General features: G+C 40.4%; 1 protein-coding gene and 2 long non-coding RNA genes across 7 annotated transcripts; 1 reads left to right on the forward strand and 2 right to left on the reverse strand.

Annotated features, from left to right (window-relative positions):
* Positions 1-12245: 12245 nt before the first annotated feature.
* On the reverse strand, positions 12246-19077 carry LOC113031589 (uncharacterized). Of its 3 annotated transcripts, XR_003273754.1 has the most exons (3): positions 18642-19077; positions 12448-12900; positions 12246-12367 (listed from the first exon to the last, which is right to left on the reverse strand). XR_003273754.1 is itself a non-coding variant. In XM_026183797.1 (2 exons), the coding sequence occupies exons 1-2, from the start codon at positions 18969-18971 to the stop codon at positions 12859-12861; spliced, it is 372 nt and encodes a 123-aa protein (XP_026039582.1). In that variant the 5' UTR covers positions 18972-19077; the 3' UTR covers positions 12246-12858. The 3 variants fall into 3 exon arrangements, 2 of the variants coding, with proteins under 2 accessions (XP_026039582.1, XP_026039577.1); XM_026183797.1 differs by having other exon boundaries at positions 12246-12900; XM_026183792.1 differs by lacking the exons at positions 12246-12367; positions 12448-12900 and adding an exon at positions 16879-18196.
* LOC113031598 (uncharacterized) lies at positions 12891-15035 on the forward strand. The gene is made up of 2 exons (XR_003273755.1): positions 12891-12939; positions 13802-15035. It is a non-coding gene; the product is annotated as an uncharacterized LOC113031598 (long non-coding RNA).
* Positions 19078-30527: 11450 nt separating the features above from the next.
* Positions 30528-54052, reverse strand: LOC113031603 (uncharacterized). 3 transcript variants are annotated; one of them, XR_003273757.1, is made up of 5 exons: positions 53853-54052; positions 53636-53726; positions 53493-53524; positions 31614-31783; positions 30528-31285 (listed from the first exon to the last, which is right to left on the reverse strand). It is a non-coding gene; the product is annotated as an uncharacterized LOC113031603 (long non-coding RNA). The 3 variants fall into 3 exon arrangements; XR_003273756.1 differs by lacking the exon at positions 53493-53524 and having other exon boundaries at positions 53853-54043; XR_003273758.1 differs by lacking the exons at positions 31614-31783; positions 53493-53524 and having other exon boundaries at positions 53853-54024.
* Positions 54053-71356: the final 17304 nt, after the last annotated feature.

The raw sequence follows: 71356 nt of genomic DNA on the forward strand, positions 1-71356 counted from the left end.
AGTTAACCTAACCCCATTAATTGCATGTCTTTGGTCTGTGGGAAGAAGCCAGATTACTGGACAGAATATTTCCAAAAGTATTTACTCACCCATCCTGAATTTAGGTGTTCCAATCACTTCCATGGCCACAGGCATAAAAAATCAAGCACATACGCATGCAGACTTCTACTTCTACAAACATTTGTGAAAGAATGGTTCACTCTCAGGTGCTCAGTGAATTCCAGTGTGGCACCTATGCAGTAAGCAGTGTTGGGGAATAAAGGAATACATGTACCGGCAGTTTAAAATACAAAATATGAGTAACTGTATTCCGTTACAATTACCGTTTAAAAAGGTGCTATTCAGAATACAGTTACTTTTTTGAAATAAAGGGATTACACGGCGGTCTTTTCCTGTTTCATATGTTCGGCTATGCCCTCTCTATTTTTGGTAATTCCACGCCGGTGGAAACCCAAACAAAATACGCATTAAGAGGCTCAAATGTTTGTGTCTCCATCTCACGGCCCATGTCACCTCTACTTGCTGCCGCATAATGATGTGAAGAAATATTTTTTAAAAATTATTATTCAAAAAATGATTTAATATGCATAATAGGCAATAGGCAGGTGTTACAGGCATCGCCTTAAAGAATGTAGCCTCATGGGCAGTGTAGTCCGTGCTGCAGGGAGAATTGACTGCCCGTTATGTATCTTTGAGCGCGAGGAGGGAGAAAAAGGAGAGTCGAAAAGTAGGAGTTGTCATCAACTAGAAACGGGAGATGGAAGCATGTAAATATAATAATAACCACTGCAGCCAAAAAGTTTTTGGCTACAAGCCCGACATGGTACCTGACGTATTAGCCAGAGGTCCCTTTACTACGGTTCAGAGCCGCGGACCTGTTTTATATACGCGTGGAATAGTTTTATATACAAGATCGCTGCAAAAAGTGCAGACTTACCTAATATCCAACATACTGTTACTCATTTTATATTAAAATTTGAAAATGTATTTGGTATAGGTATGGCGAGTAACCTTCAGTAATAGTAATAAATCACGTAGTTGTAAAAAGCATGTAAAAAGCATGATATTGTGGATATTAAGTAATCCAAAGTATTCAGAATACGTTACTCTCATTGAGTAATGTAACGGAATACGTTACAAAATACATTTTGGGGCATGTATTCTGTAATCTGTAGTGGAATACATTTTAAAAGTAACCTTCCCAACACTGCCCATAAGTCCAGTTGTGAAATTTCTCTGCTACTAAATATTTCAGTCAACTGTTAGTGCAAAGCTTTGTATGCAGTGGTATAAAGCACACCGTCACTGGACTCTAGAGCCGTGCAGCCGTGTTCTCTGGAGTCATGTTTTTCCATCTGCCGATCTGATGATTGAGTCTGGGTTTGTTGGTTGTCAGGAGAATGGAGTAGAGTTGGTGGAGGGGGGTTATGATCAGTGTTGCCAACTTAGCGACTTTGTCGCTATATTTAGCGAGTTTTCAGACCCCTGAAGAAAGACGTGAAAGCGCGTATCTCTTTTACTCTCAACAAGCAGCGGGTGCTGTAACGCAGTCAGTTCTTCTTTTACTCTTTTACTCTAATGCTGTTTTGTGGATCACAAGGTTTAAAACTACTTATAAACACACACACACACAAAAAGTAACTCCACCAGTGCCTATTTCGGGTCACTTTTGCCGGTCCAAGCCCGGGTAAAGGAGCAGGGTTGGAATTGTGACTTAAAAAAAACAATAATTGCTAAAAGAAATTTAATTTGTAGTTCTAAATAAACTCTAAATGCATTTAGGACATTTTTTACTCACTTTATGTCTCTTCCACGATGTTATTTCTCTCTCCAACAACATAGGTTACAATTAGATTAGCATGAACAATTATGCAAATTAGGCGATGACGTCATTTAGCGACTTTTAGGACAACCAATAGCGATTTTCCTTACTGAGGAGTTGGCAACACTGGTTATGATTTTCAGGAGTTGGGCTCGGCCCCTTAATTCCAGTAGAACACAGGTGTGGAACTCCAGGCCTCGAGGGCCGGTGTCCTGCAGGTTTTAGATGTGTCCTTAATCCCACACAGCTGATTTAAATGGTACCACCTCAACATGTCTCGAAGTTCTCCAGAGGCCTAGTAATGAACTAATCATTTGATCCAGGTGTTGACCCAGGGTGATATCTAAAACCTGCAGGACATCGGCCCTCGAGACCTGGAGTTCGATACCCCTGCAGTAGAAGGAACTCTTAACGCTCCACCATACCAAGACAGTTTGAATTTCATGCTCCCAACTTCGTAAGAACACTTTGGAGATGGCCTTGTTCCAACATGACTACTGATGAGTGAACAAAGCAAGGTCCATAAAGGCATAGACGAGTGAGTTTGATGTGGAAGAACTTGGTTGCCCTAACCATGACAGAACACCTTTAGGATGAAATACAGTGGAGATCGTCATTGATTTAAGACTGTGTCAGGGGTTCAAGTGTTTAAAAAAATCAAATCCGGCTAAGATTAAACCCATAACATGAATATTTTTTAAGATTTCACTTAAACCACACCACATCCACCTAATACAAAGGAGGACTCACAGGAAGTGAATCACAGCGATGAGCCAACACAGTTAAACTTCTCATTTCAAATCAAGTGATTGAATCAACTACCAAGGAAAGTGGAACATACCAGTTACTGACATGTGACTGGGTGCTAAAAAAACTCACTCAGGGAATGGGAGCCTAAAGTGTCCAGTAGAGACCAGTACAAGTCAACTGCTTCCTGAGTGGACACCCTTTTAGAGACAACTAGTCCGTGACTCATCCGACTGTTTCCCAAACTGTAACTAAACTTAAGATTATCACAATTCCAGACCTTTTCTTACCCTGCAGAGAGGTAAATCTAGTTATGCTATGGCTATGGTTAGCATGGACTGGTATGTACCGTAAAAACTAAAGATGATTATTCTGGTAAAAAGGTTCAGTACTGGAGGGTTGCAAATTAACACGAACCTTGCGACACTGCAATCAATTTAATGTCTCTGGACCATATTACGCTTCAGCTGCCACCTTTTTTTGTCTCTTTGCTAATGTTAACCCAGGCTTTCAGCTGCAGGCTGTGCGTGAGCTCACTTAAAATTAACTGGTACATATATTTATCTTAGCACTTCACACACTCTCACTGCTGCTTGAGAGTTGTTAACGTTAAAAAAAAAAGTAAAGGTGAGTGAGAAACCATTTGAACTCATTTTGTTTATTTAGATTTCAGCTCCTGTGTGAGTGACTGTAACCTTTTGTAAAGCACGATGTGTCACATCTTCTTCACTTCATCATAACTGTGTGAGTGTAGTTCAGTTCAGACACGTTTCGATTTTTGCACAATAATTGCAGTGTTTTAAAATCAAACCTCTCTGTCACATTGTGTTGTAAAAAGGCCCCAAACACATCACACTTGCAGACAAAATAAAAACAAAACAAAAAACCCAGCTGAAATTAAAATATTGAGGTTAAAATATCGAAAGACAAAATAGTCCAAAATTGACAAAAAGTCCTGAGATGAGGAGCAGCATGTGACACCACCATAAAACAAACAGATCAGAGCATCTTAAAAACAGAGTCTGGAATGTTTATAGACAGAGGGCTGATGGGAGATTAGATTAGAAACAGGAAGGAAATGAGACACGTGCACTTATTTAACACAAGTGAGACATTCAGACACACAGCAAACAAAACTGAAAGAAGACACTTGAGATTAACCAGAATAAAAAAGAAATAACAAAGGAAGAAACACGAAACATGACTGAGGCAGGAGTGGAGACAAGACAGTGATGCACAGTAAAAAACAAGAACAGTAAAGTAATCCAAACTGGAACCAAAAACACCCCGACTGTTACAACAGTAACCAGAACTCAAGTATTACAAGAAGAACTAAAGCTCTGCATTACTACACTGGAAAGTAAGACTATCGTCTTGGGTCTCGGGTTTGAATCCAGCAGCTGGTTCTGGCTTCCTTTGAGGATTTTGTATGTTCTCTTTGTGCCTGCCTGGGTTCTCTTCAGGTACTCCAGCCTCCTTCCACTTCCAAACAGTAGGTCTAATGTGAGTGTGACTGGTGGTTTGTTACCCTGTTGGAGTGACAGACAGTTGAGCCTCACATCCATGGTTTGGTCAGTATTTGCAAAGTAGTGACATATACATCGATGATGTTTCAGTGAAAGAAAAGTCTCAACTGTGGGGCATGTTGCTGCAAATGTGTGCAGCTGTGTGACTGACTGGACCGTGCTACACACAAAAGGTCAACAGAAGAGCATTCCTATTACCCATTCTAGACGCTTAATAACCTCCTGAACACACAGCCGCTCTAGCAGCTGGTCACTGACTCCAGATGATGCATGCTTGGTGCAGAGCAGCACAAAGACAATCAATCACATGCACATGTAGTTCAGAGAGGCATTTTCTGTGCTGTGCACATGCACACAGCAAGTTAATAGATGCATAAATTGTTATGGAAATTTCCCTGCATGTTCAAAATGACACAAAGATAGCTCTAGGGCTGTCCACATGACAAAGAAAGCAATTGCTCTGAGCTGGATAACATGTCAGACTGTCAGCTGATAAGAAATTTGTTTAGGAGGAGGTTGCTGAAAGATGAGCATTCTCCCTGTTTGGTGTCAGGATGAGATTTTATCCATTTGGCAGAGTTTTGCAGTCAAAATTTGTCTGCAATATAATAGAGAGGATTCAGATTGGTTCAAGGCACTTTCCGGACGTGTATAAACAGCGTGATTTATCACCATTAGTCCTTGATATTATCTGATGGTAACAGTTAATGCGCTAATTGTTCATATTATTGTGCACTGGGTTAGTTATTTAAAGATGAGCCCAAAAAGGCTTGGAGTGCAGCTCAGTGTGGACAATGTGGTTCTTCGAGTCCCTGATACCAAAGGCGACCGACGGGGAAGGTTTGAAAACAGCTCTCAAGAGCTCAGTGAGAGAGTGAACCCTTCAAGTGGAACTAAGCTCCCAAAATATGATACATTGCCATGTCAGGAATCTTGTGAAAATAAGCCAATTCAATTATGATTATGAAGCCAATATCATGTTTTTACAGCAGAGTGGGAGCACATGATTAATGCACTTCCATGTTTGCATTTATTTTTGTGAATCCTGGTTTGCACAATCAGTGGGAGTGCCTTCGGTCACAGTTCTCTTATTAATATGAGAATATTATGGGCATAACGTACTTACAGCCTAATTTTTAATAGAGACTTGGCATTTAATATGTGCAGAGTGGCTTCAAGTAGTTACAAGAGTCATGCAGCCATGATGATGGAGGAATAATAAAAAGTGTGGCAAAACGTCCAATAACAGCAGTGAAACAGCCTCCAGGGTTATACAAACAACCACTGTTTTTGCTGAACTTCGTCTAAGAGGCACTAATGTTGTGTTCACACATACAGAGTCAAAGCAGCAGCCTCTTTCTCTGTCACACACTTTTAAGCTTACATACATGGCTGGTGTTGTGCATCTAATTTATATTCTCTCCTTGGGTTGTGATAGGTTTTTGTCTCCTTTTTCCACAATACTGGTACACATATTAGTCAGTTACTGTATGCACACATGCCATTCTGGTTCAGTTTGGACTTGCATCTTAATTTTAATTTTAAGGAGTTTTATTAAATGAAATTTTAGTTTTCAGATGGAAACAAGCCAGATAAACTGGGTGAATTATGCTCTCATGCATCTTTATCTTATATTTACATTTTCACAAATTGGAAAGCTCCTCAGTTTTGTTGAGACCCCACAGCTGGTGAGCTTTGAGCTGTTAAATTTCTTGGCTTTAATAGAAATATGTATAAATAGCCTCCATAACACAGGAAAAAAAAAAATCCATGCATATCCTCAGCACCATGTGGGGCAGTGCAAGCTAGAATTCCAATTTTCTTATTTATTGCATCTAGTTTATGATAATATGTATCGCTTGCAAGTATTTTACAGCTGTTTATCCTACAGAAAATGAGGTGATGATTGAATATTATTAGCATTGGTCACTCCTTATTTATTAGATGCAATAAATAAGGAAAGGGGAGTTCTCCAGTGTACGAACCATTAATTCTTTTCTATGCATAAAGAGCCATTTTTAAAATTTTCTCTCAAATGCAGACAGCTGGATCAGATAATATTTGTTTGGTAGGGTCTCATAAACTTTTGACTTGGAGGAGTTACAAGCATCCACCGCGCCCGTGATCTGTATAGCCACCAGAAAATGTTCTGCAACTTCTTCACAGGACACTGTGAACTAACCTAATTGAACAACTTTCTTTGGTTTCTGCTACAAGACCACAGCTATTAAGGTGCACCTGGGAGTTGTGTTCTGGGCAGCTTCCTGTGAGTTTAATTACATAGATGTACAGCAGGATTATAAAAGAGATGAGAAGAGCACACTCAGCGGGTCTACACTCATAAAATTAAAGGCTGGAAAAAGAATAATAACTATTTGTAATAATGTTTAATGCAGATCATCCAGCATGAAAGAAACAAATGTATTTAATATGCACTTCGTACATTTATTCCCAAACGGTTTCGAGCGACAACTCAATACAAAACTATCCAACCCAAACAGCAGTCCCCCCGCCCCCTGCCCCCCATACTACTACAGAAAATAAGAGCTCTGTTTTAAAGACAGCAGGAATTGCAGCACAGTCAGCACAGAGTCTCCTCCCTCCTGACTGAGCCTCTTCATCATTTAGTCTTTTCGTGACATAGTCTGTCAGAGCGGAAAATTCTATATTTGCCATAGACATGGCAAAGCAGACAAAGTTAGCAAGCACACTGGTTTATAAGCTAGGAGATTATTACTAATATTTGTGGTTAACAGGAATATGTTTGATCTGAAGGAAGGAAAATAGATATAAAATCTGAAAAGGAAAGAAATGTTAGCTTCTCCAACTTTCCCTATTCCCTCAGTGTCCCCTTTAGGGCCATTTCATATTCCCCGAGGAGCTGTTTCCCGTTCGCCATGGGAATAGGGAATAGCTATAAAATATTTATTTAAACAACCCAAATGCCCCTGTGTTGTATGGGGCAGATGGTTTACTGATTTAGAAACAATTAACCAAACAACTGAACCATGTTCATGTTGCTTTGTCACTGCTGTTTCCAAGGTCACAGATGAATCGTCAGTCTTCCATTAAATATCTGTTTATACAAAGTGCCATATTCTTTTGTACAGTTTTGCAATTTATATTAGCAGTTATATAAGTAAATAGGATTTTTGTGGTAATTATAAGCGCGTAAGGAAGTGCAGTTTCATTTGGCACCAGGTACAGACACACTAAGCTCTCACTATGGTGCAACGCGTCCATCCAAGATCATGAATGTCAATTAAGCCCATTTGATAGCGCTCCCATCATGTGGCGGAGCTGCATAATTAGTGGTTATAATTCAGAAACAATGATCTGGGCTCCAGCTGCCCACATTGGCCTCCAGGCACTGCACAGGATAAGATGAACGGCCCTGCTCACTGGCTTCACACAGCCAACAGCACCCATGGGTGAAGTCCAGAACCCCTGTGACAGGTTGACTTTGTCATTAAGTAGCAGCTAGTAACGAGCTCCGGGTCCCGTGAACAGATCCCGACACATCGTTACTCATTAGGTACGGGGTAGTGACTAATTAATATGCCTGGACATTAATCATTGTGTAATGAAGTGCAGTTTTTATTTTTATTTAATTTATTTAATTTTAAATTTGATTGCCACCAACATAGTGTGAAAAGCAACACAGTAACAATAATGCAGTGGAGTTTACATAAAATACCAGCAAATGTAAGACATTAAAGCACATGCCATAAGACTTTTACATTCCACATTATACCCTTTGTCAAGAATAACTGAAAAATGTGACTTGATTCTTGTCATTTTTGAGCCGGCAGGACATCTATACTGATATAAAGGGTTAGAAATAGAAGGATGCCACTTTGTTGGACTCCTCCAGATCACTTATTTTTATTGATATGTCAGTGTCTCTGATCGGACATCAATGCTACACTTTAACTGTGTTTAACCTCCTTAAGTTGTGAGAGAGACCGTGTTTTCACTTGATTACCTGTTATTTTACTTACGTTGGGAACCTAAACTATCAAATCCTGCAAAGATTTTGGTTTGGGTTAAAATATTCCTCTTCAATATTGTGTAGACTGCACGTTGATGAATCACTGCTGTGTTTAAATATGATGCCAATCATTCACAAACAAACATGCATATATCAGGAGAGATATTGCCATAACCCAGTAAGGTACAGACACAAGCAGCAGTATTTAAAAGACCAGGACTGACAGTTAGCTGAAATACATCATTATCAGTTTGTGCTACTTGTACCAAATTAAAATGTCTGCTGAGAACTATTTTGTGTATTTAGATCATGCTTGCAGGTTTCATCCACACCACTCCAATTGTTGAACTGTGAATAACAGCCAGCTCTGTGCAGCGACCTTTAAAAAACATGATGGTTGCATAAATTGATCACATAAATCTTTATCTGAACTCTCTGCCCCTTTCACAACTGGAAACATCGATTTAGAAAATTCGGTTTGTTGTAGTTTAGCAACCTGATCAGACATGCTTGATGCTTTACAGTAAAATGAAAATATGAGCTACTGCCTTTTTATTAATGCGCTTTATACATATTTATCTGTGCCCCATGCACAGATAAATATCCTTTTAACTGAAGCCGATCGTAGAGATCTTTTTGTCCGGCCTCTCTTTGTATCCCTGGTCACTCACAGACATCAGTCATCACTCAGGCGGCCCTCCCAAATGTTTTTGTTTACCTCGAGGAGGAAAATGCCGCAGTATTTTTCTTTGTCACGAAGGAAATACTGACGTGACAGAGTGACACCACTTCGACTGCAGCTCATCACTGAGATGACACTTCAGTCCTTTGCAGGATGCTTCAGTGTGTGTGTGTTTGTATAGTGTAGGAGGTGGTGGCGGGGTGTGGTATGTACAGACAGTTTTATCTGAACTACTGTTGCTAGGAGACATGAAAACCTTCTAGTAGAATGTTAATAAGTGAATCTTCTGATAGTTAAAGAAAACTTGTATCATTTATTACTGTCTTGGTTTACTATTCCCGCATAAGTGGACATACAAAATGTTTAGACTTTTACGAACAAGATTCATTTTTTAAATACATTTTTAATGATCACTAGATTTTTGGTTAATTTGGCTTTTCAGACAGAGATGCGCAGGCTAACGTGATTACTAAAAATACCAAAATGCAATTTCTCAGTTATTTCTACTTGTATCCAGCCTCTATAGTTGCACCTGCTTTATTCAGTTGCATAACAATCCCTGTAAGGCCCAAAATAACTTGAGTTGCTTTGCTTGTTGTGGCGCTAACTTCCAAATTTAAATTGAAAGCTTATGGTTTAGTCAAACTAGAATAACAATAGGACGGCAGTCTCCTTGCAACTAGGAAAAACAGTGGTTGCTCAATTACCTGACCGACCACTTTCAGTCAGGAGGTCACCTGGTGGAAGGTAACTTGTCTCCAAATAATTGCAGTTAGATTGAACCTGACTGCAGTCACCTCTCAGACAGAGAAGTAAAGATTTGCAAATAACTGCTGTCTAATTAATAAATGCAGACAGACACTGCAATCAGCATGACTCAGTCTGCAGTGATTAGGGACTCAACTGGTTCTATTCCTGTATAAAACCAAGGTTGCCATGTGTCTGTCATTTTGAAGTTAAATCGTCATCAGGCAGCAACTATCTGATCTGAATGGCAACAGATATTGCTGTATTATTGGGGCGACCGTGGCTCAGGGGGTTGGAAAGCGTATCTGTAACCGGAAGGTCGCTGGTTCGATCCCTGGGCTCTCTGTCCTGGTCGTTGTGTCCTTGGGCAAGACACTTTACCCTACCGCCTACTGGTGTTGGCCAGAGGGGCCGATGGCGCGATATGGCAGCCTCGCCTCTTTCAGTCTGCCGTAGCTTGCCTCCACCAGTGTGTGAATGCGAGAGTGAATGAATAGTGGCATTGTAAAGTGCTTTGGGTGCCTTGAAAAGTGCTATATAAATCCAATCCATTATTATTATTATTATTATTATTACAAACACATTGTATGTAAATGCCAACATGACCCCCATTCAAATGCAAACTGACAACTGAAAGCAGACGACTCCATCTCATTGCTGTTCCAACACTGTATTGTCGTACCAAAGTTGCTTTGAACACGACGACCTGGTCCCTGTATGTTTCAAAAGCGATGATTGTTCACGGTGCACGCGGTGGAAACAGTTTTGGTTATGCCGCAGTCTCCAGCCACTTTTTGTCCTAGTGTGACTGTCGCATTAACAACACTTATTTCTATCCAGGCATTCTAGAAAGTCACAAAGGATGTCAAAATACAAAATTCTAGGCCTCTGGCACTGGAGCACCTACAAGATTCTTCCACTTTATTTTTTTTTTACATTTGAGTTTTGACTAAATACACCTATGAAAATATCATCTGTGATACACGTAGTTTGTTTTAGTGATAATATGTTAATGATTTTCTCTTGGTTTCTTAAAGTACAAAAAAACTCTCTTCTCTTGGACTATTCAGCAGGAAAACTAAAGGAAAGAGAAAAGAAGAGCTCAGGGAGTCCATTAGAAGACTTTTGAGTGACATTTAATTGAATCAGACAACATAAAAGAGAACACAATGCACTGACACGATAAAAGAATAACAGAAATGCTTAATTCTAGCTCCAGAGAGTGATTTACTACAGCTAGCACGCATGGGTATTTAACGACATTCTAACACTGTCTTTAGATTTTACAAGCTGCTGCATCCCACAAAGAGAGAAATGGTCCATATTATTGGTGCTTCTAATGGCTTCTATCTTCAATTTGAGGCCCTGCACACCCATGTATTTTATTTCAACCAGTGCCTCAATAAGAAGTTTATATTGGTTATTTGGTTAGATTTGGGGGGGGGGAACAGCAATATAGCTTGTTTTGGGTTAAAATGTGACTTTAAAGAAGTTTGGCAGAAGTTGAATTGAGACCCCTTTTGAAATTTGTTATGATACAGTTAAATTTTAAGGTACCAGTGTTGTTTCTATGGCGTTCTGTCGGCAGTTAGGTCAAACCTTACGAGAACAAAAAGATGTAAGCTGGTTGTACCTTAACAGATGAAGTAAAGCTAGCTGGAGGTTAAGGAGGTGTCAGTTTCTCACAGGAAAAATAATTAAATTGGCTGTTTCAAAGAAAAATGTTTAGAACCTTTGCTGTCAGCATTTAACGTGGTTCAGTATTCATCTATGTGCTAAACAGCTTTTAAATCTCCAAGGAAGTGGTATTCTTTATCTTGGTGTTGAACTTGACAGATTCATAAATATTCAGGATGCAAAAAGATTAAGTAAGCTACTTGACAGCTTGAATTCATGACTCGTGACTCATTTTTCTCCACACTGTAATCATTTGCTTTATGGGTATTTATGTATTTATTATGGTTTGTGTCTATGACCCTAAAACCTCTATAGTCGTGGAAATTAGTTAAGAATGTATAAACTGCTTGTTATATCTTTGAAGGAAAATCATGTATATAGCAGCAATAACAATGGTAAAACCATCATCATAATCTCGTAATTACAGGACTGGATGTGGTTTGACAGAATGAGCCATTATAAAACGAAGAAGAAATATCTGATGTTACCTTTATGCATCTTGTTTAGTGTCGAGGTTGTGTTTGAACAGCAGTCTGTGCTGATCAGCCAAATTCAATTAGGACCTTATCTCTTATTCACAGTCAATTAAAATGACAAAGAACTGTCACAACGCTGCAGACTGCCGTACCGGCTGCCTGCCAGGTAACTTTTAAAGTCACTTTTACCAGAAAACAACGAACACAAGGCAACATTCACCACAGCACAGCAGAAGGGTTTGGTACTTGGGTTAAATGTGAGTCCATTTTTTTCCACACAAACAAATAAAACTTCTTTCTTCCTACTTTGGCCAAGTGTTTTGTTTTATTTTAAAGAGATCTCCTGATTGTTGGGGATTCTCTATTGTAATATCTTTATATTAGAGTAAATTAAACATCTTGAGGGTACTTTTGTTGTGAATTGGCACAATATAAATACTGATTTGCATTGAGATGAATTAAATAGTCATTTTTCAGCTACAGTTTTTGCGTGGAGTTTATGACCACTGTCATGAACCGAAGTTCCGAGCGCAGGCAGGACCCAGTAGCAGAACACACACACTAGGGTAGGAGCGAATAAAGAAAGTAATTTTTATTGCAACTAAAGGTGTCCCGTGAGGGTAGCCTGAAAAACAACGTATGGAACCAGAAGAAACCGAGGGACCGCGCAGGGAACGCCGAGAGCGGGGCTGTGAGAGGCTGTAAAACAAAAAGAGAGACAGATTACTGGGGTGCGGAAAAAAGGCAGCATACGAGGGAAGGTGGAGTGTGCGTCTCACGGTGATAGCCGGGCCGAGTGAACCAGAGGGGGGTGGAGCTCCAAAAGGGGTCGAGACGGCGAAGCTGATGGTGAACCAAATATCAGGCGGACAGGTGGACAGGCAGGTGGCTCGTAAACAAAAACATGCCGAGTTGTGATCTGGGTACACAGGGAAAAAACAGTGTTAGGTCCGATGGAGAGTTTGTCATAAGAGTTCTTTTCCCGCAGGCGTACGTTACCGCTGAGAGGCGACTACGGACTGGCGTGGAGCAGCAGGTAGGGCAGGATTAAATAGTCCACCTGATGATCGCCTGGGATGGGATGCAGGTGTGGGGTTAGCAGCCACGCTCGTGGGCGTGGACATCCCAGCGGCACCCCGGACGCCGGGCCGCGGACCATGACAACCACAATGGATGATGTACTTTTAACCTCATGGTATCTTGAAGAGCAACTTCAGAAAGATGTTTTGAAACTGAAAATGACACAAAAAGAACATGCACAGAAAGTGAAAGTGAGTAAAAGGTAAAACAATTTACTGTTGTGCATACAATGTTATAAGGCTTTGGCAGTCTCTGTAATTAGAAAGTATTACTGGCGATTGTATAAATAATAGGAGTGACAAATGGTAAAATAAACACGTTGCGTCATCAGATTTTAATAAAATATAACACAATTGGAAGAGATTTTCCAAAATATTTGCAGTTACTTTTCAGAAGCTGCTTGGTGAGACATTCCCAGTGCAAAAGGCTCAGACAGTGTGTCGTCTTCTGTATGTTTTACTCTCAACTTAAATCGCCTTACAATGAGAACTTGAGAAATATTGAGCAGCAAACTTCCTATATATTTCCAGGCAAATGTTAGAACAAGTTAGAACAAAAGAGATGAATTCAGCTTGAAGTTCAGTCCCGCAGAGCTGTGGTGATGCAAGAACCTCATTTTAACAGAGCTTCTTTGAAATGGCACCGGCTTTGTGTGGTTTTGAAGTGAAAAAGAACAAACAGGCATGTATTCTGAGTTTCTTTTCCTGCACCTTGCAGAATGAGTTCATTGGCAAGTTGCTTTATTTAGAAACAAACAGACGTCTGCTCGCCTTGAGACCTCAGTTTCCCACAGAAAGCCCCGATGTAATATGCTAATGCAATCATGCACTTCTTCTGGCTCTCTGAGAAAGAAGTGCTGCACCCTGGTAACACTTCAGAACCATTTAAACTTGCCATTTGTATAAATCCCCCCATTCAAGTCACTCAGAACTCCAAATAATACTAATTTCTGATCCTCTTTTGAATTTTTAACCATTATAAATGTGGTATTTGCATCCAGATTTGTCTGCATTGATGCTTAGCCAAATGTTACAAAATTGTTTTGTGTTGCAGGGATTTGGGACACACTGAAGGTCCCGCTGGTGCTGATCCACTGCACACAGAACAAGCATGAATCATTAAAGAGAGGCTTTGCTTTGATGTTTATCAGTGGCTGCCTGAGTGTCTACGCATATTCCCCACAGGGATGGGGAATCTCTTCCCTTCCAGATGTGGCTGTAACCTGGAACAACCTGTGCTTTTATGTGCTTGTAGCCAACAGATCTGCTAACTGTAGCCTGGGTCTTAGTGTGTCACTGATATGCTCAGGTAAATTCAGAAATGTGCCCAATCTTTAGATCTTAATATTAATGATGTGATGGGCATTATACATTAACAATTTATATATTTATTTATATAGCTTGACACTTATGGATCAATGGAATTGGGTTGAAGAGGCAGTTTCCTTTGATAAATTTTCACCTGTCAGCATAAGTCTCAAGAAAGAAGGTATATGAAAATATGAGTTTGCCTGGCTATTGAACTGCATTTGATTCTGGGAACTTATTGTTTAATTTGCAAATATGAGTATTGAGCAGATTTCAAGTGGAAACCAGAAGGTTTTCCTGAGAAGATGATTGTGCCCCTTGACAACAGATTCTACTCAGAGAGGTGAACACATCTTTGTGTAGAACACACAGCAGTAACACCAGATTACAGCCTAACGTGTACAGTGTAAGTAATCTAATCCACAACTGCAGGTCCAAAGGAAAAGACTTACATTTTAAGGGAACAAATCAGATCCCGATCTGCTCTCATTATGAGCTATGTATAGCCATTACTGTAGGATACTTGCTGTGAGTTTGGGGGAAGATGGGATCATTGATTCTGTAACCATTATTATTCAGAGATTGTATTTTTAAATTAACATGGCCTACTTACCAGCACTGGAGGGGGAAAACACAAAATAACAAAGCAAAATGGGGGTAGGCAGAGGACAGAGGACACACTTCTTTTTATAGGTTTTGGGCTTTTGTTGTGTAACTAGAAGGGAATCTCAGTTTCTGAACACTTCATCAGCAAACTATTGTTTTGATGCTCATCTATGAGTCATATGAGCTCATCAATGATCCACAGGACATCTGAAAATACCCTGCCATCAGTGGCACACAGCCAATCTTGAGCATAATAACTGTTGTAACATAGTGATTGTTCGCTTAATTTGAAGTGCTGTTTAATTTTGCTCAACAAAATGAACATTGTGCTTATGATTTTTGTATAATCTGTATTAAAACATCCCCCAAAATTAGTAAATGTGTGAATTTGATTGGACTACACTCATGGCTTAAATTGAAAATATTATGTTAGTCTATAAATGTTTTCATGGTGACTATAGAACTGCTGCTGGGTGAAGCCAAATCACGATAAGGTACAAGTGTTGACTCTAATGCAGGACTCCAAAATGTAATATATTCTTAATAAAACAAACTCACTAGGAAAAACGGCCCCATAAGGAATTGATTCCACATGACCAAAGGGGCAAAACAAGTATCCAAATAGTCCAGGAAATGGACCGTAAGGTAACGAGGGTTAAGAATTGGAAGGCAGAGATTCCAGAGAATTCCAGAGAAAACAAGGAACAAAGTACCTACAAAGTAGGTATCTATAGATACGTTAGATACGTTTATCCTACCATAAAACAATAAGACAAGGTATGACCTCTCCCATGCTCCCAGAATGTTGGTGTGAATGCCAGAACATTCTGGAATGCACACAAAGCCTTTGTAGACTATTAAGGATCACACATCCTATCACTACACAATCGATTATACACCTCTAAGCATATATGGTTAAATATTTCTAAGCATAAATGACAATAAACAATACAAATCTAACAAGAGCTGTTGCCACATTCACATGATAGGGTTATGTACCCACAGTCTGGGCTGCTGATGGTGGTGCTGGGGTGTTATCTTGGCACAAAGGAAGCTTTCTGGCATCTCCCTGAAAATTTTAAACAGCTCTGAAGACTAGAGGGTCAGAGTGAAAGTTCATTTTTGCTCTCAATTAGTATCTAACCATTCAACTTATTATCAAAATATTAAAAGTTTCACATTGAAAAGAAAATACAAATGTACTAAGTTTCTGGAGCAGGACTTGTATTAAACCTCTTCTGACAGAACAGTCTGAACAGTTATTATATATTAATACATTTTTAAATTTGTTGCAGGCCATTTTTTGACAGTATGAGCAAAGTTTTACTGTGAATGGAAATCCAAGATTTAAAAGACGACAAAGCTAGCTGCCCTGTTGCCTCAGAATTCTTACGAATTATTTAGTCTGGCTCTGAAATGACCTGAAAGATGTTTTTCTTGAGCCGCACTGTTTCATGTTTTCCCAGTTAAATTTTTAATGGAACAAAGGGTGAGTAAAACCCCTGCTAAGTAAAGACAGTTAAATACTTTTTTTGGCAGGCGTATTCATTCAAAGTCACTGATGTAAGTGTTTGACAATAGGCTTGCCACACGCCCACTCAGGTTTGCCTATGCTGATGAAAACACACTCTGTGTGACGCTTCAAGTTGATAGTATCTGTCATTTTCTATAAGACAAGAGGCACTGAACTGCTGCTGGGTTTCATTTCTGCTTCCATTGAAGTTTTTCTAAGCCCTGAAGCAGCTGTCCGCCAGTACAAATTTACGAAACCACATTGGTGGACTTAGTCTGCATATGGTGTGGTGATTCAGATCATTATTACTGACCCAGAGGAGCTAATACACATCCAGTGGTACTATAATTGATTAAAATACAAAAGGCTTCCGGTTTACTACACATCTTATGAGTACGGCGCCTTTCAGTATACTCTGCTTCTTTATTAATATAATTATTTACATTTTTCTAAACTCAATAGGAAGTTTTTTGTGCACTGGGATTCATACAAATATTTTGGTTTCTAATACAAAAGCTATAGAAATACATTTCATTGATATTGATGTTTAAATATGCAATGATGCAGAATTCACATTTAGTCCAATTCTATACAAAGTCACAAAATTGAGACCTGGAAGTAAGTTAGTTAACACTAGATTTACTAAACCTGCGCAAATTTGCGTAACTTCCCTAAATCCAACACCTACTAGAATTACTGGCTTTTTTATTTTCTGGTGGAAGTCCCGAGGTGTTAATCACCCCTGCTGAGATTTTCACAGGTCGTCAGCTCTTTCCTCCTCCAGCTTTTGTTGTGCAAACCACCCATTATCCTTGAGGCCTGGCCCGTTTGCATTTGCTCACTCAGAGTTGCTCAGATCCAAGCCAGGCCAAACCTCTGTGTTACAACCTTCAGAAACAATTTCAAAGTGTTTCAAACTTTACAGCGTTTGCAGACCCAGTGTTCATCATCCCTGCATTTGGCACAGGTGAATTTCTGACGTGTTGCACAGGTAAACCTGCTGCGATTCCTGTTGCAGCTCTCTTGCACCTGGCACTGCGTTGTCTTTCCAGTCCCTGGCACAGCAGCTGCAGCAGCCTGTGCTAATATTTCCTTGTGCTGCATGAATCGGCAACGTAGTTCTTGAGCTAGAAGACTCAGAAACAATCTTCTTTTGCCTGTCCACCCTGTACATACCTTGTACAAAATGTAGGCATTCCCAGCCGCCAGGTCCAGCATATTGTAGAAAACTGCTACTGGCCACCTGCGTGTTGCTGCTCTTACGGAATACATCCGTGCAAGTTGAGGAAGTTCACGCCAGACTTTATTCACCGTGCCCAGCAATGTTGTTTTGCGCTGCAGCAGTCTGTGCGACAGTGACAGTGAAGTAAAGAAATTGTCCGTTGTGACCTTTCTCCTATCATCCAAAAACGGCTCCATCAGTTTCATGACCACGTTCTCTGCCAGCCTCTCTCCCTTCTGACGACTGGGGTCTTTTCCCAAGTGAGGAGATGCACTGCAGACATATTTGGTGTCCAAGTCTGTGGCCATCCAGAACTTGATCCCAAATTTGTCTGGCTTGGTTGCAATATACTGTGTGAATGGACAACAAACCTTGGTAGGGAACAGTTGTTCATCTATGGTCATGCGTTCTCCTGGAGTGAAACTCTTAGCACAGTTCTCGTTGAAGTGTGTCCAGATGTCGGAGATCGCTGCAAATTTGTCTGTTTTCACCCGTTCTGCCCGCGTGTCCTTGTCATCAAATCGAAGGTGTTGCATAATTGAAATGAATCTATCTCGGGGCATTGTCTCTTTGATTACTGGCACCAGAAATCTTTCTGACCAGCAATCCACAATGGCACCAACAGGACACATGATTGCTCTTACAAACAGGATTGAAATGAATGCCATCAGTTCATGAACTGACAAATTCCAGTCCGGCTCTGTTCTGCGGGCTTGATGTACCGTACACTCTCTGATGGTGTGTAGCATTCCCACGTCTAACAGGCAAAGGAAGCTTTGGAGCACACTTGTAATTTTACGCTGTCAGAAGATAAATAGAGAATGGTAAATTTACATGAACCTCACTCTAAATGGGTTTATATAAATATCATATTGTAATGACCTGGCTGGGGTTGTTAGCCAGATGCATTCTGGGTATTGTGTTGTCTGTGTTTTCTATCGTTCTGCTAGTTCCTATGTGTTTGATTCGCATGTTGTGTTAGTGTTATGTTAATGTAAGCCACAGTGAAGTTGATGTGTGTTCTGTGGAGTGGGTTGAATTGGCATGGTTGGCTGACACCGCGACTCTATGTGGTGGGAGCGGGATAGGGGTTGTGCGGTGTATGAGGCACAAGCGCTCTCCATCCGTTGCGAAGTTTAGCGATAGCCGCTAGCGCCCCACTAGCCGTTTAGCTAGTGAGCAGTTTAGCCAGTTTAGCTCCACTAACCCATGGTCGTTACAATATGTAATATGGCAGTGACAAACCTTAGCAGACTCTGTGGGTCCAGCTTGCGCAGTGAAGCACGAGCGATTTGCTCCTGCACTGGGCATTCCAATGTCCTCCTCTACCCACACAGTGCAGTCTTTTGCCGTCTGGCTCAAACAGGGCTTCCCAGCACCACGGGGCCTCTTCCGTGGAGGCATGTTGGGTTCTTGTTCCGTCTCCTTTTCAGATTCTTCTGAGGAGGTATCAGTGGCCTGCTGGACAAATGAAACCTCTCCTCCGTCAGAATCTGCTTCGTCCATTTCCTGAAGCAAGGCCCAAGCCTGTTGCGCGGAGAGGTTCTTCCTGCGTGGCAGTGATACAGAGGCCATCCTGATGTGCGTTCTCAGAAATGCGAACAAGAAATGATTCTCCCTCCTGGTCGGTCTGCTTTTATGCACAGCACTGTGCTGTAGTCAAGCAATGCCACTCCTACACATACACAAATCTCTCCTGGTTGGGGGAGGGTGTTTTGCGCAACGAAAGCAGGAGAACAATGGAGCTGAAGGCCTGTGAAAATCTCAGCGGGGTGTTAGTACTAGAATTACTGAGCCTTTTTTTCCTGCTGTAAGTCCCTACTACTACATTTACTAACCCTGTGCAAATTTGCGTAAATTCCCTGAACCTATCACCTCCTAGCACCCTGCTGAGAGGCTTTCATCTCCATTGTAGGGTTGTAACACCGATTTTTCTCTTGCCTTGGATCTGAGCTACTCTGAGTGAACAAATGCAAATGTTCCAGGCCTCAAAGATAATGGGTGGTTTGCACAACAAAAGCAGGAGGAGAATCGAGCTGATGATCTGTGAAAATTTCAGCAGGGGTGATTAACACCTCGGGACTTCCACCAGAAAATAAAAAAGTCAGTAATTCTAGGAGGTCTTACGGGGAGGTTCAGGGGATTTACGCAAATTTGCGCAGGGCTAATAAATCTAGTAGTAGGGACTTGCACCAGGAAAAAAAAGGCTCAGTAATTCTAGTGTTAAAGTACTTTTATTCAAAACTAACCAAGTCTGGCAGATCACATTGAATTTTGAATTTAATGACACTTGCTACGCCAGAGTCAGTCTGATGAAGGCAGAGCTGGATCCAGCTCAGGCATACAAAGATGTGGTCTGGTGGAAAAGTAGCCATACCAAAACCAGAACACGTGTGTATTGGTAGTGCTTGGATTCCACATAGTACACATCAGTCATAACTAATCTGGAAGCACCTTTAATAACAGGCCAATGTTATGGCCTCATTTGCATGTAAACGTGAATTCTTGATGTAAAAAAGATGCTTTAGTGGCATCAATGTAATGAGCCTAGGAATTTTCCATATCAACCTCACATCTTGGTCTCCATTAAGACATGACCAGACCTCCCTCTGCCGGCCACTTCCTCCAACTCCCCCAGTGGGACACCGAGGAATTCTCAGACCAGCCAAGAGATGTAACCTCTCCAGCCTCCTCCCACTAGGACATGCCCCAAACGGAGGCATCCCGGTCAGACGCTTAAACCACCTTTACTGCCTTCTTTCAATGTGGAGGAGTAGCAGCTCTACTCTGGGCTCAAGAAGGAGCTCGTTCATTTGGGAGAAGCTCAGACAACCTACAAAAAACCTTCATTCCTATTGCTTGTATCTTCTGTATATTCTTTTGGTCACTAGATTGTGACTGCTCCACTCTCACCTCACTCATGAAGAAAATCAAAATAAGTAAATTCCCATCTGTGAGCACTGGGAGATGCTTAAGCTTGGGCTTTCAAATCATTAAAAGAAAAAAAAAAACCCTCTAAACATACTGATGAAGATGATCATGGATTTTGTGCTGCTTTGTAGGTTGGAAGGGTTTGTTTGGTGACCTGCAGTTAGCCAATTAAAGCTCTCTCTCCACAGCTTTTGCTCTCTTCTTAAAAACATTTCCTCTACTAAACAAAAGAACACCTGGAAATAAACACAATGCACTGACTGATTTTCTTTTCACAAAACAACTGCAGTAATTGGTTTTAGCTATAGGGCTGAAAAAGTTCAGAGATTGTTTAGTGCAACATTTATTTAAAAATGTTATGCAAATGTATTCATGGTTCTAGTTATGCTTTTCTGCTTACAACAGGGAATGACTGCTGTTGTACTTTCCTCTGATGGAGGTTTTTGTAACGTTTGATGTTGCAACTTGGAGCCAAATTTGCAGCTTTAATGGAGGAAATGTACTGGAAGACTACACAATGGCTGCCAGGAGTCCAATAAAGTCCTTCCTCTGACTGTACAGACAAGCAAATTTCCTGTGTCTGCATACCTGACAAATGATAACAAAATATTGTTTTGAAGACCATTTCCAAGCACACACATTTCTGTCAAAACAACTGGAGGCAATTGTCATGGTCCCCGCACCTCGCCAGCTGACAGCAGTCAGGCGCTTTGTTTTGTTTATTCTCCTCTCTCGCCTCTGCTCTCTCTTTCTCTCTCGTCCTCTCCCACTCTCTCTTTCTCCTGCCGGGGCGGAGCTCAGTATGGGCTCCCGCTCCTGGCCCACGCACCTGGGGATGATCAGCACACCTGCCGCTGATTACGAGAATTGGAGTCCTACTTAAGATGGCGAGTCTGCTCTACTCGTCGCTGGATCGTTGAGGTATCAGCGTCAATCGTCCTGCACTCTGCAAAGTTTGTTCGTGAGTACGTCTGAACCAGGAGACTAACTGTTTCCTCTGTCTGTGTATAGATTTCCCCTGGACCCGTTTCCCTGTGCACGGTGACTGAGCATGAGCAAGAGTGGTAGAGGAAAGAAGAGGAGCTGTGTGTGTTTGCGAGGGCTGTATGGAAATCTCCCCTCCCTGGACTTCTGCCCCTTTCACTCCAGGACCCTGGAACCCCGGCCCCTTTTCCCCAGACACAGTTGTGTGTGTGTGTGTGTGTGTGTGTGTGTGTGTGTGTGTGTGTGTGTGTGTGTGTGTGTGTGTGTATATATATTTCACTGTGGAGAACACTGTAAATAAATTCACTTTTGATTTGAAGGAACTTGTAGTCTGCGCCTGAGTCCGCTCCACTAATCGTGACAGCAATGAAGCTGAACAAAAAACAGCTTCTTGTTTTAATCAGCAATTCAAAGTAAAAAAAAAAAAAAAGTCAGAGATTGTTTATAGGCCTTATATTTCATGCCAGCAGTCATTTTGGATAAAAGAAAGATACCCGTCTTTCTCCCCCCCAAGAGTGAACCCACATTTGCAGGGAATGAACCATAAAAGCTGGTGACATCCATGGGTTTTCATCCTGTTATAAGCAGCACAGGTGCATCATGGCTGTGGTATCACCTCCCGTCATTGGCTGCGCATCACATGGCCTGTCCATGAGCTGGTCGACAGAAAATGTGGCAGCAAAGTGAGGGGGTGGAAATCAAACAGGGAAAAAAAAAAAAAGTAAAATGGGGTTTACTGTGGCACAATGACAGTTCAATCGGCACGCGGTCTTTGGAGTCTCCGATGGGTTACACAGCCTCAGTGTTTAGCTGTCCCTTTGTAAATGTCATAGACAAAGCAGAAATGCCAGGCTTTGTGTATTTTCTGGCTGTAGCATGTCCTGCAGCAGAACAAAAGGAGTTATTTACATAAACACGGTGCAGATGTCCGTCACGCGTGTGATTTGGCAGCATTGGGCCTCACACAGAAAGGACTACGTGTGGCACGGGAAAATAACTGCTTTATGTGAGCTTCTTTTTTTTTAAGGGTCTAAAAGGTACTGTGATTAGTAGGTAGATCTGCTGTGGCTGGTACAGCTTTGTCTCTAAAATATTTTCAGTAGGTTTATTATTCCCGGTTTAAGGGGGCTGAGATGCAAAATGAAAAGCATCCATTTTCCCAGAGCAGCCTCATGAACAGCTAACTAATGATGAATAAAGGTTTTATTTATTAATCAACACTTTTACAAACATAGGAGATTAAATTAGTGTTGGGGTAAGTTAGGGCCAGAATAACAAATCAGTCCACAAGTCCCAAACAAGATAAACCCAACTAAAACACGAAGGCTTACCTTACCCTACCAAAATAAAAAGGCCTATGCCTGCTTTAAGTTTGAGCACAAAGCTCACAGCAGAAGTTGCAGAAAACCACTTGTGTTGCTGGTTGGGAGCTGGTTCCTTATGTATGGTGTGGTCATCAGGTTGGAACCAACATCTTTGAACTCAATATTGGCAGACCTTTGCACAAAAGGAGAAAACACCACCTTACCCCCAAATTAAGCATCTTACTGCAATGTTTAATTCAAGAATAAAGCCAATTTAATGAAAAGCAGGTGATTGGTTATAGGTTAATCTATACCCTGGTAGTCTAGTGGAAAAGCATAACTTACACTAAATCGATTGGTGTTAAGCTTAAGTTTAAAAGGAAGAGCAAAACTGGCAAGTCAAAGGATCAAACAAAAGGCTTCAATAAACTAATCAAAATTTTTAGATGAGTCACTAAATCAGTCAGTCGTAAAACAAATCTAAGCTAACAACAATACTTTCCTATCAAACAGCCTTTCTCTCTGCATTTTTTTATTCATTCGTTTATTTTTCATTCCCTTGTCTTAATTTTTGGCACAGGGCCCGCATCCTTGCAGACATTCTGCTGAGCATTTTCAACAAGTTTCCGTTCACTTCTATTCAGTTTAAATAAATTTTTTGTTATAAAACACCAAATCACAACAGCAGTTGCCTCAAGGCTCTTTATATTGCAAGATAAAAACATTATTCGCTATAATATTCCACTAGATAGTGATATATTTTATTAGAACAGCGCAGCAATTGCAAACATATGCATAAATAACAATGACAATGTTAATAAAAATCACACAGTATTGACAATACAAGATATTTTTAAAGGCAGTAGCACTCCAAGATAGTGTGTGTCTGTGGGTACCTGTGTGTACACCTATGTGAACACTTGTGTACACATCTGTGTGTGTGTGTGTGTGTGTGTGTGTGTGTGTGTGTGTGTGTGTGTGTGAGCGTGTGAGCGTGCTTATGTTCATAAGGTTTCTCCATGTAGTGTCTCATAGTGGGTGTGGGGAGCCACAGCCCCTGCCTGAAGCAGGCATGGAGGAGACCTGGACCACAGTCATCCAAAGACCTAAGACCCAGGAACACCTTAGCCCCCAGCAGGGATCTGACAGAGCCAGGGGGCTGAGGCCCGCCAAGCAGCTCCTGGGAGTGAGCCAGCACACAACAGAGCATCCACCCAGTGGGGAGTCTGACTCTTGACCTGACACATAGACAAACAGGCACACACAGTCACAAGCATGCATTCCCACCCTCATGCACACATACACACCCAACATGAAGACACACAGCAGAGAGACATGCAGATGGCCCCTGCCCAGAACCCTAAATGTCCACATGCAATTTAAAATTGACAAGAGCGCACCAGCTCCAGAGGTGAGGCTGAATGAATAGATCCCCCTCTGGATGTCGTTCAGTGTGTCCACCCCTAAGACCCTATATGTATGTGTCTTGAGAATGTAATGAATAAGAGTGTCTAAGTTGTGAAGTAAAATTGAGACACAGACGGCCATGGGGGCAGAGAGAAGGAGGACCTCCTCTGCACCTCAGTGATGCACCTGCACCCCAAGGTCCTGCATGAGTGGGTTGATGGAACGAGAGGAGGGATGTAATTAGGGATGGGGAGGAAAGGACCAGCTGGGCACAATACCGCTGTTACTCAGAGAGGTGTGGTGAGGGAAACATCAGTCTTCACTCTATCTTAACTGAAGTAATTGCTTTTATTATCTCTCGCCAATATCATGCACATACTCAAAGGAGCTTGTAAAGAAAAGCGTCTGGACTTCTTTAAGTGCACATGCACATACAGACAGCATCTATACTTTAATTCCATTGTTTGTTCTCAAATTCCATCGTTTTCATTTTAAATCCGTTGTTTTCATTCAAATTCTTTGGTTTTTGATCAAATTCTGTTCTTTTCATTCAAATTCCATTGTTTGTTCTCAAATTCTGTTTTTTTCATTGAAATTCCGTTTTTCTCATTCAAATACTTTTGTTTTCATTCTAATTCTACTCTTTTTATTCAAATTCTATTGTTTGTTTTGGAATTCTGTTGCTTTCATTCTAACTCTGTTGTATACATTCTAATTTCGTTGTTTTCATTCAAATTCCGTTGTTTTCATGCAAATTATTTTGTTTTTGATCAAATTCTGTTGTTTTCATTCAAACTCTGTTCTATACATTCTAATTCCGTTGTTTTCATTCAAATTCCGTTGTTTTCATTCAAACCCTGTTCTGTACATTCTAATTCCGTTGTTTTCATTCAAATTCCGTTGTTTTCATTCAAATTCCGTTGTTTTCATGCAAATTATTTTGTTTTTGATCAAATTCTGTTGTTTTCATTCTAATTCCGTTGTTTTCATTCAAATTTTGTTCTATACATACTAATTTCGTTGTTTTCATTCAAATTCCATTGTTTTGATTCAAATTCTGTTCTGTACATTCTAATTCCGTTGTTTTCATTCAAATTCCGTTGTTTTCATTCAAATTCCGTTGTTTTCATTCAAATTCCGTTCTGTACATTCTAAATCCGTTGTTTTCATGCAAATTATTTTGTTTTTGATCAAATTCTGTTGTTTTCATTCAAACTCTGTTCTATACATACTAATTTCGTTGTTTTCATTCAAACTCTGTTCTGTACATTCTAAATCCGTTGTTTTCATTCTAAATCCGTTGTTTTCATTCAAATTCCGTTGTTTTCATTCAAATTTTGTTCTGTTCATTCAAATTCCATTGTTTTGATTCAAATTCTGTTCATTCAAATTCCGTTGTTTTCATTACAGTTTCACTCTATTGGTTTGGCTCATTTCTTGAAACCGAGATGACATTCTCAAAACCATAAGGTCATTTGCCCAAACAGTCTTACAGTTCTGCCCAACATTATAGCTCACTAGCAAAATCAAATATCTTTCCCCAAACTCTTCGTCCATGCTTCAAAAGCAGATTCCTTTCTCATATAAAAGGTCAGTACAGTCAAAATAGCACAGATCCTTCTCAATTGCCTTGGCACATCTGCATTCATTTAGTGCTTTTGTCAAAATAACCTGGATGGTTTAGCACAACACCATGGATCCCCTGCAAAAGCTCATATCTCTCCCAAAAGAGTTTATCCATGTGTCAAAACTAAATATCCTCATATAAATAGTCAATGCCCCCAAAATGCATTATACCTTTGGCATTGTTTAAGCACTGCAAGTCAAAATGCTTAGACGTTTTGTCACTGAGGCACAGGTCTAGCAACAGAATACCACTATGAATAAAACTAAAAGATTTTACAGTAAAATCAGCCTCCAATAAACCACTCATACTCAAGGAAACTGTAAACATTTTTATTCGTACAAAGAAATGTTAACATTAGAGAACATACTGTGAAAAGAAAACATATACAGGATTCTGTAAATGTGAACAGTTATAAACACAAACAAAAAAAACAAAAAACTCTAGCCTACCATACTGTAAATAAAGTTTCAGAACTATAGTACAGTAATATTTTCAGTGGTCGCCATTGTCACCCTCTCTTTCCTGGCCACATCCTCATCCCCCTGGCCATCGACGCGCTGCTCTCTGTCAGGCCATAAATTCTCATCCACATCGCAACGGATATTTTCTCTTGCGATGCAGCGAGGGAAGAAACGGCGTGAATCTCTCAACCATCCCCTACATTGATCCCCTGTGATGTCCTCACATGCAGCATCCATTGCATGCAGCAGGGCCCTCTGGTCTTGAGCCTGATGCTCATACACCCTCCACCTCCAAGCTGAAAAAAACTCCTCAATTGGATTTAGGAAAGGAGAGTAAGGTGGAAGAAACTCCATTAGCATCCGGGGATGGGTGGTGAACCAGGTTCTGATGCATGGGCCGCGGTGGAAGTTCACATTATCCCACACAATGACATAATGTGGTAGCTGAGGTCTTTCTTCACCTCTCTCATTTTCTGGGATCAGATCAGTATAAAGGTGGTCCAAAAAATTGAGGAGCTTTTGTGTATTGTAGGGCCCTAAACTGGGAATGTGTGGCCACACCTCTTTCTGATATAGCGGCACACATTGTTATATTTGCTCCTCGCTGGCCTGGGACATCCACAGTGGCTCGGTGGCCAATGATGTTACGGCCACGCCTTTGACCTTTGGCCAGGTTGAAGCCAGCTTCATCAACGAACACTAGGATGTGAGGGGTTTCGTTGCCTTCTAATGTCATTATTCTCTACAATAGAAGAGAAATCTAATCAGTCAAGTAGAGACAGATACTGCAGGGAGGATCTAAAGTACTGTAAAAACAGGGAGTGGAAAACTGAAGACAATTTCTAGGCAAAATGCTCTAGTCACACAAAGCTGGATTCTGAAGGTAAAAAGGATAACGCAAAACAAAAAAACAGTGGTAACCATGTCTTACTGTAATAGTGTTACAATGATAGACAACCAGTAGTTGACTTACATGCACATACTGGTACCGCAGCCCTTTCACTCTGTCAGTTTCTCTCAAATGGTACCCTGTAAATCTGTTTCATGGTCATCTGATGTTTCTTCAATACCCGGTCTATTGTGGAGATGCTGATAGAGTTTATATTTTGGAACATTACATTGTCTAGCAGGATTGCATTACGAATCTGTCTCAGTGTGATGGCATTATTTGCAATGACCATGTTGCATATTTCTCGTTCTTGTTGTTCATTTAGAAGTTTTCTTCTGCCACCCACTTGAGGCTGTCGTCCAATCCTAGACATACAAGTCAAAGGTCAACACTGTAAATTTGTTACAAAATGAGTTACCAATGTAATTGTACTGCTGTTGTATGGTACTAAAAGTGTGATGCACTGCACAGTGACTGGAATACTATTCACAGTATTTTCTCCATTTTTATAGTATCATATAACATCACATGAAGATATTACAGTACTCTAGGCCTACACACACACCAACACTGAATAGTTCAATAGCATAGTTCTGTACCTGTTTTCCCTGCGAAAGGTTTGGATGCTGGAGGAGACTGTAGACCGAGGCACATTAGGCTGCACTCGGCGACCTGCCTCTGCCATTGTGAGGCGATGGTTTATAACGTGGTCAATAAGGGTGGCCCGGATTTCATCTGGGACATCATGGTGCCTCCGTGCTCCTCGGCCTCTTCCCCCTATTCCTTCATGCATTCTCACTCCTCCTCTTCCTCTTCCTCGAGCAGGAAGTTGCTGTTGTACTTGGCGAGGTGCTTCCATGTTCACACTGCAAATGAAACTGGCCCCGGGCCAAGCTCTGTCTATATACTTTTGGCAGCAGTCATAATCATAGACAACACCTGTCAGGTATCTAAACAACCTGTTTGATTGGTCATCTGAGATGTGGGAAACTGCTCCTTCGTTAGTTCTAATTTCACCTGATTGATTGTCAAGTACTGTCATAACTTTATCAAATGTTCCAAGATATTCTTTCATGGTATTATATCTTTGACTAATTTTGACAGTTGAACAGACAATTGTGCATATGATGACTTACACAATGAAACCCTGCTGATATGTTTTGGAGTGAGTAACTATTTCACTGAAAAATCAACTAATCAGTTTAGATCGCCAAGATCTATTTATTTGGAAAATGTGCTAAACTGTAGCTACTTGTACATAATCATTTGAAAAGAAGCACAGAGTCACTTGAGACATGTACTAAAGCATTTGCAATTTGATAAAACCAATGAAAAATGACATTCTGTTGTGAACAATTGCAAGGTGGTTTGGAGATTTGTCCATGTTATTTTGAGAATGTCATCTCGGTTTCAAGAAATGAGCCAAACCAATCGAGAAAAACTGTAATTTATTTTGTTCTGATCTTCAATTACTGCTCACATCAATACACACAACTGGGAATCTCCAATGCAGCTGACTTGGAACTTAACACAGACCCTCAAAGATCAAATATTTGGCTGTCTCATGTCACTAAAAGTCTGTTATTCAGGGTAATTACACTCAAGTTTTCAGGATGTAGTGTTATTTGATCAAAGCACAATTTTAATTCAAGCACTGTCAGACAGCAGAGTCAAACAAGCAAATATTTCTCAGCTCAAATAAATTTACTAGGCCACATAAACACGTACTCCTTCAAATAAGAGAAATTTTGTCAGTTTAAAGCTCATCAACTTTTTAAGCTTTTACTTAAATTATGACATGTTTTTTGCTTTAAATAATTTGCAACAGGCACAGAAATGACTGCCTGTGAAGTGAATTTTGCAGTTTGTGTGACTGAAGCATAATGCTCCTTGTCATGGGCCTGGGTGGACCCAGGGCTCATGTGTTATTTTTGGGAGTACTGAATACAGTATGATAAGTCTTATTAGACTATCTGATTGTTTATTGTTGTTTGTGGGTGTGATCTGCTCCTGGGCTCTCGTTTCCCTGTGTACACATTTGAGTGTGTGTGTGTGTGTGTGTGTGTGTGTGTGTGTGTGTGTGTGTGTGTGTGTGTGTGTGTGTGTGTGTGTGTGTGTGTGTGCGCGCGCGCTGTGGTGTGTGAGTTTTGCTGCCACACCAGGTATGGAGAGTCGTCTCACCTTTGAGCATTCCACACCTGGGAGTAATCACTCACCTGTTGCTGATCAGCCTAATCAAGGAAGCTATTTAAGAGAGTAGTGGAGCGGCAGACTGCATGGCAGTGTTATAGAGGACTGTGGAAACATGTGGACGGAGCAGAACACTGATGTACACAGGCACTGAGGAGGACACAACACTGTGGATTGTTGGCACCGTTTTATGTTTTTTTCTTTGTAAATAAACACACTGTCTTCATCCAGAAAGTCCTGCATTTTGGTCCTACTTCAACCAACCCTGACACCTTATCATATCTAGTATTTTACTTCCCATTCTGTTGTCACCACTAAACTCTTGGGTAAAAAAAGAGAACAACAGAAAAATAGTGCAAGGAAAAAAATGTCACCTAACTGTCACACAACAAGATTTCAGTCTAAAATAGGACATAAATTAGGGCTTGCTTCAGTCATGATTTGAGACAGTCTGCATTTAAACCTGAAGATGTGTGTTATAAATGTAGCCCAGGTTCTGTTACACAATACTGCTTCTCCTCTTTAGTTTGATGAATTCAAAAACTCATCAGACTGAGACTGAAGAAGTCACTTGGATGAGTGACGAAACGTTTCTTCCACTGAAAACTTTACGTCCAGATGAGCAGAATTTAATTTTTAGGATTTCCTTGCCTGGATGATTGAGCGTACATCAAGACAAATCCATTAACACGTTCCCAAAAAGCCACTTGAAGAGCATGTGAGGCTTTGGAGACGAGAATTTTCAGTGAATGAGCGAGCCGTATTCAACACTGCTGACAGAATCTTTTATCTACAGCGAATGCATAAGAGGTTACCTTGGAGAGAAGTGCACTTGTTATAAGTCCTTCAGTTTTCCTGAAATCAGCCACGAGTTGGAACAGTACAAGTTCTTTAAATGTTCCATTTGAGTGAGGCTGTGAAATAACTCAAACGCTGCACTGTTATCGTTAATATTGAGCAGTCTAGTTGCACCGAACGGATCGATAAAGCAACCAGTGGCACAGGCTTCATTAGAAATATCCAGGCTAAATGTTGCAGAAGCTTTGGAACAGTTTTGGAGTAGCACTCGTTTAATTTGTCTCAGGCGACAGAGGTCTTCAAATTAGAGTCAAACTGAAAATCTCCCAGAGACAAAAACATTTCTCTTTAAAACGCAGGAAGTGAAATGAATGAGAAATCTTTTCTCACCCCGTTCTCTCAGACATGATGTTTGAGCCTGTACTCAAAATAATAAAAATGCGTTATTGTTGATTAAAAAAACAAAAAACAAAACTCCACTTAATTATTACCTGGAGTAAAGCTTCATACCTTAACAAATGCACACTCATATAGCAGCGCTCATTGTCTCTCACCTTTATTTATTTTGAACAATTCATTACGTCTTTGCCCTCTGAGGCATAACCGATTCCTGCTGTAACTATGTCAAGCTACTTTAACATACATTTTGAGTAATACATCACATGGGTTTATGAAATGTTGAAATTTGACATTTGGATATGACAGTGATCATCAGTCATCAGTGTTTTTAGGGCAGCGTCTAAAATATCTACTAAAATGTGTGATAAATCATATCTGGGGCAATTCTTCCCACGTGTACCTTTTTTTCTGACATGACATGAATATTTCAGAATCAGCTCCTTTGTACCAATCTCTGTGTCAACATTGACTCTCTCCCTGTTGTTCAAAAGGAAGCAGAGCACTTACTCTGTTTTTGATTTGCTGCTTCACAGCTGATGATACTTTGCTTAAGCAGTTCATGGCACATCCCACCATTAAGGTACTTTTTCTGTAGGTGGTTGCTTATTTTTACCTGCACATATGTGTGCTCTGCTAAACCAAAACACTTAAAACACTGTGACAACACTTCCCCCTCTCAGGTAATGTCCCTCCCTCCTGGCTACAAAGTCAAAAGTTGAAATGGCTCCGCACACCCCGGCACTTCTTTCATCTCCCTCTTCCTGCTCTCTCCTTGAAGATGGTGGGCCTTTTCTTTGGGAAAGCCCCAAAGGCAGCCTGGCTTGTGGTCTTTGATGTTTTCTCCCTGTCTCCCATCTTAGAGACCCCAAGTGCTAAGAAAATGGCTGGAGAATTGACATCTGGGATACATGAAAAGACAGGTTAAAATGCCCATCAATTAGATATATTACTTGAAACTTAAGTATTACAAACAAAAGCAGAAAACTTCTAATAAATTATTCATAGGGGCCCTCTAATTGGACCTATTTTCTTAAAATGGCTTAAAATGGATTTTGGCTTCTTTCCCAAGTGGTGTGGAAAGAAAGTCAGCCAAACTCTTAAAGCACTCTTACTAATAATGAAAAACTGAACTGACTCTGAGATATTTCCTTGAGGCCAAGGAGGTCAATATCTTGGAAGAAAAAGTGTTTCAGTTTTTCCCCTTTCTGAAGATAAATGTGTTTGTACCTGTTAATAATTGCCACACAGAGGAAAGGTGAAAAACCTGCCGTCACAAACTCATCCTGGTATCATCACTCTTCCTCTGTGATCTTTTGTAGCTATATGGCTTTGTTACACTAAAAACAGTGGACTGAGATGCACACATGTGGACGCTTTCAAGGAACTCATTAAGCAGCCTGAAAAGAAATTGCAGAAATTTTTTTTCAGTCAAGTTACGATGAATCAAGACTTTATCTTAAACCAATTTCTTAAAAATGTTACCCAGAAAACAGCATCTTAACATTTTTTAAAGATTTAGTAGTAAATTTAAAACTTTAAGTCATCATTGTAATGCAGCTCACGCTTCAGTGGTTCAGGTAACATCATAAACATATCCCCAGTGTCACAGTGGGGAAAAATCCATAAATAAATAGCACAAACATGCATACCATTTCTGTTCCTCAGTGAATTCATGACCATAAACAGTCAATCAATCATGTCTTCAATTCAGCTGAAGCCCCCTGGGAAATTTGTGGGGTTGCAGATGATCCCTTGTCGTGGTCTTAGAACCAACTCCCCCTCTGAGAATTACGTTTTTGTGTGACTGTGGGGAAATACTGCAATATGTGCAAAATAAAAGCAGGTGGATATTTTGATTTGAATACACCAACCAATAAAACCACAGATGGGTGACGTAAATAGCACTGATTACTTCATTCCGGTGCAAGTTTCTGCTGGAACACACTTGATACTGTGATCTATCTGGGTATTAGATTGATGTGTACCACTCATCCAAACAGACCTCACATACGGACAACCTCCACCAAGAGGATTAGCTAGTTTATTCTGCAATGTACAACATCACAGTGCATAAGAAAATTAAAATAGGCTCAAGTTTAGTTCAAAGAACATGACAAATGGCCCAAGACGTTACGCAGCCTCCAAAATCATCACATCCCTGAGTGTACAGACTCTGCCAGGCACCAGAGGACACCCCGGGGGTCCTATGACCCTGCCGGCTAACCACGCCTCTGCTGTGCTGGAGGTATTTTTGCCAGAGTGACCTATACAATGCTAGCCAGGCCTTGTTTAAGTTGTGGTTTGTGTATGTGTGTTCAGTGTTGGTTCAAAGTCTCATTTTTCTTGGTCTTTTGTCTTTGAAAATGAGCCGTTTTGTTCTCATTGTTTTTGTCGTCACTCATCCATCAGCAGTTTTCTACCTAATAATTAATATCTGCTGTTATTTCCATCAAATAACAGACAGTGATGCCTATTGATTTGTGAGCATTTGTACTATAAGCATCACACAGTGTTTGAAATAGTTTCTTGTGACATTCCCTACATTTCTTATTCATTCATTAGGAAGAGTTATCCCCTCCTTTACCTCAAAGAAATAAGACTAGCAACTAAACAGAGACTAGATTAAAGTCCAGTGCTGTAGGTGTTTCAGGATCATGTAAAAAAAAAAAAAAAAAAAAAAAAAGCTTTCTTTACAACCCTGATTTAGTGATTTGGAATTTAAAATGTCATTTAATGTGCCTTAATTATACCCAGATAAAAGTGTAACAGTTTTGTTTCTGTAACTCTATATTTACATCCTCACCAAATTAAAACAGCATCATCTAGCAGCGTGGTTGTTGTCCCACTTACATGTTGTGGGCAGAAGGAGGCAGCTCTGCGGAGAAGAACACTCTCAGCATGGAGGTGGCCAAAAGGCAGAACACTGTTTGGCAAGAACATAATGTGTCTGGGTCTATGCTTCATGGTCCTCGGCTATCAGTGGAGCAGCTTTTAGGTACGTACTGGAAAATAAAATATTTTTAGTCCAATTCTTTTTTTTTTCTGAATACATCACACGAGGCAGTGGAAGCATATTTCAATATCACTGTTCAACACCAAAATGTCTTTTCAGAGATTATATACACACACACACACACACACACACACACACACACACACACACACACACACACACACACACTATTTTGAGGAGGGTTGATAGAGCCTTTACCCATTTAGCCATTTGTAGGAAGATCCCAAGCTTGGCTAGCTGCTTGTTTGTTGTGTAAAACAACACTGAATGCTCTTTCCTGCAGGAGAAAGTGCATGTAGGCGCTGTGTGGAAACGTAAACCATGAAAAGGGGATGTTCGCGCCTGCTGCTGATCTAGTCTGCTATGATAAAGTAACTTTTGATGGCTCCTTTTTTCATAAGGCATCACCACAGGAGGTTGCTCTGCATGTTTGATTTGGGATGGTTGGCAAATCTCCCTCTTCAAATTTGGCAGATGTGTAAATCACTACACTTTGGAGCCTTCTCCTCTAATTGACATGAAGCACAAAAATATACATACATGCTCATCCTCCCAAACCTGGTCTGACCCACATTTTTTTTTAAACGTTTAGACAAAAAATTAGAGAAAACAAAAAGGTCTGCTACACAATCCTTCCTGAAATAATTTATAGACTTAATTCCATGTGAAGGCTTCCCACTAGAGAAAAAAAAGCTTAAATTTCAGTGATTTTCAGCCAATGTCAGGGTTTGTATCTTATTTGATATGAACATTTAAAACAGGCTGAATCCAATAGCACACTTTGGTTAAAGTAAAACCTCAAGCTTGGTAAATGTAGAAATCAATACATAAGATGTTGTAACACTCATTTAATACAGAACAGAGAGTTCAAGGTAGGATTTCAGCTATTTTACAACATAATACATCTCGGAATGAATGTGGTCTTCATATGTAAATACATGGAGGTACACCATCTGCTGCTCTGAAGCTCTCTCTCTGCACTCTTGTTTCTTTTTAGGGGTTTTTCATTCAAGACTTCTTCATGAATATATTCCTCCTGAGCTGTTACTTTCATCTGCATACAGCTCAGACAGCGCACCCCATTCAGTACAATTTCTACTTCTTGCTGCCCCACTTTTTTCATCCCCCTGCAGAGGAGAATCTATAAAAGCAGCTGTGGCTTCAAACAAAACATACACACTGAGGAAAAAACAGGGAGGTGGTTGAATGATGAAGAAAAAGGAACAACTCTTTAGGAGGGGGAACTATCAGTGCTGTTGCTGCTGATTAACCTTTAATTGTGAAATTTAAAAATGCTTTCATTGCTTCACCGCTAAATGCATCCAAACAGAAGACCTTAAAAGTAAAAGCTTATGTAAAACTGTCTCAGCTCTTTGCTTATCAGAAGCTTAAATAAGCTACTTTGCCTTGTTTGCAAGGCGTCTCCACAGTGGATAGCTCCACATGTTAATTTGGCAGTGGTTTTTTTTGCCCTGATGGCCTTCCTGACAACTCCAAAGGGGATTTGTCTTGAACCATGGATCTTTCTCTTGTTAGGCTAAAATGGGTCAAAAAAAGAAAAAGGTTACGGTTTGGCAGCAGTCAGCAAACATAGATGTGTGCTCAAACACCAATAGCACACACAAGTGCTGCTAAATGGCTGCAGCATAGCACAATAATAACATTTGACATGTTGCAGGGATCGGTTGGTCGACTGAGGGTAATGGCTTCAGCAGTGCATAGAATCTGACCGTACCGCCGCTGGTAATCCTGTAGGGAATTGTGGCTATTATAGAGATGTAGGCGACAGCCACCTTGACCAGCTCTGCAATGTGGCGAGTGACCTCTAAGCGCAAGCAAGGCAATTAACAGCAAATTAAATCCATGGAAACGACTTGATTGGATTATTTTGGTTGCCTCTGCCGTGATTTTTTTTTTTCAGCATGGGGAAATGAGAAGCGAGCTGTAAAGCACATACCAGGAAACCTAATTTTGCCCCAATTACTGTGGTGTCTGTGTCTTTTACTAGACTGACAGAATGGAGTCTACCATGATACAGCTCTCAGGGTAAGCACAGTAGACCTCTTGTTGTGGTTCTTTAAGCTTTGGGCTACTGTTGCATCAAATATCGGACTTCAAAGGTTTGTGGCGTCATCAGAGAGAGTTCCCTACCAGGTGTGCTGACTCTAAAAAAAGGGCCCAAGCATAGAAAATATTATTGCATGCTCTCTCAAACCTCAAATGCAACATATTCACCTATTATGGCTGAGACAAAAGCATCTCTGTGCACAAATGTAATGCTATCCTAGAAGCTTGGTGGTAGAATTATTAGGGTGAACACTCGTATCCTGCCTCTGCTATCCCATCTGTAGCCTCTGGCTCACATTTTTCTGATTACTTAGTTTAAAGATTTTACCTGTTTACTATGTATGGTGGATTTATTATAGGTGCACCTTCAGGCCATTTATTCAAAGCCTCACAGTTCTCTACTTCAAAAGCATGCATGCAAAGTATCTTCTTTACTTGGACAAACCTATTTGCGTCAGTTCTTTTGTATTTACATGGCATTAGGTCCCCATATGGCACCACATTTTGCATTTCATTACACCGATGGTGTTTTTTTTTGCTAAGCAGGAAGGCTGAACGTAAATGCACTGAATCATTTATCAGCTGAATGCTAATGTAAATGAGTGTATTTGTCTTTTTTTACTGTACCAATCACACAGCGGTCGAAACCCAAACACACTGTTTAAATTTGCAGAGCAAGAGTGATGAGCAGAATGCTGTGCCAGGCATCAGGAGTGTCACAGGAGATTTACTTTATATGACGACCAACGTATTTAACACAGGCACTGCCATCAGTATATTGTTCAGTCTTTTGTAAGATCCATGTTTAGATTGCCAGTTTGTCTGGCAAACATGCTTTTGAAATGGCAATTGCTTGAAAGAGCACTTTGAATCTTAATGTCATAAATTGCAAGACTGGGAATCCCACTGACACGAAAAAAATGACTAGCTTTCAAACAAACAAGAGACAGAACAAAGGTTTGGTTTTCTCATCTCTTTTAGTGAGCATCCAGAGCTTTACTCTCTCGGGAGAGTGACTCACAGCTTCTGCACGTATCAGTTCATCCAAGGATTCAAACCGTAGTGGTTCCAATTACAACCCTTTTTATGCTACCTTTACAGTACAGCTGACCTTTAAGTTGGTCAGGAGCTAAGTGACTATTCCTGTAGAAATCCCTGATGAGATTCTCAAAGACAGTGTCAATCAAGACTTGATAAAGTAGACCAAAATAAAAGAGTAGCCTTAATCCTCATGCTGAAACAAGAATCCAAACTCAAACACGCCACAGAACCCTGAGACCATAACATCATTATTTTAATCATCATGATCATAAAAAAGTTATGTTTATGCACAGTTCTTTCAACAAAGGCAGTGAAAAGTGAGTGCTGTTGGTTTAGTTGGTGAATGACCGTGGCACGTGCTTCATTTGTATGCATGAGCAATAGGGGGAGGGAATTGCGTAAAGCTGTTAATTCCATTTCAGGGAGAAAAAAAAAAAACTATTGGAGATGAATGTTGCACCAGTATGATTGGCTCTGTTCAAATTAGTTGCAGTCCTGTAAGGCTGAACTTGTGAAGTTGGAGGAGCATTTAAGCACATGCATCAGGGCTGTAATTATGTTTCTACAAGCCACCGGCACGCCACTTATTGCCTTGGGAAGTAGATGTGAGAAACTGATAAACATGGTCCCTCCCCAGTCACTTGTTCACTGTATAAATTTGCATATGGAGCTTCTCCTACTCATTGTAACAGCTAAGTGTTTAGCCTCGCAGTTTCATCTTTGAAACTGCAGAAATTCACAAATGTAGCAGCAAATCATTCATTTGCCCTTAGGTTTGAAAACATATTTATATATTCTATGAATAATAAAAAATATTCAATGAATCACTTCAACATGTAATTAAAGTTTGAAAGGAAAGCATACCTCTTTCTTTTTACTTTGTTTTTTGTTGGTGGTTCAGCATTAGGCAACTATATTAACATCTCCAGGAAAAAAATAAATAAATAAAATTGGATCAAAATTGGTTTTGAAGATTTTTGTTGTGCGGTGAAATGTTTCTGTAAATTTTAGCAGGTTGAATCTTCCTTCCATTCCAAAAATGAGAATTTTTTTCTTTTTCCTTTTTGAGTTGCTCTTGTTTCTGTCTTATTTTCACAGGTCAGTGGTAATAGATCCTCCACTGTTTCTATTGTATTCTAAATACATTTGGAGTACAACACAATCTATAATTAGAGAATGCTTTGAGATTTGTAATAGCTTTAAATGGGCGTGTGAGAGGTGGAACCTAGACTCTCTTTGCTTGAACTGGGGCATTAAGTGAGAGCCTTTAGTGCAGACTGGTGGTGTGACTGACTGTCTTGATTTTCCAAAGGTAGACTGAGTTGGATATTGTAGACCCCTGCCGACAGATTAGACCATAGAAATTGATGTATGTTACTGTGTCAATGTGACGCTTAGTGTTGAGGGTTATGCTTAATCTTTAGGAGAAGACCCTATTTTTGATTCCAGTCAGAAGCTCACAGCAGACCTAACCACCTGTGAAAACTTAATCTTGGGTCTGGGAGCTTAAAACAGATGAAAATAGGACCGATATCCCCTCTGAGGTACCTTTTTATTTGTTCCTTAACCATACTCATGCCCTACTCCAACTCAGATTTCCAGGATCGACTGCTGCTTTGCCTACATGAATCCCAGACGAGATGGCTGTGGCTACTGCACACATGCTGTTAAATGTATACCGTCTTAATTTATTTTATTTTTGGAGAGGTTCTTAATTCATTGTTTGCTTTTAGTAATTATGCACAGCATTGTATGTCATGGATATGACGCAGTATAGGAACACTCTTTACTTAAGTCTAATTACCAATTCATCTAAGATAGTTCTTGTAAAGTGTTGCTGATGGCTTTAACAAGTCATTCACTCAGGCTGAGCCTCCTACAGCCCCTGCTTGGTGAAGATAACTTCTGGGGGAGAGAGCAAGATAAATAAAAGTTAATTTCCATTACTGGGTGTAATTTTTGCTTCACTCCTCCTGACAGCTGGACGAGAATTGAGAAGCAGAGGCCCATAAATCAATTCACTAGGGTGTTTGCCCCAAGACAATGCTTTCACAGCACACAGTAGTAACAATGCTAAATTGGTTGGATAAGGACAAAGGCATGAGGACAATTTAATAGTTTTCATGTAGCCTGGAGTCTGGAGCAAGAAAATGACAAAAGCTCTCACAGAATAAAATATTTTAGAGTCAATATTCAAGAAGGGAGTAAGCTTCCACATCCAGATGAAGACATTTTGGAAGTTTAACCACATTACAGCAGCACCAGTGCCTCATCTCCAAGAGAATCAGGTACTGTTTTTAAAGCAGCTCATTCATCAGTCATCTGTGATTGCACTGACCCAGTACACAGAGGCACTTCATTCACCAAGCATGGGAAAATCAAAAACTCGCAATCATGACACGCGTTTGTTGTTATGAGACACAGATCATAAAAGGGACAACAGCAAGATACAATTAGGACTAACTACAATAAAATATTTTTACATTCCTTATAGCTGTAGCTGACTCTTGTCATATCCTTCTCCCAAAAACAGAAAGAACATGCTGAGCTATCCACTGCAATAAAACAACAAAATATCCCTGTGGATGGTGTTTCTTCTTCAGGCTGTGATTACACTAAATAAGCATATAGATGTAAAACAGGATACAAATTTAATGCACTGGAAGCAAGAAAAATGTGTTCCAAGGCATCCCTAGTCAAGAAAAGTATAATTTTCTTATCTTTGTATCTAGGCCTCAGGGCAACAGACTACAAATCCCATGTGAGTCCCATGCTGGAAAGGTTAGGTAGCCTTTGCCTCCAGGGCCAAGCATGCAGGCAAAGGTATAAAAAAAGCTGCTGACCTGAAGCAGTGGAGCACATATCTCAGATGTTTAGTGCAATTTTCCCTGGACAGATAAACTGTGTTAGTATGTAACATTACCTTCTCCCAGATGTTCCTGGGTTGATGCTAAATTTACCTGAAAAAGGTCACCTTAAAAAAAAAAAAAAAAAAGATTTATAGACACAAGGGGAAATTAGCAATTTGTGGGTCTTTTCTGATGCTTCTACACATCTCATAGGTTTGATTTGTCATCTTCCTGTCTACTGAAGAGTTTATAGTACAAACAGAAAAATCCAATTAAACAGCTCGTGTGATAAAGTTTCATCCACAGGAAGTGAATAATCTTGTACTGTTGTTACCTTCTGTAACTACGTGCTATGTTTCTTCATCTTCTTTTCCCACAGCAGCCAGCAGATACAAACACAACCACAAGCACGTCTGTCAGAGAGCAATAAAACAGACAGCAATTCCAGCAGCGTCATTGATACAAACATAGACGCAAGCTGCAACTGAAGAGAACCAATACATCAACTCACTATGAGCCTATCACACAAGGATACGAGCCAGCTTGCCATCTTAAGGAGATATGATTATTCCTCCACAAGCTGTAGCTGACAGCACATTTGAAGAAATGAGACCTGACAAATTGCATGCCTTTAGATCTCATGTGTAGCAGGCCCTGACCTGGTAAACGATATCTAGTCAAATACATATTTTCCCCATTTAAATCTCCATGAGTCATTTTAAATTGAAAAACTAAATTCTTCACATTCTGAAAGGGTTTTCAATCTTTTTTTTTTCTTTTTTTTTCTTTTTAACAACACAGAGCCTCTGGGATTTTTAAGAGCTTTTCCAAACTGTTTAAACATCCTTGATTTTTATTTTCAAAGCTTACATTTTTTTTTAATTAATTTATTTTTTAACTTTGACCCTGGTATTTTTGGGTTTTTGTGAAAAAATGTGTTCTGTGTGCATAAATATTAGCTCCCCTGATAGTAATAGTGTCATGTACATCTCCTTAGAAATTGCAGCCTATTTTTCTTTTGGAATGTCTCAGGCCTGTTTATGCCCTGTCCTGATCTCCAACGTCATGCTGCTCTGCTGTATCTTAATTGTCCTTTGGGGATAAATAAAGTCTTTCTGATTCTGAGATTTGATGGTCTTCTAATATGGACCTTGGTCTTTAGTTCAGCCCACAGATTTTCAGAGGATTCAATTCAGGGTTTTGTGCGTGCCAGTCAGTAAAGTTCACTTTGGACCTTTGGAGGTAGTTCTTCACCAGAAGCAACATATTTTTGGCATCGTTGTTTTGGAAGACAACATAATCCCCTAACCCAGTTTTGCTGCTCACTGCTTGAAGTTTTCTTTCAAAATCTTCACGTCTTTTCTTCATGATTCTTCCCATCTTGACGAGATTTCCAGTTCCAGACTTACTGAAGTCCCCACAGTATAATACTCCCACCACCACCGTTACTGTGGGGGATGCTGTTCTTTGGTTCTTAAAGTTAAAGAACATCATTATTTTTTTGTGCTATGGCTCAATAAAAATGTCAGCTTTTCAGGGGGCTGATAATATTGGTAATTATTGGAAATATTGGAAAACGGAACAAAACTACTTTGGTTAGGAATGCTATACTGAAAATCACATGCTCTGTTAAAAACTTATTTTTGTTAGCAGTGGTCTATGCATTTTATTGTAATTTCTGGCCATTTGATAAAGAAATTCTAGTTTATGTTTGATTAAATATCTTCCTGCTTTTAAAAATATATGATCCTAACATCAGGGAGTTACCACTAAGTCTGAAACTGTTGGCCATTGAATGGTTAGTCCAAGTTCTTCCTCACCCGTTTCATTTTTACTTATTTTTATTTTTTTGTTAGGGCTCCCATCTGCCTTCCTTATGTTGTTCTTTAGTAGTAATTATATTTCTACTATTAAAAGTGTGTTTAACTGCAACAGCATTGTGGCATCTTATGTTATGTTTCTTTGAGTCAGGGATTTAGGAAGAGTAATATAATTGGGGGAGCTGTGAGCGGGATTTGAACACAGAACACTATGGATAGAATGCCAGAGAGCAGAGATTGATGTGAAGTAAAAAACTGGCCACATTCATTTGCTGTGATTCCATCAAATGCACAACGCAAAATAATAGCTAATGTGTTAGCTATTAACATCATAATTAAATATTTTAAAGGAAAAAAAAAAGTTTTTTGGTTGGCTGGGAGACATTGTTCTTCACAGTTTGTGGCATTTCAATGATAGTTTTGTGTCTTTATTGTGCATCTTCCAGCACACTGTCTCCATTGCCAATGCCTCCATCAGCATCGACATTATTCCTCAGTTGTTGTTGTTGTTGTTATGTTCAGAGCTCAAACAAAACAGGTAGTCCTGCTTTCAGCTTAGTTTGCAAATATTAATTTAGGGTAGTGGTGAGCAATTCTGCAAATTTTGGTTTCAATCCTGTACTAAGTAAATAGTATTGTTGATACCTTTTAACCTTTAAAGGCAGGTTATGCAATGTGTCATGATTGATGACATGAATCATCATTATGTAGACTGGTTAATGGACTGGATCTTACGCAGCACTTTTCTACTCCGAACAGTCAAAGCACTTTTTTCCAACATATCTGATTCACAAGCATACAAGCACTTTTTTCTATGTTAAAATGCTTTTTAACATTCACAGGCATCACACTCCTATGGATGCATCGGAGAGAAACTTGGGGTTATTATCTTGGCCGAGGATATTTGGCATACAGACTGGAGCAGCCAGGGACAGAACCACCAACCTTCTTATTAGTGGCTGATCTGCTCTACCTCCGGAGCTACAACCTGAACACATTTTAATGAGCACTACATCACTGTTATTTATACTTTCCACAATAATTAGTCAATACAGGAAAAAAAACCAAACAACTCCACACATTACAGCTGACATTTTGAAACTGTTTTTTGGAGACTTTTAATGTAAATCTTTCTGTCTCTAAAGCATGTTGCATCAACTTCTGTACTCTAAATATGCTATAATGTCTATAATGCAGAAGTGAAATATAAAAGATTGAGAAGCCAGGTATCTAATGCAGCCACACTTTGAGTACCAGTAATAAACATGCCAGTGTGTGTAAATTAAGGCTCGAAATACGTCAACACTCAGCTCTTCTTATATTGCCTTTCCCCCCGGGCTCTGTGATGGCTGTTGACAGGCACTGTGACTACTGATTAGAGATGGACCGATACCACTTTTTTATGTCCGATACCGATACCGATATCATAAATTTGGATATCTGCCGATACCGATATGAATCCGATATAGTGTTTTTTAATCAACAAAACTGTTTTTTAAAATATCTTGCTGCATTTTGCAAGTCTGCAAGTTCATACTCAAGTTTAAAACAACAACTACACTAAAGCTATTCTGTTATACCTGTATACAAAAAAAATATTTCATAGTTCAGCAATACTGATCAATCTAATAAACTTAGACCTACACCATCCTCCCTATTCTGGTATTTTAAAGAGTACTTAGCGTAAATATTAAGCAACCTAACTAATAGGGTTCCAACTCCCAGCAACAACAAAAATAAATAAATAAAAAATAGGGAACCACCCCTCACGCTCCACCTCATGATGCTTAATCAACGTAATCAACCTTAATTTGATGCAGTGTGAAAAAAAAATGCACAGAAATCAATTATTTTTCAAGAAATATTAAATAGATTCAACATCTTTCTTCAACAAAATTGCAGACTGCACAGATGGTACCTTCCCAAAGGAAAATGTACTATAGCTTACTAGGGTATATATATTAGACTTAATAGTCACTATATACAGTAATTGACTTCTATTCATTTTACATCAAATTAAAACTTTGGGTGTCAGATAATTATTTATTAAAAGCTAGACATTTTAAATGAGAATAAGAAAGAAAAGTATGTCTTTGTGCCCCCTTTTCCCAGTTAATGCCCTATCGGCCCCCCTGGCTAAACTTTGCTAGATCCGCCCCTGCACAGTTACCAGCGTCAGCTACGTAGAAAAAGATCCTGGTGTAGAAAGTAATATTAAATAAATTGTAACAACAGCTTATCAAGCTTAAACGTGCTGCTGTTGTTCAGCCGCTGGTTTGCTCTTTCTGGCGCAAAGTGGACCAAAAACAAACAAGAGAGACTCACGACAGAAAAGCCGATCAGCTGATCATTAGCAGTTTCACGATTGAAGTAGCAGCCGGAGAGCGAGAGGCAGTCGCTCGTTAAGCTTAACGTGGGAATGCTTTACAAACATTCAGAGATGGACTTACACACTTGCTTTACTTCTCTCGGGGATAACTTTGTCGGAGATGAAATGCCAGGTTGCTAGCGAAGCTCCAAATGCTATCCAGACCACCGACAGGTCCCGCATGCCACAGCTGCTCTATCACGTGATGCATACTGCTCCGACGTTCTGAGGCGAGTTACGGCGTGTTGCAAGTTTTGTGAGGTGCTTTCGTGATATTTAATGGATCGGATTACATTTTTTATTTTTCTCCGATATCCGATCCAGTAATTTAGGTCAGTATCGGACCGATACCGATACGTAATATCGGATCGGTCCATCTCTACTACTGATGTGCTGTAACTCCCGGTTCAAATCCACTTTTGAGCATTATTTGGAGGACAGCAGTGTTGGACTAGTCTTCCAGAAAAACTTAGGCTCTTTGAAAGCCCATGAGTTCATGCATTACTTTGGGAAAGTTTGAGGCAGGCTGATCAGATTCATCCTTTTTAAGGGAGAACCCAGGAGAGCTAATTTTGATTTATCTGTTTTCACACCTCATTACATTTTTATACTTCTGTGCCCTGAGGCAGAGATGCCTCCTTTCCTTCTTTTGTATCACAGTTTGATGGGAAGACCAAAATGTCCAAAAGAATAGAGAAAAAAACCAAAACGTCCAGCTTATCTTTGAGGCGATGACTAGTGGGGATTCAGGAAACAGTGAAGGCACAAAGAAGCGTTTCTAAAATGTCTTGGTGAGTGAAGACCACCTAACTCAGCAGCTTTCCAGCTCCAGCTTTCCTGGAGCCACACACTCACATTACCCATGAAGCTCAGGGCTCAAGCTGACAGCAGCGTGTACCATGCCAGGCACAGTTAGTGTTGAATTTTAGGTGGAATAGAAATGTCGGAATTTTGATTTGTTGTCTGTCTCCCTCACCAGAGACACTAACTCTACTTAAGAAAAAAACAAAACTAAAATAAAGCTGATGTATGAGTATATTTGCAAAAATTCATGAGAAAAGTCTCTGAGATGTAAAATGAAATTCTGGCCTCAGTTTGAGATCCCCATTAAGTTTTCCGCTGGCACCAGAGTATTGATCCAAAGTCCAGTGTCCCAGCACCATCATTGCATCTTTATATTAGACTATTAAAACTTGCGAAGCATTAAATTAAATACAGAAACATGTGACTGCCCAAATATTCATCATTTGCTATGAAAGCTTAATTAAAAGGAGAGAAGTTAAAATCATATTTTTAATAATCTTTTTTCTTTATTTGGACATTTAGCATTGATATAACTAGGAGAAAAACATGCCTGTATTTGCTAAATGTAGATCCTCCTAAATATCCATTATAACGGCTTTATTCATGATTATTTTACACCACTGGTGGGTAAAAATATACACTTTATATAACTATTTGAGATGAATGATGGTCCAGATCTTCAAAGTTCAAGAAATTGTATTGATGAGCAAACAAGACGCCACAGTTAAGGAGCCATACTTTAATGACACCATAAGAACTATGAATAGAAACAAAAACAGAAAGCAGTTATGCTTGAAGATCCTGACTATAATGGCTCAGCTTAACTTACCTTTTACTAATTTAAGTAAAGTTTACATTAATATTAACATTTAGCTTTCAGCACAGCACTACAGTTTAACTGTTAACTGATAATTATGTCACAATGCATTTTAGGTCATGCTACGTGAGTAATGCAAAGGTAATAAAACAAGTAGTGTAATAACTATACTTTATCCTGTGAGTAAGTATGTACTGCACAAATTAATGTTATGCAATACTTTGAGTAACTCCATCATTAATGGAGGAAATTATAAACAGTAGAGACACAACTTCCTGTACAGCGTTGAAACATGGCATTAGAACAATCTGCAGATTTGAGATAATGGTTTACCACTTAATACAGGAGCACAACACGGCAGCTGTGAAGTTTGACAAACTGACTTTAAAGAACCTAGATGTAAAACAAAGTGTAACTTGAAGAGTAAGGGGGGATAGAAATGCAGTGCAGGGCGTCAGTGCACAAAACTGTGACGCTTCCCTGTTTGTGCTTCAGTGCTCGCAGCTCTGGTGCTGAATGTTAGTGAAGCCAGAATGCTGTCAGAACCTCCCTGGCTGTTCTCATGAGAGGTTTACTCTTCAGTTAACAGTGCTTTTTGCAGCCCAGCAAGAGAGATGCTCAGTGATGGACTGGAATTTTTTCAATGGCATACTCGTTATTTATGTGTGTGGAAATCTGATATTTTCACATCACAGGTAATAATAAAATGAGACTCTTACTTGTCTGGGCTGTGTTACAGAATTATTAGGGAGACTGTTGATATTAACTTGCGCCATAATGTGCAGTTACTGTAATGGACACTAAAATTTCTCAAGAAAACAAAACAAAACAGTTTAACAGTAATTACAGCCTCAAGTCTTTTTGAATACAGTGGGATGCAAAAGTTATTAACCTTATTAATAGTCATTTTCCTGTATAAATCGTTGGTTGTTACAATAAAAAATGTCAGTTAAATATATCATATAGGAGACACACTGTGATATTTGTGAAGTGAAATGAAGTTTATTGGATTTACAGAAAGTGTGCAATAATTGTTTAAACAAAATCAGGCAGGTGCATAAATTTGGGCACTGTTGTCATTTTATTGATTTCAAAACCTGTAGAACTAATTATTGGAACGCCCTCTCTCTCTGCGACTGTGTGTTTCCTGGGTGAGAGAGCGCCTTTTCGTTGTTGTTGTTGTGCTAAGCTAACAGGCAAAATGCTACAAGCATAGCTCTAAAGAATGTAGCATCATGGGCAGTGTAGTCCGTGTTGCAGGGAGAATGCACTGCCATACACGTTATGTGTCTGTGAGCGCGAGGAGGGAGAAAAAGGGGAGTGGAAAGGTACGAGTTGTCATCGAGCAAAAACGGGAGCTGGAAGCATGTAAATATAATAATAACCACTTCAGCCAAGAAGAGTGCCTGACGAGCCCAGTTTTAAATACGCTATTAAGACTCGACTGTACACCGTGTTCGTGTTTTCCTCCGAAAACAATAAGTTCCGTTGGAGCAGCCTTTCAACGCCTCTCTCTGTCTCTCGCAAGAAAAGTTGACCCACACAACAAAGTAAAGCTATTTTTCGGCTACGAGCCGACAAGGACCCCGCCATATTAGTCAGAGGTCCCTTTACTACAGTTCGGAGTCGCGGACCTTCAGTAATAGTAATAAATCACACAGCAATAGTACATTCACATTGTTATAAAAAGCATGATAATATATTAAGTAATCCAAAGTATTCGGAATACGTTACTGTCATTGAGTAACGTAACGGAATAAGTTTACAGAATACATGCTAAAAGTAACCTTCCCAACACTGTTGGTAAGCTCAGTGACCCCTGACCTACATACACAGGTGAATCCAATATTGAGAAGAGAGTATGTAAGGGGGTCAATTGTAAGTTTCCCTCCTCTTATAATTTTCTCTGAAGAATAGCAACATGGGGGTCTCAAAACAACTCTCAAATGACCTGAAGACAAAGATTGTTCACCATCATGGTTTAGGGGAAGGATACAGAAAGAGATTTAAGCTGTCTGTTTCCACAGTTCGGAACATATTGAGAAAATGGAAGACCACGGGCTCAGTTCAAGTTAAGGCTCGAAGTGGCAGACCAAGAAAAATCTCGGATAGACAGAAGTGACGAATGGTGAGAACAGTAAGAGTCAACCCACAGACCAGCACCAAAGACCTACAACAGCATCTCGCAGCAGATTGAGTCACTGTGCATCGTTCAACCATTCGGCACACTTTACGCAAGGAGATGCTGTATGTGAGAGTGATGCAGAGGAAGCCTTTTTTCTGCCCACAGCACAAACAGAGCCGCTTGAGGTTTGCTAAAGCACATTTGGACAAGCCAGCTTCATTCTGGAATAAGATGCTGTGGACTGATGAAACTGAAATTGAATTATTTGGGCATAACAAGGGGCGCTATGCATGGAGGAAAAAGAACATAGCATTCAAAGAAGAACACCTGCTACCTACAGTAAAATATGGTGGTGGTTCCATCATGCTGTGGGGCTTTGTGGCCAGTGCAGGGACTGGGAATCTTGTCAAAGTTGAGGGACACATGGATTCCACTCAGTATCAGCAGATTCTGGAGACCAGTGTCCAGGAATCAGTGACAAAGCTGAAACTGCGCCGGGGCTGGGTCTTTCCACAAGACAATGGCCCGAAACACTGCTCAAAAATCCACTAAGGCATTCATGCAGAGGAACAAGTACAACGTTCTGGAATGGCCATCTCAGTCCCCAGACCTGAATATTATTGAAAATCTGTGGTGTGAGTTAAAGAGAGCTGTCCATGCTCGGAAGCCATCAAACCCTATTTTGAGCAGATTCTCCTTTTGCAGAACTTCTCTACCTCAATCAGGTTGGATGGAGAGTGTTGATGCACAGCCAGAGATGTTCAATTGGGTTCAAACTATGGGCTCTGTCTAAGCCATTTAAGGACATTAAGAGTTTGCTCCCAAAGTTGCTCCTTTGTTATCTTGGCCTGTGCTTAGGGTCGCTGTCCTATAGGAAGATGAACCTTAACTGCAGTCTGAGATCCAAATCACTCTGGAGCAGGTTATCATCAAGGATGTCTCTATATGTTGCTGCATTCAACTTTTCCTTGACCCCGACTAGTCTCCCAGATTTGCTGCTGAAAAACATCCCCACAGGATTGTGCTGTCACCACCATGTTTCACTGTATGGATGTTATTGGCCAGGTGCCTTGTTTCCTCCAGACATGACAATTGGCATTAAGGCTAAAGAGTTCGATCGTCTAAATTCTCTAGTCTGAAGAAAAGAAACAAATGGTTGTCCTTCTGGGAGGTTCATCTCTTCGTAGAGCAGTCCTGAAGCTCTGACAGAATGATCGAGTTTTTGTCTGTGAAGGTTCTCAGTCATCCAGGTCATCGTAGTCAAAGGAGCTTGCAAAGAAAAGCGCAGTGCAGCGAGGAATGCTCAGACCTCTACATTGGAGAGACCAAACAGCCACTTCACAAGTGCATGGCACAACACAGAAGAGCCACCTCCACAGGACAAGACTCAGCAGTCCATCTGCATCTTAAGGATAAAGGACACTCTTTCGAGGATGCCAATGTTCACATTTTGGACAGAGAGGACAGATGGTTTGAAAGAGGAGTGAAAGAAGCCATCTATGTCCACTGTGAGCGACCATCTTTGAACAGAGGCGGGGGTTTACGACACCAACTCTCTGCCATCTATAATCCAGTTTTGAGATCCCTTCCCAGACGCCTTAACGCCCACTCACATCCTGGGCCATCTGACCTCAGGAATTCGCATGATAAGGTGGGGCCAGGTTTCACAATGAACACACCCGAAACTCTGGCTGATTGGGACCCACACCCAGTTTCACACCTTGGCTCAGGCGATTAGAGGATCATCAGGGGGTCCTTTTGTCCCTCTGTGGGGGGGTTACTCCCACTAGGTTTATATCTGTGACTCTCCACCATTTGACCTTAGAACTGAAGAAGCTTCTCGGATGAGAGGTGAAACGTCTTCAAGCAACTTAAAGAAGTCCAGACGCTTTTCTTTGCAAGCTCCTTTGACGATCGAGTTTTTGGTCACCACCCTGACTAAGGCCCACTCTAATGCAATTGCTGAGATTGTCTGGGCTCCCAGATCTTGGAACAGTCCTGTTGGTTCCAAAATTTAGGCCACTGTGCTCATTGGGGCATTAAATTTGTCTTTGAACAAGTGAAGCAGTGAATACTTTCCAGATGCACTTTATTTGTAGAGTCTATTTTCACAACAGCTTAGGCAGATGCAAGTCTTTTTTGATATAGCTTCACTGGCCAATTCATCAATTACAGGTTGATAGTCCTGGGTTGGAAGAACCCATGTGAAATGCATCTTCATAGAATCAATTCAAAAAGGTGAAACAACAAAAATGCTCCTGAGAGATTTTGGTTCACATTGAAACAATAGCATCAAACAGTTGCTGCAGATTTTTTGGTTGCACATCCATGAGAATCCATTGGATTGAGATCTGGTGACTATGAAGGCCATTAGACTACACTGAACTCATTTTTCTGTGCATGACTCATCCCTATGTGACCCATCTCTTTAAGGGATGGAAATGGATGACTTGACAATCAAGATTCAAAGTCATAGTCTTTGCGGTACTGCTGCCCTTTTTGTCAGCACGCAGCAGTCTGGGAATTCTTCTCTAACCTCTGACATCAACAATGCATTTCCACAAAAAGAATTAAGCTCAATGTGTAGTTTGTGCAGAAAATCACAGTAGGTCACCAGTTTCTGAAACACTCACACCTGCCTGTCTGGTACAAACAACCATGCCTTTCTTCCCAATTTTGATGCTCTGTTAGTTCGTGACCATGTCTACATGCCAAAATGGGTTGCTGCAATGTGATTGGTTCATTATATGTTAACAAACAGTTAAACAGGTATACCCAATGAAGTTGCCAGTGAGCGAAAGAAGGATACACAGACTCTGGTCCGGTCTGAAATGCAGTGTCATTTTTACCGCGCATGCTCTTTTCCTGACTGTCACATCCAAATATTCAATTAACTCGAGTTGTCATCCATGACCAGTAATGTCAGCTGATAGAGCAAATCTGTCGCACATAAATTAGTCTTCGAGATACCTCCGTGCTCCCTACATCAAACATGGCTCAACTAATTGGTAGTTTGAAAGTGAAAACACAAAAGTTGAATGTCATTCCAAAGAAAATTAAAGTGCCTTAATGGAATACAAAACAGAAGCCCCAAGAGAGCCAGCTCGACCTGAATGCCTTCGTAGTAGCACATTTTTATTTTTTATTTTTTTATTAACCTTTATCACATCAACAGATGATGAACATGAACTTCTTGGGTGACCTTCCAGGGTTGTCTGTTAGGAAGTGGCGGGGGAAGAGAGAACACCGGCAAGCTTTGAGAATGCTGATGAGGAGGTCAAGAGTTGGAAGCGAGAAAGTTTTACACTTTTTAGCCATCTGGGCCTCAGGTGTGGATAATAGTATGATGCTAATCATCACAGCTTTGGCGGTATGTGACTGAAGTTAATGAGCCTTTTGCTGTGCACATCAAAGGAGGGTAAGACTGAGGCTTTGCTGTCCTTCATGTATCACTGACTCACACACCTGAGTAATAATCCTGCCAATCAAACCCCAAGCTGGACCACAGAGCACCTGCACACAGCTTTTAAATATTCACTATTGAGTTTCTTTGTCCCTCTGATGACTGCATTAATGTTCACTGCATTAATGTTCTGGTAACTGACTGATTTAGGGCACACACATGCTTTTCCATACAGTGTTTTTTGATATAGTTTCTCTTTTCTTTTCTTTTTTTTTTGAGCAACAGCCTTGAGATTTTAGGCTCTTGTAACAAAATTCTAGTGACATGTCGAAATTAAAAGAAATTTTCAGTGAATAGCTACCATCAGGATGCCCTTCGACAAAGAATTTAATTGTTAATTGAATGCTATTTTTCAAATGATCTTTCTCGCTATGCATGAAAGGAATGGGGGATTAAGCACTGGTTGAATGGATCTCACATGAAAAAAAAAAAAGTTATGTAGTCTACTGTGTCCAAAGAAAAATCTCAATTAAAAAATAAATAAATACAAAAACAAGATGATGAAAGGACATTTAATTTATGAAAAGACAGACTGCTTCATTATTGAAGTCAAGATGTTACACGTTATGCTATGAACCATCTTACATGCTCATGTCTGACCACATGAGCTTAACTGATGCAGTCAGCTGGCATGTTTTCTTTCTGTTACTTTCCTGGCTCCTCCACCTCTTCACTCTGTCTCATCGTATGTCTCCATTTAAATCAGATCTTGTGTACATATTCTTTTTGAAATGTAGTTCCCTTTATCATGTGACATTAATGAAACTAGACTAAAAGTATCTAAAGAAACAGTGATTTTATGACAAGGACAGTCTCAAAATAAATCTCCAACATCTTCTCCCTTTAGGTAGGACATCATCAAAAGTCCTCAGTATCTAAATATGTTTTTATTTTATATTGAGAGAACCCGCTAGAAGTGGTAGTAGCAGTAGTAGTTGCTTGTTATTGGGGTAGCTGGCATAATTATTATTCCTCAACATTTAGAACAGAACATATTTGATACTGCAGTCAGTATGAGAAACCTTTGACGCAGTATGTTATTCCAAATAATCATTTTCAGAGAATCAAGGAATTTTTGTGTATAACTATATAATGATGACAAAAGTATTTTTATTAAATTTTTAACCAGCATCTAGGCTGGTTTTGTAAAATAAAAACAAAAATTGGAAAATGAAATTGGCCAGACATTAGAAGATTTCTAGGTGGCTGCAGACACACAAAATGTCTTAATTTGAAGGAAAAATTTAAATATGAAAATATCTGACTATCTGACTGAAGTTTGTCCAGTTATCCTATAGCAAAATCCTGTTTGACACAGTCAAATACACATCTGCAACTAACAAAACAAAACACAAAAAACCCAGCTGTGAACTGTGACCTCACTGAATATTTCCTTCAATTAAATAAATTCTCTCCAGTCTTAGCATATATGACTCATCACTCACAAAGTCAATGACTTTGTCCCATTTCTGCCATTTCATCGGCAAGCGGTGACTTTCATTAAAGACGACAAAATATTACACAGCGCCACTGGGGACCCTTCTGAGGTGACAACATGCATTTTCAGAGTCTTGCTACATTCATTTCCCATTTTCCCTTCAATCATATCTTTGTGCCTCTGTATAGAGTGAGCGTGCTCTATAGGGAATTGATTTAATTATGCATGCAAGAAAATTGATACTCTGAGCTAAAGGTGGTCCTTATCATTAATTTTCCTCCTCTTCATTATGCTGTTATAATTCAAATAAATAACTGAAAATTCAATATCGTCAGTGTAATCAAAAGATGTCTCTAAGTGAGGAGTCAGCTCTTCATTTTTAGGTATTATGGGTAGTCATGGGTGAAGCAAGCAGAAAAGAATGAGACTTAGATCTGAACTTTCCCTCTTATCTGCATCATTACTAATTCTTATAAATTGCCACTGCTGTTCAAAATGATACAAGGATGGTGATCCAAGTGAATCTTGATCAAAAGAAACCGCCATAACATACCGTACAAGTGCAAAGTTTGGACCCAAATGCAGAAGCCTGGAGGCAGACTTGGCATTTGTTAGACTGGAAGAACAGAGTCCACAACAAAACTACAAAATGTGAAAAAGATGAATTTCATTCATGAGCCTAAAGAAAGATTGCCTATTACAGATGACCACAAATGGGGAAACCAACAAAAGACAACCATAACAGGCTCTGTGACAAAGGATGAGGGGAAGACAGGACAATTTATAAACACATGGCTGATCAGGGAAGTGAAAACATCTGGGAAATGAGACACAGGTGTAAACAATCAATAACATCGCAGGGTGACAGTAAAACTCAAGACAGGAACTAAAACATCAGTCAACAAATGAGTCCAAACTCCAGACCAAATTAGTGATGTGTTGTTTGTGAACAAGCTAGCTCTAAGTGCCAATTCGTTTTAGCAAACAGCTATTCTCTGCCCTGCTGGAAAACCACGTAAGCCAGGGCGGGACTTCATTTTCATAAGCACACCATGTAGCCAGTGATATGCAAAGACAGACTAGGAACATACCATGATGTGCAAGAAGGAAGGGGGACAGACACTCGAGCTAGTGTAGTGGTGCAGGCCAAGTACTACCGGGTAGTAAATACAATGAAATAAGACTTTTAAGAAAACCCTAGAAAATTGCTTCCCAACACACAAACTATTCACAAGTATTATATGCAAACAAAATTTTACAAAAAATAATTAAATAAATAAATAAAACATTTTTTTACTGACTTTGAGTTCTTTGCAGGTTCCGTCTGCTTTATCTGTGATTTAATAACAACCAACAAACAAGGTAACATACCTAAACTACAGTGACAAACCAAAAGCACTTAAGGCAGCACTCCTACAACCAAAATGTGTCTAATTAGACAAACCTTCAGGATCCATGGTATGGTGGAAGGTGTAATCTAGGCTTGAGGCTTGGCCAGAGAGGCTCTTCACAGGTGCAAGAAAGAACCTTTCAGTCTGTAAAGCAAACCAGCACATAAAAGGTGGGAGTCAAGGATTTCAGCCCACACCTACAAGTTTGCTACGTTAATGACTCACAAAAAAAAGAATACCACTGCAGCAAATGTAAAACAAGGTACAGACCTCTAATTAAAAATAGAGAGCAGCAACAAGGTGCTAAAATAAAATCACAACCACCATAGCTAACAGCTTAGCTGCTTCTTTAGGTAGGTGAGATAGTGAGCTGGGGCACCCTGATTGGACCACGTGGCTGGGGTGGCAACTCAATAAGGCACAGTGTGAAGGAAAAGCAGAACTGGAACATGGTACATGCCTACAGGAAGAAAAATAAAACAGGGATACAACACAGTTTAAAGCAGTTAAAGTGCAATATATCTGGCAAGACAATGCTACGTTCTTTCATAACCTTTATGAACTGTTGTTTTCATTTGTATTATCCCCTACCTCTCAGTGCTGCTGACACACAAAGCCACCTGTACATCTTGATTTCATCTTGCAGTACTCTTATCAGTGACCTTGAGGAAAACATACTTGTGACCATGCAGCCTTTTGTATGAGCAAAATCTTCACAAATGTGACTAATTTAAAACAATCGCATTTACACTGTAATGCAAAAACAATGTCGCACACTTAAGGTGGTAAAAGCACAGTGAACAGCGTTAAAAGCTATCATAGGCTATACAGGCTATTGAAAGGGGCCGATCGATAAGAGAGGACCAGTGGGCGTTGGTCAGTGAGGGACTCACAAGCTGCACTGCACCAATCCATCATTTAGAATTTTCTAATCTTTTCCACACCTACTGCATATTGACATAGTGGATAATACAGGGTCATGAGGTACTTGGATTTCATAATACAGTGTATAGATTTTTTTGTTGACAGACAACAACATATATGTCCTTTCAACCACTTCAGTGAATAATTTATTTGCCATCTCTTGTGTGGTAGCTTAAGTGTATGTAGGTCAACATGTTGTGAAACCTCTTTTCTGCTTCCCCACAGTAATTCTGTGCAGTTTGATAGCACTGGATATTAACCAGCTTCCTTTCAGCTCTACAATTGTGGCTTTGATGCCAAGTCCAGTCTGTGTTTTGATCTCAGATCACAAAAGCCAGCAAAAATCTGGTCTGGCAGTAATTTTCAGTTCAGATGGCAGATCAGGGGAGAAAAAATCCAGATCAAGTAAAAACCAGCAATGATCACAAACTGGAAGGTAGTCATCTCCAAGGAAACTCCCCCCAGTCTGTGACTGTTGTAGCGTAAGACAGAAATTGTCATGGTCCGGGTGTGTGCCAGTGTGTCTCCCTCCGAGCCGGCGTCTCCACCCCTGGGAGGGGCCTCAGTGTTTTTGCTGATCGCTTACATCTGTGGGTAATTAGCCGGGGACTCATAAGGCCAGCGTTCTCAATCTCTCTTCGCCAGATTCTCTGCTAAACATCAGTCAGTGCAGGCCACCACCATAAATTCCCTACGTGTTTTTTTGAATCACCTTGCCTCACTGTATGTTTGTTTTTTGTGCGCCTCCTTTTTCAGCTACACCTAACTGTCAACCCCTGGCGAAGAGCTTCTACTTGGATGCTGGACCTTCTGGCAGTCCCTCAGGCTATTACCAAAATTACCTACCTGCCTCTCTGCCTCCACGCCAGGAGTTTTTGGATTTACACACCCGGACTACTCACCCCTCTATGTCATCCCCGACCTCCGTTGGCAAGTACGCAGTACGAAGGAGGATTCTGAGCCAAACAACATATTCATATGCCTCCTTATCTATGTTTGAACATCTGCATTCTGTTACAGTGACCCCGACCTTTTTCCTGGACCCTTTGTGACTTGCTTTCCAGTCCAATCCCCGGAATAGCTGTCCTTTCTGACCCGGACCAGATCGTTATTTAGTTTAACGTCTACGCTCACCTTTTGTTTATGAATATTTTGTGTAAACATTAAACATTCTTAAAATATACTTACGAGCTGTTCGGCGTCTTGCGTTTGAGTCCTGTCACTCGTCTGAAACGGTCTCGGCCGTAACAGAAATATGCTTTAATTATAATTTCCTTGCTCTTGTAATTTAGAAAAAGAAGATGATTATTGTGGTTTGTTTTTACTTTTCTCGCATAATGTGTGGGGTTTTTTTTTTATATTTAAAAATAATAATACAGGGTTATCCTAACTATCCTAATATCCTAACCTGTTCCACAGCCGCTAACATCCTTATGGCAGTTCTTCCCTTATAATATCATTCAAAACACTAAGAGAATGGCGTGTAGCAGATTTATAATGCCACAAATCAATTTGTAATGTAAAGTTAAAAAAATACAAAATTAATATGGTGTACTATCAGTGTCAGCTATGATATTAGGACGTCTTTTTAAAAGGTTTTTAAATGAATGAAATGCAAGGGGTTATGAACTGTTGATGGGTGGGCAGTTGTTATAATTAACTCTCTCTCTCCAGGCGCGCCGACACCTCCGGAGATGCTGTTGAACAGAGGGGACAAACTGCTCACCTTCGACGGCTGGGAAGAGTGGCGGTTGGTAGCCCAGAGACGCCTCGAAATGGGACACACCGGTGGCAGAAGAGGTAAGGCTGTTATGAGCATATTCAATCCACGACAGTTGCTCGCTCCAGGTTGACTGGTTAGTGGATACCAGGCACCGGAGAGCCGCCTCGAGCTCCTGGTTGGTACGCTCCGTTTGGCCATTGGTCTGTGGGTGGAAACTGGAGGAAAGACTGACCTGAGCTCCGAGGGCACTGCAGAACTCCTTCCAGACACGTGATGTAAACTGCAGTCCTCGGTCTGACACAATATCCGAAGGGATTCCATGGAGGCGAAAAACATGGTTAGTTAGTGGTTGGGCGGTCTCTAGGGCAGTGGGAAGCTTAGGGAGAGCGATAAAATGAGCAGCTTTGGAGAAACGGTCCACAATGTTGAGAATGACAGAGTTACCTGACGAGACAGGCAGGCCGGTGATGAAGTCAATAGCGAAGTGTGACCAGGGACGGCTCGGAGTCGGCAGAGGTCGGAGGAGGCCCGAGGGTGGTTGATGGCCGCTCTTGTTTCGAGCGCAGGTCGGGCATGGAGGTCCCGTTCCAGGGTCTGGTTCAGTCTGTTGGGCCTCTCTAATGGCTGACTCGATCTCCCAGGTCAGGACCCCAATTACACAGGTGGGCGGTAGAATGGGAGAGTCCCGAGTTGCGTCTTCGGAGGCGGTGAATTGGCTTGCCTGGTGTTGAGGCGTTTTGCCGATCGAATGTACTCCAGGTTCTAGTGGTCGGTCCATACCACAAATGGTTGAGCAGCACCCTCCAGCCAATGGCGCCACTCCTCCAGCGCTAGCTTGATGGCTAGTAGCTCTCGATCTCCCACATCATAGTTGTTCTCTGCGGAGGTGAGACGGCGTGAAAAGTAGGCACAGGGATCAAGCTTACCACCTTGCTGCTGGGAAAGCACCGCCCCCACTCCAGCGTCCGAGGCGTCCACCTCCACAATGAACTACAGGTTGAGGTCGGGTTGGACGAGAATGGGCGCCGAAGCAAAGCGGTCCTTCAGATGGACAAATGCTTGTAGAGCCAGCTCATCCCAGCAGAAGGGAACCTTGGGAGAAGTAAGACGGGTCAGAGGAAGGGCAAGTTTACTGTAGTCGAGAATAAAGTGACGATAAAAGTTTGCGAACCCCAGAAAGCTTTGGAGCCGTTTACGTTTAGAAGGGGTCGACCAGTCAAAAACGGCTTGAACTTTTGCGGGATCCGTTTTGAGGTTACCATGATCGATGATGTGGCCCAGGAAGGAAACAGTTGAGACTTCACTAACGCGTGGTAGACAACGATCCAGCGATGAACAGCAGTCGCCTCCTGGTTTAAATGCTGATCGTCTTAATGAGACCCAGGTGTCTCATCTGTCGAGGACGTGGGCCAAGGGCATGAACCCACAGTGAGTTCAGCCCCGGCGATAGAGAGAGAGAGAGCTGATCAGCGTGCAGCTGATCCGCCTGGCCGTGACACTCTCCTACTTGAGATCTGATTTCAAGTCAGAGAGTCCACCCTGTGGCTTAGGCAACAAAGGCACAAGAAAACTCAAATCATATATCTGGATATTAAAAATATCCCCTTTCACTCATACATATCACTACTGCACACAGTGGTATGAAAAAGCATTTGCCCCCTTCCTGATTTCCAAATGTTTTATATGTTTTTCACCTTTCAATGTTTCAGATCATCAAACGAATGTCAATATTGGATATAGATAACACAAGTAAACGCAACATGCAATTTCTAAATGAAAGTGTTATTTAATAAGGGGAAGTAAAACCCAAAGCTAAATGGCCCTGAGTGAAAAACTGGACCCGGAAGACCTGCTGTGGCAAATGGAACCAAGGATTCTGCTGTCTACCAAAACATCCTGAAGGAGAACGTCCGGCCATCTGTTCATGACCTCAAGTTGAAGCATACTTGGGTCTGCAGCAGGGCAATGATCCAAAACACACCAGCAAGTCCACCTCTGAATGGCTTAAGAAAAACAAAATGAATACTTGAGAGTGAACTACAACAAGTCTGCAAAGTTGAGTGGGCCAAAATTTCTCCACAGTGCAGTAAAAGACTCTTTGCCAGTTATCACAAATATCTGATTGCAATTGTTGCTGCTAAGGGTGGCCCAACCAGTTATTAGGTTTAGGAAGTTTAGAGCCCTTTGCTGCAGGTAACACAAAAATAACCACAACTCAAATATTTAAAATCATGGAGTTATATATACTTTTCTGGGCCTTGACTCACATGTAAAGTCTTTGTTTCGTCCTTGTTTCTTTCATTTAAGGAACCTCTCTAAACTCCAACATATGGTTTCCTCAGCTGAATTAGAAAAAAATGTTCATGCATTTGTGTCATCACGTTTAGATTATTGTAATGCCCTGTTTACCAGCTTGAGCAAATCATCTCTTTCTCGCCTCCAAACGATACAAAATGCAGCGGCCAGGCTACTAACACGTTCTAGTAAACGTGCTCACATTGCTCCCATTTTATATTCTTTACATTGGCTCCCAATAGATTTTAGAATCCGTTTTCAAATTCTTGTTTCAACATATAGAGCACTAAATGGCGAAGACGAAAGGGGAGAGAGCCTTTCAGTCTTTGGCACCACGGCTGTGGAACAGTCTACCACCACAACTACGTTTGGTTGACTCTGTGGAATCCTTTAAAAAGCAGTTAAAAAACTTTTTTGTTTAAACAGGCCTTCTTTTAATCAACGTTTTTGAATTGTTTTGAATTTGCATTGTTTATATCTATTTTATTTTACTTAACATTTTCCATATTTTAACATTTGTGTATAGTGCTTTGTGACTGCCTGTCTAATAAATAAACCTTACTTACTTCCAAATTTCAACAATGGTGAGTAGGGATGGGTATTGATAAGATTTTCACGATTCCGATTTCATTTTCAATTCTGTTTAACGATTCGAGTCTTTATCGATTCTCTCATCGATTCTTTTTAAAAAAGGAGAACACTAAGGTCGATTAGTTTAGAACTTTGTTCTATATCTTCTCTTTGAACAAGATAGAAATTTAGGAGTAACATGGCCTGTCATGGTCCTGGGCCATGTGGGCCCAGTATTCTTAGTTTTCATGTATTTTTGTATTTTGTTCTTTATTTAGGCCATGCTTCCTGGGTTGATCTGTTACGTTGTTCCTTATGTGTTTTCCCTTCGTGACTCTTACCCCCTGTGTGCCCCTCTGTGTATTTATGAGCCCTCGTCTCTCTTTGTGCTTTATTCTATGTTTTCCCCAGCCCGTTATGTCTGCGTTCTCCCCGTGCTCTCTCTCCTCCTGTTTGAACCTCTGTGTACTTCCTGCTTTACTTTGCCCATCTCCCATCAGTGTTACATTCACTCCTGCCGTGTCTTGTTATGATTATCAGTGTCACCTGTGTTCCCCGTGTGCATCCACTTCCCCTGATCATCCCTCATGTGTATTTAGTCTCTGTGTGTCATACAGTCTGTGTCGCGTCGTCTGTGTTCTCACCTCCATGTTTTCACAGTCAGTATTTGCAGTGATCATCATAGTCTGAGTTTTCTTAGTTTGTCACAGTATTAGTTTTCCCAGTTTAGTTATAGTCTAGTCACGCCATCCCTGCTTTGTTTGTGCACTTTGTCTTCAGCCATAATAAAGGCTCGCTTTCTGTTAAGTCCACTCCCGTCTACTCACTTGTGTATGCACCTGGGTCCATCACACACACCACCGCACGGCCTGTCTCTGCAGACCGTGACAGGCCTTACAAACCCCCTACAGCTCTTCAATGGGGTGTAACAGGGTCCTCGGGAAAAAAAAATTGTAAATGTAAAATAATAAAATAAATATTCTTCTGTAGCAATAACACAAGAATATCCAGTCCCTGCCTACAATTAAACACATTCACTTACCGAAAATCAGGGCATCTGCTGTGGCAAATGGGTGCAAGCCTTTTACCGCAAACTTAGTCACTGCTCGGTGACATTCGTCTATCCTGGCCTGAAAGGAGACGCTACCGGTAGACTGCAGTGAGAACTGGCAGCATCTGAGCCAGACTCTGTCTCATCACGGTCACCTAAATGCACAGTAATGGCAGGTTTTGTAATAAGGCCGATCGCGCTAACATAATATGCACTGTTAGTTGATTATTTACCTGCCGCATTAACGGGAGAGGACGTGCAAACGTTACCGCTGCTGCTGGGTTGAGATTCACGAGTCTGGAGCGGAATTAAAAACACAACATTCATTTAAGGTCATCGCGTGTTTTGTGCAAATGCTTTTGCATATTCGTAGTGTTTCCTCCCTTAAATGAAATATCTACTTTGCAAGTATTGCAAGTTGCCCTGTTGTCATCCGTTCTCGTAAAGTATAACCAAAATTTTGAGCGTCTGAGCCGCCATGTTTCCTGCCAGGTAAATGATGTGGTGACGTCATTTACCTGACGTCATTCGAGGCAACTGGAATCGATAAGGGAATCGTTTGCAAAAATGGCAAACAATTCCAAGGAATTGAAACAGTGGGAACCGGTTCTCAACAAGAACCGGTTTTCGATACCCATCCCTAATGGTGAGGGCAGACTTTGTTATGCAAGATTCATATCTAAGAACTAATGCCATTGTGTGGCTGCATCGTGAGGGGATCTGGTGTGAAAATTAAAAACTGCCAAACTCTGCCAAACATGCAGAGCTACCTGCTGTCATGACTTCTTGTGACAAAGGAGCGTCCACAAGTAGCTTTTATATCAGTAAAAATGAAACTTAACCTGACATGTAACACAGACTTGTCGTCACTTGGATCAACATGTGAGTTTTCTCCCTCTTACAGAATAAAAATTCTCCACTCTTCATCTGCAAGTTAAAAGCGAAAATATTTGTCAGATGTCACACATCGTCAGGGTTCTGTGAGAGAAAATTAATAAGATTTTCCCAGTATACCAACGCAGTGTTGTCACAGCTGGACTTGGAGTGGTTCAGTGCCCTCACTGGGGATCCTTGGTGATAAATCTTGTTATTCCTGAATTAATGGCTAACTATAGCACACCACAGGATGACAGTTTGTCATTAGTTTCTGAAATATCAAGCAAAACTGCTTTGCTAAATGAGCTGCTGCTCTAATTTTATTCCCTAACATATGTCTTCCCTTTTTACTATAACAGGACATTGAAGAAAGTGGTTTGAGTTATTTAGAAGATTCTACTATGTAAGTGTTTCCTGGAGGTGACTGGGACTCTGTGTAGTGCCAGGGGACGAGTACATGTGTGCCCTCCACATCAATGTTTCAGGGTCTGTTCACTCCACTGGTCCCCACAGAAACGAGAGCACTGCTCTTTTTGCTGTAGGCCACCAACAAACACAGTGTATGGATCCAAAGCAGGGGTGAAGCAGGGACTGTGTTTTCTGTTTACACACAGAAACATTTATTTAATAAAACACGACCTCTCGCAGTTCAACAGCTAGAGTAAGACTTTTATTAAACAGATCCTCATGAGCCTTATTAAAAAACGAATTAAAAAATACAAACTATCACCTGTTAATTCAACTCAACAGATAAATTTTTTAGAGATTGTGAAATATTATTATTTTTTGCCTACCACTATTTCTAGTATCAACAATCAAATTTCACCACAATATTTAGAACAACATGAATAAAAAGTCCTTAAGATTGTCTTGAAAATGGAAATATAAATCCTCCATTGCGAAGATCAGTAGCTCCCATTGTCATTAACAGCTACGGGAATATTTTTATCAGAACAATTTTCTGTACATTTTACATTGTAACTCTCCCTTCTTGAGTCTGATAGGATACAGTAACTACATTATGAATAAGAGAGAGGATTTTGCAACCCTTCCTGCATTTAATTACACATAATTGTTAAACACTTGGTTATAATCAAGATCATTATGAATGAACTGAATATTTATAAGGCCTAAGAATAGGTCATGTGAAGATAATGGTGTTAAGCAAGTACCAAATGAAATTTAAATGCATGGTCTAATTAAATATCTAAGAGGGCACATGATTCTTTGAAAAGTGCCACACTTGTCTTTATTTCTAATTGAAACTGCAAAGTCTGCTGGACCTGGAAAATTCTTTGCAAATAATCACCAGATTTTATTCAGTGATGTGACTCTTTGTAAAACACAACTGCATATCTTCATTCATGCTTTACAGCAGTGTTTTGAATCATAAATTGTAATTTTTGCATGAATATCTATTGCAGGAAGAGATAAATTATCCTAGGACAAATCCCCTGGGACCCCTGAGCAGATCTTGTTTACAAAAACACTGAGAATCAATCAAAAGCAAGTCCTGACATGATAAATGGCAGCCCTTACCAACACAAAGTGAATTAAACAGCCTCACAGCGAGGCAGGGGGAAACTGGGTGTCAGGCTACAATCAGAGGCAGAGGCCCCTTGAGGTTAATCTGATCTCTCAAAGAAATCCAATTAAAAGGCCACAACTAAAGAGTCATACATTACTGGGCATCTTTTATTTTACATAGCTTCTGTACAAGAGAAACAAATCACCATGACACCTGGGGAAATAAAGCCTGGTTGCTGTGGCTATTATAAAAGTCAGCATTTCCTATTGTTCAGGGGAAATGTGGAGTCTGTCTGATATGAAGACTCTTTGTTTCTCTGCTCTGATTGTTTTCCTGGGGTCACTTTGCCATCTTTCTTTGAGGTGACAGAAGGGAAACGTTAAGACCGCAGTAGTAGCCACAATTAAAGTAAACAACAGGAGAAACTTTGCACCAAGAACATTCCTGCTTTTACTGGCTCATGTTGTGAAAAGAGGAAATTAAACCTTGAAACCACGCTATGCTCCAGCCAGCCACAAATTATTCAGCATCCATCATGCCCATCGAAACACACAGTCTAAAACAGCCTAGTCGGTGATCTGTGATCTGTATAGATATTAATGTGATCGTAAAATGTGTACCTTTCTACTAATGTTTCTTAAAAAAGGATTCAACTAAGTATCTCCCTGGTCACTAATAAATACAAGCAGTGTGAGAGCTATGTCTCAAAAACTCTATTGACTGTACATGTTATTTGATCTTTATTATAAATTAGGGCTGGGCGATATGGCCTAAAATCCATATCACAGTATAAGTTGAAGCATGTGTGGTAACGATATATATTGCGATAAAAATCCTTTAATTTTCTCAAAAATTGACAGTGTGCTTTATGTATGAATTCTGGTTGTGCTTGCTGTCCTCGAACCGATTTTATGTGGTACATGGTGCGCAGAAATCTGTCAATAAATGTTTTAGTGCGACTTTGGTAAGCTATGAAGCCGCACCGCTTGATGGATTGTCGGAGCATTACGGCTACCGTAATCAGGAGCCTTGCAGAGTAATCTGGGTCCAAACTCCGTCAGCTTGAGGTCCCAAAGACGAACACTGTGGCATCACTGGGAGTTAAAAACTGTCTAAATTCTTTCATCTTTAATAAAATGATCAGCGTTGCTGCTTTACCAGGTGTAACTATTGAGTTTAACATCCAGACATCCATGAAAAAAGAATTTATTAAATTCAACGGAGTTAGAAGTCAGCTCGCTAGTTTCCACCTAAACATGATATAGCATGTTCTGACTGAGAGATTTCTGAAAAAATTTAAAGGTACAGCTCTGCTATCACTTCCAACATAAATGAAGATGGGAAACTAAACAGCAGTGACTTTTGTAGGGTTACTGAAGTTGGGCTAGCTGGTATATAATGATGTCTTACATGATCGCTAGCAAAACAACATATTGCACAAACAGCACAACAAACAACTACTTCTTCTGCTCCAAATGTTAACATTAGCAGAGAAAGCCTTGCTCAGAAACACAGGCCTGTGGTGCTGGTATCTGATTTACCTTAAATAAAAAGAACATGAGGTCATAATCACAGATGAATCCTAAATCCTGTCTTAATCCACCGCAGCAGCAACGAATAAGAAAGCTGAGTGAATTAGCTCCTGCGGTTACCCATCTAGCTGATCGCTCCTGAGCACCTACAGTTGATGGTACACCTACATGTGCTGCCATTTTCTACAGATCAGAGAGAAGTGATGCAAGGAAATTCTAAATAATGCAAGAAAACATAAAACTTGAAATGAGGGAAGCTCCTAAAACTTGTGAAGAAAGGCAAAACTTATTCAAAGTGATTGTAGAAGTAGATGAAATTCCCAATTTGACGCTTTGGTGCTCTAAAAAGCTGAACATTTTTTGTTGAAATATTGTAGGTATTAAAAGAACTACCCATTCACATTACTACAGGAGGAATGCTGACCCACATCCACCCATCCACATTAAGGGGACGGCTGTGGCGCGTGTGAGCAGCTTCAAGTTCCTGGGAGTCCACATCTCCGAGGATCTCACCTGGACGACCAACTGCTCCAAGCTGGTCAAGAAGGCTCACCAGCGCCTCTTCTTCTTGAGGACTCTGAGGAAGAACCACCTGTCCTCAGACATCCTGGTGAACTTCTATCGCTGCACCATCGAGAGCATCCTGACCAACTGTATAACAGTCTGGTACGGGAACTGCTCTGCCTCGGACCGGAAGGCGTTGCAGAGGGTCGTGAAAACTGCCCAGCGCATCGCCGGAGCACCACTTCCTGCCATAAAAGACATCTACAGGAAGCGGTGTCTGAAAAGGGCTGGGAAAATCATCAAAGACCCCAGTCACCCATCACATGGACTTTTCACCCTCCTGCCCTCTGGGAGGCGCTACAGGAGCCTCCGGACTAAGACCACCAGGTACCGGAACAGCTTCTTCCCCACAGCTGTCAGACTCCTGAACTCTGCCTCCTGACATCTGACCCACGTTAAACTCATGGACTGAACATACACACACCCACAATGGACAACTGTACCCTCAAACACAATAATAACATGGACTGAACCACCACTCACAACCACTAGCACTTTATATAGCCTCTGTAGAAACTATCTACACCCTCACTTATCTTAACTGCACTACTGTATAGCTCTGTGTAAATAATCATTCTGTACATTCGATAATCTTTAATCCTACAACTGTTTACAACTTGCATAGTTCCCATTTCTGTATAGCTGTATATCCCAGATTCTGTAAAGTTATTTATTTCATATTCTGTATAGTTTTTCATATTTATATCCTGTTCATATCCTGTACATAGCTTGTACTCACTACAGCCTGTACATACTTATAGTTATAGAATATTCACAACATACTTCATACCGTGTACATTATAACATACCATAATAGACCCATTTCTGTAATATACTCACATATCTATATTATTGCTAATATATATTGTAATATATCTATATCACTAAAGCACTTCTGGATGGATGCAAACTGCATTTCGTTGCCCTGTACCTGTGCATGTGCAATGACAATAAAGTTGAATTCTATTCTACTGGATAGGGAATGGTTAAAAACACTATTTATTACCTGGAGTTGAGGTATGTGGGCTAGCTGATGCTCCCAAATGATTGTGGGGACCGAAGTGTTCGAGTGACCCATGCTCTTCTTTTTTCCAATTATAATGACATGCAAGTAGATCATGTTTGTTCTCAGTAGTCCTACGTCATACTATAGACATGGCGGTTCACTAAATAATTTGGTACTGTGCTCACCTGGTGTCCTTCAAGGTCATTTTCTATTTTTAGTTCCAATTAAATCTCTACTGTTGAATTCTCCACAGAGAAAATTGCATGTGTTTTAGGTGCACTCAAGCAATCGCATGCTGTGCCTGGCTTAATGAGTAGTCTTATCTGGAGCTTCTAATATTACTGGATGCAAGTCGAATGTGTTTAATGAAAAGGCATGTCGCTTTTCTAACTTATTTTGATTGAAGAAAATCATTTTGTTTGGATTTATTTGTTCCCAACAATCATTAACATTAGTATGCCTTTAGATGCTGTGTGTTGTAGATCTGTTAACAGACTATTTTAGACTCACATTGTCACCATTTTATCAGCTCTATGATTTCTAGGTCAGAAAATCCACCTATCCCTAATATCAACACAACCATCTTTACTACATTTTCAGTTTATTCTTGCTGAAGCTGAACATCCATATGGATACAGAGATAAGGAATGTGCCACAATAAAAAACAAAAATATGGGTGATATATTTTCATCTCTAAATGGGAAATTTTAAGTGATTGCAAGATGACCGTTCTAGTTTATAATCCGACATCTGATTTTAAAGACTTCAAAAGAGGAGCCCATGAGAAAAATCAGGTCAGAAATCTTACAGGCATCGGCATGGAAGATTACCTAGACAGGGAACTGGACCTGGGAACCAACAACACTCAGATTTCTGATCCAGTCGATGTATGATGTTCTGCCAAACCCTTCTAACTTGCATTGTTGGGTTCTTGCACCTAGCACACCCAGTGTGCCAGGCAGGTTGTTTCCTTGAGCATGTTTTGAGCTGCTACCGCAAGCCTTGGTAAAGTAAAGAGATGCATGGCGCCACAATCAGTATTTGAAGGCAGTAGCTGACGCCATCTGCACCTGGATCCAACAGGCCTAAACTAGCCATCAGCAAGGTGAAACATTGTCTTCACTGAGGCAGCGTTTCTTTAAACAAAGGTAACTTCCAGTCACAGAGCATTAAAATGAAATGTTGTATTTCAGTGTTAAATTTTGGATTAACAGTATAAAGCAGGGTTCTGCTCCCTAACGTAATTGGGAATCTGCATTTTAAGCACATAAATCTCCTAAAACACACTGCACTGACAGGGATCTCAAATTAAACGACCTGCTCTTTAAGTCACTGGCTTCTGATTGAAGATCATAAGCTGCCCACTGGTTCCTCTTATACAAAAGCCAGCATTTCAATTTCAAAGCTGCCCATTTGTTCAAAGCAACACAGCATCTCTTCTGCATAAATTGCAGCCCATCTCTTGACAGTGGAACAAATGAACGACTTAAATTAAATTTGAGTCAATTAGGCCGTCTGCTATATGTAATTGGTTTTCTGGATGGATCACAGTGCCAGCTAAGGCTTGGATAAGAGGCAATGTGGGTGGATTCAAAGATGCAACAAGGGGGAACTTGGACTGATGGTTCCAGATGGTTCAACAAATAAAATACTAATAAAATATTATTAGTATTTTATTATTTTATTTTATTATTTACAGTTTTTGACTGGGGACCTTTACCTCCTAGTCTGATTTCCTCTTTTTATTTTTTCCACCTTTACTACATTCCCAACCCACTGATAGCCATATAGATAGTGATTTACCTTACAGCGCTCTCTGCCACAGCTACTTCAGAGTGAGAATTCAGACATCAGGCTCAGAGCATTACCCTCTGTTATCAAATTTCCATAGACGACTGGCAGTTCAATTTTGCAGCTCAGCAGAGCTTATTCCAAAAGAGCACTTTCTGGGAAGTAAGGCTTCAGATTGAGCTCGGCTAAATGTACTGTTATAGTTCATGCATCACGTTTGAAAGTAAGTAAGAGTACACTGAGGAAGGTAGACCAAGACTCTGATGTTGTGAGATACAAGGAGGCCTTTTTGATGACCATAACATGTAATGTACTGTGTGGGATCAATAACTAAGAAATAAAAGAAAAAAAAGTGTCACATATTTTTTAACAGACACCAAGAGAACAATGCATGGAATCTTTTTAAGTTTAAAAGGGAACATTTATGATCTCCCTTGTCCACTAGAAATAGCATAAAAATGTAAACGGAGAAGGCAAGTGAAGATGCCTAAAATGAAGTTAATGCAATCAATGAATGAAATCCGCACAGATGATTTTTCCTAATGTGTTTTAAAAAGCGGCGTCAGTCAGTCTCTAAAGACTGTTGATGTCTCTGAGGCAATGGGCCATAATTTCCATGCTCAATCAGTGTAACATAGTTCCAGTTTTAATTAGAAACAGCAGTCCTCCCAGTCTGCTCATCAGAAACCATCTTCAGATCACATAAACCCAACTCTTTCAGTTCCGACTTTTAGCTGTAATAACGGAGTAAAATGTGAAGGACGTGAGACACATGTGACAAAACCGGTTACATGTATTAGTGTCTAAGGACATCTTAACCTTAGAAAAATAAGAACAGGTTGGAAAAAGTTGACAACTCAGCTGCTTACATTTTTTCATTGGGGTGGAAAAATAATCGAATGGTAAATGGCCTGTATTTGTGTAGCACTTTATTTAGTCCCTAAGGACCCCAAAGCGCTTTACACATTCAGTCATTCACACATTCACAAACTGGTGATGGCAAGCTACATTGTAGCCACAGCCACCCTGGGGCGCACTGACAGAGGCGAGGCTGCCGGACACTGGCGCCACCGGGCCCTCTGACCACCACCAGTAGGCAACGGGTAAAGTGTCTTGCCCAAGGACACAACGACCGAGACTGTCCAAGCCGGGGCTCAAACTGGCAACCTTCCAATTACAAGATGAACTGCCAATTCTTGAGCCACGATCGTCAAGGTAAAAAAAAAAAAAAAAAAAATTTCAAAAGCCGTTTGGCTTTTGCTGCCATGATGCCAGGTCTCTCTTGGAAATGAGATTTTTACCTGGACAAATGAAGAATTAATAATTTAAAAAATAAATAACTTGCTGCGTGCTTTTGTACAGATCATTGAGGAAGTCTGCACTCTGGGTTTCGTGAGAAAAGTCTAGGAATCAATTTGGATGTTACTGAGTATATACACACGTTCACTTATAGATCCAAAATTAGAAAAAAGGGCAGGGCGAAACAGTTACACACTCTAGACAACTGACGGAAAGAATTACAGGTTAAGAAAGAAGAGAATAATCTTACCTGAATACATGAAGGGCAGTGACACTAATAAAAAACTATGTCAGGTAGTACCACATTTATTTAGCTCTAAAAAGAAAGGTTTGAGAATCCTGAGCCACATCAGCTGAATCTATAGCACAGCTGCCATCCCAGTGTGAATGCTGGTTGATTTATTTTATTTTTCTTTTGGGAGACAGAAGAAGCAGCACTTCCGACTGACAGATTCCCAGAAGGAGACGTTACTGAAGCGCTGTGGTATTTATAGAAGGAGGAAAACATCCTGTTTACCTCCTTCAAATCCTGATTGGGGGGTTCATGCAGTATTCATATTCCCAGTCTCCATCTTCTGTTTTTAGATGGAGGAAGTTTTATATATAATGCAGGTCAACTCGCATAAGGTTTCGCGGAACAGTGACAAAGACTGCACATCATCATCGCATGTCAGCTATGTAGCACTTCATACTCGGAGGAGAAATGCTCGTTAATTGAGGTCAGCAGTGCTCTTTAACTGAACTTTTTAAATCCTTTTCTGCCCATTTGTCTGCTCCTTTTAACACAGTGAAATGGAAGATTGTTCCCTGAGAGTCCTCTGCTTAAATTAAACGCCTTATAATACGTCCGACCTCTTGTCACCAAGGTGGATAAAAAAACGCAGCTCCCTTGTCTGTTGCTGATATGTGTGGGGAAGGTCTCTGAGCTACTTTTTCATTAAATGGACCTATTATAGCTTCACCTGAGCTTTGGCGGCTGCTGCAATCTTATGTCAGTGGACTTGTCAATCACAGGGTCCCCAGGATGCTGCTGATACCTATCTGAGTCCAGTGGATACAGGGCTGAAAATGGAGAGTGAGGTGTTTTCACAGACTTGAATCACATTTACTTCCCAAGAGTTAATTTGCATATACATAATCACCATATGCTAATCAGAGGAGTCAGCAGGCTTATCTGTTTGGAGCAGTGTGTCCATTTTGGATTTAGTTGAATGAGAAAACACACAAACCTTTTTCAGAGTGATTGCCTGTTTCTGTGTTTTGGTTTTGCTCTGTAGAAATATGACCACACTGAACGCACACTGTTGGTCTTACTGTATGTTTCACTGTAAAACTACACAACCACACACATATGTACTGTTGTTGTTCGCAGACCTATAAGAATAAACTTAAACTTACAGGAGATAGAGCTTCTTTAAAAGTAAGGTGTCAGTGTGTGGAACGGGTTCACCAACTTGCTGTTGATCAAATGATTGTGGGCTTGAAATTATGCAATTAGCCAGAGAATTAAGAACGGTGAACATTCTGCTGGTATTTTGGTTGCTGCCAAAAGCATCGACTACAGGATCTCTGAGCTGATGGCCTTTGGGATATCATACAAGGACTTCAGCTGCTGATCCTTTAAGCCTGTAAGTTGCAATTTAGGATAGCTCTTCATGTATTCCCAGCATGATTTGTTCCAATATGCTTATTACAACTGACTGTACCTGTACAGATTGTGTAATTATGCAATAAAAACCTATTCATTTCATCTGTCAGATATGTTTTGGCATCTGATTCAGAAAACGATTCCCTCCTGCATCCCCCGTCACGCAGAATAGCAGGTCAGTAAGAGCACATAAAATATGCACTGATATTGTTAGTGTCACATGTTGCCTCACCTTGTTATTAAAAAGCTTCTTCTCTGGTAAATATAACCAAACTTAGATCTTTTCAGAAGAAACCTGAAGTAGTTCTGTTGCTGTAACCTAAACAAACAATAACTTAAAGCAAAACCTCACGAACTAAAGTCTGAAAACACTCTTGGTAAGTCTCTTGATAAACAGTCCAGGAAAATGACCTGTCCATTCACAATAGCCAACAGAGTTTTTCAGCAAACATGCACATACTGCATGTATAACGCTCCTTCCATTCAGTGAAGACCTGAGGATCCATCTTGAAGAGTTATTATTCTCACATGTGTGATCGGCAAGAGCTGTAACAACTGTTGATGACTTTTTAATGGTCTGATAAATGTAAAATAACAACAAATCCACTTTAATGTTGGAGCTCTGATTTATGTCCACAGAGATTGGAGAGTCACACTCCATGAAATTATTTCAGCTGAATCAAACTGAATTCAGTTCAACTTTATTCAATTTTATTTTTAAGCGCCAAATTACCACAGCAGGTGCCTTAAAATACTTGTAAAGACCTTACAATAATACTGAGAAAACCCCAGAAACCGGGCACCCCCTGTCAGCATGCACTCGGCGACAGTGTGAAGGAAAAACTCCCTTTTACCAGAAGAAACGTCCGACAGAACCAGATTCAGGGAGGGGCGGCCATCAGCTGTGACCAGCTGGTGGTGAGGGGAGGGAGAATTTGGTTTAGCATCTATACGGTAAATAAATATT

This window comes from Astatotilapia calliptera, chromosome 2 (assembly GCF_900246225.1).
Source record: "Astatotilapia calliptera chromosome 2, fAstCal1.2, whole genome shotgun sequence".
NCBI lineage: Eukaryota > Metazoa > Chordata > Actinopteri > Cichliformes > Cichlidae > Astatotilapia > Astatotilapia calliptera.

Bases quoted from the DNA above. Each gene is read 5' to 3' on its own strand.
- LOC113031589 (XM_026183792.1), bottom strand. From the start codon at position 18,971: ATGGCCTCTGTATCACTGCCACGCAGGAAGAACCTCTCCGCGCAACAG. The intron at 18,197-18,641 runs GTTTGTCACTGC...ATCTTCTGACAG, and splicing joins GACCCACAGAGTCTGCTAAG to CGTAAAATTACAAGTGTGCT.